Source organism: Pleurodeles waltl, chromosome 10, assembly GCF_031143425.1.
Source record: "Pleurodeles waltl isolate 20211129_DDA chromosome 10, aPleWal1.hap1.20221129, whole genome shotgun sequence".
Taxonomy (NCBI): Eukaryota; Metazoa; Chordata; class Amphibia; order Caudata; family Salamandridae; genus Pleurodeles; species Pleurodeles waltl.
The window spans coordinates 41692622-41764710 of record NC_090449.1 but is presented as its reverse complement, the minus strand read 5'-3'; the positions used below and the strand labels follow the sequence as shown (position 1 = coordinate 41764710).

At 47.0% G+C, this 72089-nt stretch overlaps 1 protein-coding gene across 1 annotated transcript; it reads right to left on the bottom strand.

Moving 5' to 3' along the window:
- Positions 1-15046: 15046 nt before the first annotated feature.
- Positions 15047-62120, bottom strand: LOC138260689 (immunoglobulin lambda-1 light chain-like). The gene is made up of 3 exons (XM_069209186.1): positions 62048-62120; positions 47537-47902; positions 15047-16133 (listed from the first exon to the last, which is right to left on the bottom strand). Exons 1-3 carry the CDS (start codon positions 62118-62120, stop codon positions 15802-15804), a joined length of 771 nt encoding a protein of 256 aa, XP_069065287.1. The 3' UTR covers positions 15047-15801.
- Between the last annotated feature and the right edge of the window lie 9969 nt (positions 62121-72089).

Below are 72089 nucleotides of genomic sequence, written 5' to 3'. Positions count from 1 at the left end.
TTTGTTCGGTGTTTGATCTAACCCCATTTATATTCCAGGAGCAAACTGGAAGGGGTTTATCATGTGGAGTTATCCACCCATAGTGATCCCAACTACTCGGAAGTGACTGATGATTTTCTAAATGGATTACTTCCGACATCCAACCCAGATGTAGCTGCTTTAAGGGGTGTGTGTTTGGTACTTTGAACACTGTGGAATGTTCATCATTTTTTCCAATTGCGGATCTAAGAACTGAAAAAGGTTTATTTAGCACTTTTGAATTTGTTAGGTTCAACATATGAGTTTGATCCTCTAGAGGGTCAGGATAGCCTGTTTGTCTGGGTATACTCAATTTAATTCCCCATTTTAAGAAGGAGACCTTTTCTTTGATAACTCTCCTAACCATTTGTGGTGTCTTCCAAGTTACCAGGGTTGATTCGTTTGATCCTCCTTCATTACTTTTGACCACCAGTAGAAATTCTATAGAAACAGTAACAGTAGACATTATGGGCCTCATTACGACCATGGCAGGTGGGGGACAAGTGGCGGTAATAGCGCCAACAGGCCGGTGGGAAAAAATGGAATTATCCGCTAAGGTCATCTGCCACTTCTCCACTCCGACCGCCAGGGCGGTGACGTCCACTGGGCTGGAGACTTCGGTCTCCAGCCCGGCAGACGTCACCAGACCGCTGGCGGTATCATGACCCTGCATACCGCCATGGATTTCGGATGGTTTGAAACCGCCACGAAATCCATGGTGGTAGGCACTATCAGTGCCAGGGAATTCCTTCCCTGGCACTGATAGGGGTCTCGGCCACCCCCCTCCCCCACCCTGAGTCCTCCCTCCACACCCCCACACCCCTGCCACCCCCAAAGGTAGCAGGACCCCCCTCCCCACCCCCAACATGCATATACACACCCCCCCTCCCCAACCCACCCCCAACATGCACATACACACACCCTTACACGCACACATACACTACAACACATACCCGCACACATACAGACATGCACACAGACCAACCCGCACACATTTCCCATCCACACAACACCCCCCCGCATGCATACACCCACTCACACACACCTCCACTACATACTCACATGCACACCCCCATGCACGCACACAACACACAACACTCCCGCCCCCCTCCCCTAACGGACGATCAACTTACCTTGTCCGATGATACTCCAGGAGGGGACGGGATCCTTGGGGGCTGCTCCGGCACCAGCACCCCATCACCAGAACACTACCACGCCGAATCATGGGACGTGATTCGGTGGTCGGTGTTCTGATGACAGGGCGGTGGAGCAGCCTCCACTTCCCTGCCGACCGCCAGTATGGCTGCTGGCGGCTCTCCGTCCAAAAAAAAAAAGACAGAGGGCTGCCCGCAGTCATAATATGCCGCACGGAAAACCACCTGCATTGGCGGTCTTCAGCATGGCGGTACCTCAGCAGTCTTTAAAAAAGACTGCAGAGGTCGAAATGAGGGCCTATGTCTTTTAGAGCCGGGATAGCTTGTAACAATTTTAATATATTGCCTCTATTTAAGATATCATGTGAGCCCCTGGATTGATATTGAGGTTCCAGAATTAGTTGTTTGCAGTCTATAGACAGGACATATTTGGGATTTCTTATAGGGTCCTCCATTTCTTCCATTTGGGCTGTCCCCTTATATTCTGTTACCTCTGTCCGTGATAGAGATTCTCTATCTGACCAGTCTGGATTAGCAGGAGTTTGCCTCGCTGCTGATCTGTTTAGGGACTCTCCCTCCAAGAGTGGTCTAGGCCCTCTTCCTTTTTTAGGCTGGTGTCAAGTCATTTGTGCCCCTATTTTAGTTCCTTGATGGTCAGCATGTTCAGGATATGCAACTGTAATTGTTATGCCTTGTTTGTCAAAATACCTCTTGTTAGTTAAGGGACTGTAACTTAGTTCAGCTTTCACCTCCTGTTGATGTAGATTGATGTTCTGTGTTTCCTGCTTATTTTGGCCTATAACATTCGAATTTGGCGATGCTCGTTGATGCGATGCTTCATTAACTCCACATTTGAGTGTGGTTCGTTTTGCCCCTTGTGTTTTTGGAGAGTAGGGCTGCTTATTTGAGAGTTGAATAATGGAACAGTTTTTTGTTTCTAATCGAGTCTTAGGGCATTAATATATAGTTACTTGTATCCAGATTTATAGAGGGGCTTGACTTTGTAGCAGGAGGGCCCATAGAGGCACCCCCTATTTTGTTCCTTGCTTTTCGCTGTTTTTTCTTTTGTCATTTTGTAGGTGTTTTTTTTAGGCATAGCAGATGCCCCACGGGGGGTGCATTTATTTGAATCTCAGGCTGATATCCTTTTCCCATCTCAGGGGATTTCAATGAGCATGCATTTTCCTTGGGTACTCCTTCCTGTCCGCATCCTGGTTCTTCAGGGGATTCTATTACCTTGTCAGACATTTCCTCAGGGTGGTAATAAGCTCTGTTGCCCGTATTATTGTTGTTTCCGACCTCCTCCCTTTGCCTGGGTGATTCATCGGCCGAAATTTCACCCCCTCTTTTCATACTTAGATTTTCTTTAAGATTAGTTGTCATTGAATTTAGCACTTCTGGGAGTGTGGCCAGTTTGTTGATCATGGGCTCACAGGTGCAATCCGTTATTGTCATTTCTGCAAGGTTCTGAGCTCGCTTTATCAGGTTGTTTAACTTTGACAGTTTCTGATCAATCCCTGATATGGTGTTAGCCATAGCATTCAGTAAATCTACCTGAATGTCCATTTTGGAGAACTGATAGGACAAGGCATCCAGCGTTAATTGCGAGGTTTTGACAAAGAATCCCAAACAAGGTTTTGATCCAATTGATTTTGAGTATTTTGTGAGGGCAGTATGTTCTCAGATTTTTCCTCCTTAGTTCCGAGTTCGATTTTTTTTTTTTTAATGTGGCAGAGTCATTTGGGGATCTGTATTCAAGGGCAGAAGTATCCAGTTGAGTTCCTGAGATTGCAGCTTGCTCATCATTTGGCTTTGCCACCATATCTTGAAGGAAGGGTCCGTTAAAGGTATGTGCAGTAGAGCTCAGATCCACTTGTGGACAAGACAGTTTTAATTTTGGTGATTCTGGATTTATAGAAACCTCCAAGGTGCAAATAGCTTCTGGAGGGTAATTCCCATTCCACGCTTTACCGCCCTTTTGTGGCCTCAAGGCAGGTAGACCTAGTGTGGAGTCCTTGGCTCCTTTAACAATCACATTTACCTCCAGGGGAGGTTGAATCCCTAATCATTGAAAGTCAGTCTGATTTTCCAAAGATGGAGAGTTGGAAGTATCGGGGACGGCGATGATGAGAGTCAGTAATTTTAGGTCACTGATTGAACCCCAGGTATTTTCCCTATAATTGTCATCAGTTGATTTTTTGGTGTTTCAGAGGGCAGTTTTTCCAGACAGCACCTCCTCCTTGAGCTCGCTTTTATCACCTTGTTCATATATCAACCTGCTTTCACTTTTTATAGGGGAAATTGGGTGGAGTAAAGTCCCAGAGCCGTTAGGTAGGGAAAAAATTTAATCCACGGGGTCCATCAGAAAGTACATTTTATGAGGGACTTTCACTGATTTTTGAAATCTTTGAAAGAAGGGAGTTATAGGGGAAACCAAGGGTTGATGTTTTGACTTCATTTTTGCTTCCCATTTTGACATTGAGGGCGGAGAGGAGGGTTTGTTGGGCTTCTTACTTCTGTTTGCTTGCGGCTGAAAAGCCCTTTCTTTTCCTGATCGCATCTTTGTCATCTGAAAGGTTTCCCTTAAGATTTTCTTTTTGTTTTTTTTCTTGCCTAATATACGTGCCGCCACACCTCAGGGTTGAGGGGCATGAGCACATGTGGTTCTCCACGTGGTTCTCCTCGAGTGCCGCCCAATATTTATTGTTTTCTCTTGTTAGGTTGCTAAAGGTCTGAGCTTTATGAGGCAGCCTAAGGGTCCCCCTGAGACCAGCCGGGGCTTCCTCCGGACTTCGGGAAACTCTTAGATTTGTAGATGCGCCGCCTCACCTCAGGTGTTGAGGTGCACGAGCGCGCTCAGAGTTCCTTCATCGGTTCCCAGATCCTGCTGGGCCCAATGTAGAGACTGTAATTTATCTGAGTGACAATTAAACACTCGGTAGACTATGAGGATTGCGTTGGTTTACAATTGAGGTTCTGATGTTCTGGCGGCTTTTCACTAGTTCGTAGTATGGTGAGTATGGTGGAACCGTTATGTTGTTATCCCTCCACAAGCCACACTCAAACCTGGGCTGCTTCTGTGGTGGCCTAGAGTTGCTCAACCTTGCCTATACTGCCCTGCCGCACACTCAATGTGGCAGTGTGGCAAAGTGGGTAAATTTCAAGATTGTGGCAGAGATCGGAGCAGGGAGGACTGTTTTTGGGTCTGGGACTTGGAATGCCAGTAACAATTCCTAACAACTTCTAGATGGCGGCGTAGAATGCGCAGTCTTAATGGAAAGGAATGAAATTTGAAAGGGTATTGTCCCCTCTAGGCAGTCTTAATGGCAGTCTCAATGGATAGAATGAATTTAGAATGGGTATTGTCCCCACAGGAGCCACCATGCCCAGCTTGCCAGTGTTGTACCTTATTTCTGCCTCCTGATCGCTTCCAGCTGCCTCCAGGTCACTCCTCTGGATCACTATGCGGGACCCCCGGCCCCGTCTGCCCCTTCTTTTCCTCCCTTCTTGCTGCCGGCGCGCCGACAAGTACAGTTCAGGTACAGTTCAGGTGCAGGTGTGGGTGTGGGTGCGTTTTTTTGGGACTCTGGGGTAGATTTCAGGTGCCCGGCCGGCTCCCAACGACCGTCTCCTAAAACACGCCGCCAGGTACAGTTCAGATGCGGTGTGTTTATTTTTATTTTTTTAACTCCGCAGGTAGATCACAGGCGCACAGCCGGCTCACAACACCGTCCGCTGCTAATGCAGTGCCCGCCTGCACGGCCCCTGTCTAGTTGAGTAAACTTTCTGGGAATTTCCGGGGCTTTCTGATCGCCACAGAAACAGCCAGTCCAACAGTTCCCTCCTGCTCGCGCTGCACTTGCTGGAAGACGTCAAGACGCCCACGTCTCGGCACGGCATGCACGCGTTCTCCGACAGGAAGTCCAACCAGAGAAAGTGACTAGGGCACTTTAATAGGGACTTACAAGTAAATCAAATATGCTAATTGGGAATGAACCAATGTTACCATGTTTAAGGGAGAGAGCATATGCTCCTTGTAGGAGGCAGGCCTGGTGTGTAGTGGGTACCAAAGGTACTTACACCTTATACCAGGTCCAGTTATCCCTTATTAGTGAAATGTAGGCAGTGTCTAGAAACAAGGCTGTCTAGGGGTAGCTGCAGATGAGCACCCAACGCTTATCTAGGAGACATGCAAAGCTCATGCAATACCACTGTAGTCACACAGTACTTACACACATGAAAGAAAATACTCAGTGTTACAAATATAAAGGTACTTTATTTTGGTGACCCAAATGCCAAATTACCTTAAAGACTATACTCCCTTAGGAGGTAAGTAATATACATAGTATACACACTCGAATGCAGTAATAGCTGTAAAACAAAAGTTGGAAAACAATGCAAATAGTGAAAATCTCAATAGATAGCAATAGACCGAGGGAGAACACAAACCATATACTAAAATAGTCGGATACCAAAGTTGGTTTCCCACCAAGGCAAGTGTAGTGTGTAGAGGGGCACTGGGGGTGCAAGAAAGATCCAAAGTAAATAATAGAACCCACCCCAGAGCCCAGGAAAGCAGGAGTAAATCACAGTATGTTTCCCAAAACACACAAGAACACGTGATAGAAGATTATGCAAGAACCAGAGGAGACTGCAAGACACCAATGATGGATTCCTGGACCTGAAGGCCTGTGGAAGAAGGGGACCAAGTCCAAGAAGCACTGAAGAGTTCAGGGACAACAGGAGCCCCTGCTAACCCAGATGAGGGTGCAAAAGAAGAACCACCGTTGATGAAGAACAGACAGTACTGCACCCAAGAAGGCGGATGTTGGTTCCTGGTTGGTGCAGATGATGTCCCACGCCAGTTGAAAGACTGCAGTCTGGTTTGCGTTGCAGGATTCTGCAAACAAGCCTTGGCACATGCAAAGCTCGTTGTTAGCGGGAAATGGTGCTGCCTGGGACCAGGAGGGACCTGGTGGCCTCTACCCAGGATGAGGAGACATAGGGAGTTCTCAGCAACTCAGAGAGCCCTCAGAAGACCAGGCAGTGCGTACAGGAGTGCCACAGCCTGGGGACTAAAAAGGTGCAAATGGAGGCCCATACAGCACTACACAAAGGGATCCCAGGCCGTTGGAGAACCACTCAGGAAACTGTGCATCGCAGGGAAGCATGCTGGGGACTGGAGCTGTGCTGTGCATGAAGAACTTTGTGGAAGGTCACACACAAGCCTTGGCAAATGCAAAACATGTGGTGCATGGTGGTACTGTCTTGCGTGGAGAGGCAAGCTCTTACTTCCACCAAAGTTGGACAGCTGGGCCTTAGGACTGTCGGGACAACTTCAGTCCACTACCCGTGTTGCTGGATCTACGCTCTTCATAAGGAGAGGGGACCCACTCCACCAGTAGTCGCTGCAGAGGGGTGCCTGCTGAAGCAGGGAAGTAAGACCTTCACTTCAAGGGAGAATTCTTCGTTCTTCTAGTGCAGGCTGAAGACAGGCATTCCTCTGAGGATGCATGACCTGGAAACAGTTGCAGTTGCTGGCAGAAGCTGAGGCTACTGTTGCAGAAGTAATCTTTGTTTCTTTGTTGCAGTTTCTGGCATTCCTGGAGGGTCCAGATGCAATTTTGTCAGTAGAAGGTGAAGTAATGGATGCAGAGGATTCCTGCTGGAGTCTTGCAATCCTAATCTGATGAAACACCCAGAGGAGAGACCCTAAATAGCCCTGAGAGGGGGATTGGTCAGCTAAACAGGTAGGCACCTATCAGGGGAGGGCTCTGGTGTCACCTGCTGGCACTGGTCACTCAGATGCTCCAATGGATGCCAGATGGAATCCAAGATGGCAAAACCCAGGGGCACTCTGGCGGTGGAGATGGACAGGGAAGTAGTCACTCCCCTTTCCTTCGTTCAGTTTCACACCAGAGGAGGGACTAGGGGTCCCTGAACCTGTTTAGACTGGATTATGCAAGGAGTGCACTATCTGTGCCCTTCAAAGAATTTCCAGAGGCTCTGAGAGAGTACCCCTCCCATGCATGTACCACCTATTTCCAAAAGGAGAGGGCGTAACACCCCTCTCCCAACGAAAATGCTTTGTTCTGCCTTCCTGGGCTTGAGCTGCTCAAGCAACAGGAGGGCAGAAACTTGTCTGTGATGTAGCAGCAGCTGGGGCTGCCTGGAAAACCTCAAAAGGCTTGAACAGAAGTACTGGGGTCCACTGTGGAGCCCCCAGAGTGCATGGAATTGTGCAACCAATACTAGAATCAATATTGGGGTACAATTCCCAGTTGTTAGACACCTTACGTGGCCATATTCAGAGTTACCATTGTGTAGCTGGACATAGGTACTGACCTATGTCCAGTGCACGCATAAAATGGCGTCCCTGCACTCACGAAGTCTGGGAAAATGGTCCTGAATGATGTGGGGGCACCTCTGCTAGTGCAGGGGTGCCCTCACACACAGGTACTTTATTCCTAGCCTTCAGGGTTGGAAGGCCTGACATATAGGTGACTTATAAGTGACCTGGTGCAATGAAAATGGCTGTGAAAGGGTGCATGCACCATCTCACACAGGCAACAACAGCAGTCTTGTAGAAGCCTCTGCATGGGCTCCCTATGGGTGGCAAAAGTAATGCTGCAGCCCATAGGGATGCCCTGGGACCCCAATGCCCTGTGTCCCTACGTACCATATATTAGGGTCTTATAAGGGGTGACCAGTATGCCAATTTGGGATGAAATACTGGGTTACCAGTATGTGGTGCCAAATTTAAGAGGAGAGAGAGCATAAGCACTGGGGTCTTGATTAGCAGGATCCCAGTGACAAAGTCAAACACACTGACATTAGGGAGAAATTGGGGGTAACATGCCAAAAAGGGGGTACTTTCCTACGCACCTTAGCACTGGTTAGCAGTGGTAAAGTGCACAGAGTCCTAAAACCAGCAAAAACAGTGTCAGAAAAATGGAGGGAGGCAGGCAAAAAGTTGGGAGATGACCACCCTAAGACTGTCAGGTCTAACTTCTAATACCCTTCTTCTTGAAACATAACCTTTTAAAACTCTAACAGTATTCGAACAATCTTGTAGTATTCTTTGTATCATAAAAATAAGAAGATCAGAAATCCTGTAGAAATAACTCACTTATTTATTTACAGGAAGAGTATCCAGGAACTCCAGCCACACCTGACACAGCCACCTCTCTACTCCAACTGCTCTCTCAAGAATCCCTTCACATTCCAAGATATAACATTGTGCCAGGGCAGGGGAGGATGGAACATACCATTACCAGTACACTTAATAAATAAACACTATCTTAAGAAACAAATACTACACTATCTCCCTTCTAACAAATAAAACAAAAGGAATAAATACATTTATACATTATGATATTTTGACAATTCTACTTACATTCCAAATACGACCATCATCTAGCTTTACAGCTTTTCTGAAAACCTTAATCACTTTGAATACATTACAGTAATGAGATTGTCCACTATGAAACTTACCAGGTAATCTCACTTTGACAGAATCACCCACTTTTACAGCTATATGTTTGACAGAATTGCGAGCATCAAACACTCTTTTTCTTCTCTTTTGAAGATACGCATTCTTCTTCAGAGCAACATCTTTCTGCTCTTCATAATTGAACTGTTCTGCAACATATTCTTTGACCCAAGGAGGGTAAATCATTGTGTAAGGTATCCGTTTTTTGAACAATACAAACGGTGATAGACCCGTGCTAGAATGAGGCGTAAGCCTATAGTCTACAACTTTAGACAACACTGACTTCTCCCAATTTGTACCCAAATGTTTAGCTAACTGAATGGTTTCCTTTAGAGTTCTGTTGAAACGTTCAACCATTCCATTAGACTCAGGATGACATAATGCTGTTTTTTTATGCACAATCCCTCTAGATTTCAAAAATTCTTTCATCAACTTAGAGGTAAATTGGACCCCATTGTCTGACAGAATAAATTTAGGATTTCCTTCCCTTGCAAATACTTTAGAAAGAAATTTAATGACAACCAAAGACGTTATTTCTGAAGTTATTAACACTTCTGGCCAACGTGACAAACCATCCATCAGTACCACAACATATTTAGCAACACTTCCGCAACTAATAGGCCCCATTATATCAATGCAAACCTCTTCCCAAACTTCCTTAGGAATCTCTTTCAACTCCATGGGTTGTGTCCTGACCTTCAAGGACTTGTCTGTAATTTTACACTCAACACAGTCTCTGACCTTTCTTTCCAACACTAGATCCATACCAGGCCACCAATATACACCACACATTCTTTCTTTAGTCTTACATATTCCAGGGTGACCAGAATGAGCCAGGTCAACTAAACGTTGTCGAAGCTTAAGAGGAGGAATCAACTTGGAACCTCTCAAAACTACTCCATTCTGAACAGAAAGTTCATCCCAAATTTTCTTAAATGACATATTTTTACTTTCTGAATCTATCCAACTCATCCCAGACAACAACAAATCCCTGATCTCTAATAATTCTTTATCCTCGTTCAATTCATGCAACCATTCATCTTCAGATATACAACCATCCATCACACTACATACCCTGACCTCATCATCAATCCACCAAGAATCATCTTTCTCTCCAACATCCAAATTCTCAACTCTCAATCTGGATAGACAATCAGCAGTTTAGTTTTCACATCCAGGGACATACTTAATTGAGAAGTGAAAATCTTGTAATCCTACAACCCACTTACAGATTCTAGAAGAAACATTGTCTAAACCTTTTTTCTCTAAAATTTCTCGCAAGGGTTTATGATCAGTTTGACATGTGAAACTTCTTCCCCAAAGAAACTGTTTAAATTTCTTAATAGCCCAATATATTGCCAAAGCTTCTTTCTCTATGGTAGAGTACCTATGTTCAGCATCTCGCAATCCACGTGAAGCAAAAGCAATTATACTCTCTTTTCCATCAACCACCTGTTTAAGAACACAACCTAAGCCTTTGTCTGAAGCATCAGTTATAATGCAACACGGCAAACTCGGAAGAAAACTACTTAAAGATTGAGCAGAAGATAAACCCTGTTTAAGATCCAAAAATTCATTTTGACAGTCTTCAGACCAATCAAACATCACACCTTTTCTAAGTAACCTTCTAATGGAGTCAGATCTCCTAGCAAAGTTGGGAATAAATCTTGCATAATACTCAGCCATCCCAAGAAAGACTTGAACATCTTCTCTCTTCTTAGGTGTAGACAAATTGATTATAGTCTTCACCAAATCATCCTTAGGTTTCACACCACTACCAGAAATAATATGACCTAGATACGTAATATCAGACCTAAAAAAATTACATTAATCACTTTTAAGAGTTATTCCTTTAGTTTCAAAAATCTTCAAAACTGCTCTCACTCTCTCTTTGTGTTGTTCCAATGTGTCCGTATAGATTAGCACATCATCCTGGAAAAACTTCACATTAGCCGTATTTCCCAATATATCAGACATGATTCTTTGAAAAACAGATGCTGCTGAGCAAAGACCAAAAGGCATCCGGTTAAACTTATACACCCCAAAAGGGGTTATAAAAGATGTTAACAATTTGGATTGCTCACATAACTGCACCTGATGATAGGCAGAACTTAAATCTAGAGTAGTAAAATACTTTGCCTTACCTAAAGACCCTACCATTTCTGTGATGTTAGGTAATGGAAATCTATCCTCAATAACCGCTTTGTTCAAATTGCGCAAATCCACACACAACCTGATATCCCCATTTTTTTTTAAAGCTACGACTATAGGCGCAATCCATTGGGCAGCTTCCACATCTTCAATTATTCCTTGAGACTTCAAATTCTGAATCTCACTCTTAACTTTATCTCTCAAACTAAAAGGAATGTTCCTAGCTTTACATGCAACAGGTAAAGCTCCATCTCTTAACACTATGCGATGCTTATAACCTTTAATACATCCCACATTAGAACTAAAAACATTTGGAAATTCATTCATCAACACTTCCCCAAAATCACACACTTTTTGTACTTGAACTTGAGGTACCCCATTTGGATTAAGAGTGATACCTAATAATTTCTGATGCGGCCAACTTAAGATAGTGTCTCCTACAACTGGAACATAAACCTTCCCATCAATTTTGTTTCCTTTAAACACTATTGAAGCATTAAAATATCCCTTTAAATCTATAGGTTTTCCACCGTAACCATAAGGCGTAACATCAGGACTTTCTAGAGACACATTTCCTTGAAATAAATTTTCAAAATCTGTGACAGAAACTAAAGTTAGTTTTGCTCCCTAGTCCATCATCATTTGTATCCTCACACCATTCACATCCACAAAATCAGATGGATAATCACAAAACCCCTTAGAAACACAATTTACATCATTGATCACCTGTAAAATGAAGTCATGGTTATTATCATCACATTCAACTTCACTAACTTTCATTTTAAGTTTAGTCCCAGACCTACAATACTTAGCAAAGTGTCCCTTCTTCTTGCATTTGTTGCATATCACACCAACAGCTGGACATTCTTTGCAGTTGGACAAATGAGAAACAGACCCACACCTAAAACAATTTAACTTGGATTTCTTAAGTTCTTTAGTCTTATAAGTCAGAGATTGAACAGTAGTTAACATCCCCTTAGATTTCTTTAGATCATCCATGCACATTTCTGAGTGCTCAACCTGTTTTGCAATTGCCAAAACTTCCTCCAAAGTAGGATAATTTTTCGACCATAATGCTTCCCTAATCTTGTCACTCTTGCATTCCAGCATTAGTTGATCACGAATACGTTCTTCAAGTGTTCCAGCAAAATTGCACTGAGCTGCTAACTTTCGTAAATTCGTCACAAATTCTTCAACAGTTTCATCGTCATTCTGCTTGCACTTTCCAAAGTAATATCTCTGTAGAACAATAGAAACCTTAGGTAAATAATGTTTATCCAATTTAAGCAAGCAGATCTCCAATTCATTACCAGTAGAATCTCCTTCTGCGCCATCAGAAGAAGAGATTGAAGGTAAAGTTTCTAAAATCTCTTGCCCTTCCGCTCCAAGACAGTGTTGAAGAAGAGATGCTTTCCTCTCCGCTGATAAATTGCTGCCACAAACACAGAGGTAGGTTAAAACACTTTTTTCCATTTGTTCCATGGAATTGGTGGTTCTCCAGGGACCGATAGAAAAAACGGAGGAGGAGAAATATTTTGCATAACTGAAGAAATCTGTCCTTAAAATTTTCTTTATTAATTGAATAGCAAATTTAACTTTCTATTGTGCCCCAAAAATGGTTCAATAAAGTGCCAACAATGAAAATCTTGATGAAAAACAATTTCTAATGCTTGATGCACTTGAAATGTACAGCACGAACCAAATGATATTCCATGGCACTGTAGTACTTGAAATGTAAAAAAACTATTTCTAGGGCAACAGTATTCCTTGGAGTGAGATTCTCAAAACGCTCTATAATTGCTAAATAAGAAGCATGAGGAAAAGAAAAAAACCAGCACCAAGACAAGTAGATTAGCGTAAAACGCTTAACTTTCCAAGCAAGAAACGCGAGCCAAGCTGGGCCAAGATCAAAGAAATAATGTTACAACGAAACGCTATGACATTCCACGTGAAACACGAGAAAATCAAAAGCGCGAGGCAGCTCAAGGCTTCAATGGCACAGTACGTTACTTGGCAATACAACAGCTGAGTCCGATTTCCAAGTGTAAACACAAGGAAATCACAGACGCGAGGCAGCTCGAGGTTCTTATACGTTGCTTGGCAACAGAACAACTGAGTCCGTGTCCGTCTCCGAAGAGGTATTTTTAATCCAAACAAAACATATACGAAGTGTTTAACTTCGCGAACAAGATGAGAGAGACGGAACAAGGAATAAACCAAAAGTAACAGTACCTTTCTTATCCAAAAAACGAACCGTTTTAAAATCAAACGATGTGTTGAAGTTCCTGGGCAACAAAGAGTCCAAAGATCCCCAGGTCGTCGCCAAATTGTAGTATTCTTTGTATCATAAAAATAAGAAGATCAGAAATCCTGTAGAAATAACTCACTTATTTATTTACAGGAATAGTATCCAGGAACTCCAGCCACACCTGGCACAGCCACCTCTCTACTCCAACTGCTCTCTCAAGAATCCCTTCACATTCCAAGATATAACATTGTGCCAGGGCAGGGGAGGATGGAACATACCATTACCAGTACACTTAATAAATAAACACTATCTTAAGAAACAAATACTACAAATCTGTCTTATGAAGAGCCCCAAGATGTGGAATTCCGGTATGAAAACCTCATTCTATAGGGTATTCCAAAGGGTTTTTACACCATTACTTTCTCACATGTTGGTCCACATGCAGGGTCAGAGACTGTCTCCAACCGTAACCCTGACACTGCTACTACTATTTATATCAATATATTTTTTTACTCAGCTCGCTTTACTTGGCATTCCATCCTTCCTAATGTACATAACCTTTGTATCTATTTTTAAAATAATTGATTGTGCCTTTGGAAAGATGCTCTAATACAGACAACTTTTGTTTTTATACCCTATATTATACTTTTAGGCAGTGTTTAGGACTCTTTAGTAACTTCAGGAAATCTCAGATCTCACATGTGTTTATTGTAGTCTCTATAAGTCTAAAAATGTGTTTAATGTATTTAAAATATTTTGACACTCGACCATAATGCTGATGTCTGGCACAACTGTTATCTTCTCTCAAGAAAAACACTTCTATGTATGTATTTTATTTGTTGGTGATCCATCATGTTTTCATTCTAATATATTCCTGACCAGCTAGACAGAATCCATGCAATCAAACGTTTGAGGCACCCATTTGGAATCTTTCAGACACAGCATATAAAGTTAGGAATGATATGATATTTAATAATCTTAAAATACATCAAACTATTTCACTGTGGAAGTCAATCTTTTAGAAAGAGGGCCAAACAAAAAGGAGATATATAAAATATTTTAAGAAACATTCAACATTTTCATATCTCTCTAGTTTCACTCCTACGAGACTCCTATATCTGTTCATTCTACTGACTTGCTCTCCCGTCCCAACTTTTTACAATTCCTTGTCCACCTGTAATATTGATGCCAGTTGCTTCTATAGCTATGTAGAATTGTACATAGCCCCTAAATTAGACTCTTGATATCAAGAAGAAATTGCATGTGTTGTGTTTAGCCATGTACATTTTCAGCCAAGCTTAAATCAAGCCACCTATAAGTGTTATTCAAATGGATTTATTCTGTGATGAAAACAATGCAATGAACAAAACTTTTGATGAGCTCCATTTGTGTGATCATGATAATGTAAGATATCACAAACAGGCCTTGTTCACCTATGTTAGGGGAATACTGTTGGAATCCTAAAAAAACTCAATTTGATTAATCGTGGTACTATTTTATTTGAAGCAATCAAAATTAAGCACAACAGGGCCTAATTACAAAGGCATTTTCGAGTATGTAAAATAGTACTCCTGTAGTACTCTTTAAATGCTCTTACATGCCTTTATGACTTGGAACCAAAATATCTAAAGTAGGACTATCAATGGAATATTCAGGGACTAATCATACATAATCAGTACACATAGAAAGAACATTGTGTTCTTTGCATTATTACTAATAGGGAGTTGAACATGTCGGAGCTGGTTTACAAAGTCATGTTAGAGCATCTGAAGTAGTAGTCTTGTAGTAACCTTCCATACTGATAAATGGGGTTGTGGGTCAGCCAGGTATGTCTTGTCAAAATTTAAGGTAGTATTTGTGTCAGTGAAAAAACTCAGTATAAGCAATAATGTATTGTCAAGCTTTTATTAGGTAAAAAAATAATGAATGACATTAGTGTGTTTTGCCATTACAGTCAAAGATCGCAAATTACTTTACATAGATTCATCTCATGGTATGACTAGGGTTTTAAGCACGTTTTATGCTGATTTATGTAATACAGCACCACAGGTGCCTTGGAGAAGTATAAGATGGAGCCTTTTTAATTCTTTCCTGGCTTGCAGATGACAGTAACAATTCCTTCAGTATGGTTTAGTGCGCTGGATGAGTAACCAGAAAGAAAGACAGACATGATGCGCTACCTAGATTTTCATGGGCATTCTGGACACTTGAGAGTTTATTTGTAGTTCGGTGGAACTGGAAATCCTCAGATTCATAGAGCAATTTCTAAGTATGCAGCAAAATCTGGGGGCACAATTCGCATCCACCAGACCAACATTCGAGTGAAGGAACAGACACCTGTAAACAGTCCATAAACAAGAGGATTTTCCATTCCCACCTAATTCACTAAATGAAAACGTTGGTCTTTTTTCACAGTCAAGACAAAGGATGCTGAGTGTTTTCAACAACTGCATGAGGATGGTAGAGTATTTGGAAAAGAGTCAGCACCAACATGAAGTGATGGTTTTTATGTGCTACTTCGGTGGCTGCTGGTGCTGCATCTTCCCAGGAGGCGGCTTTACTAGTGATCCCATCTTTATTGTGACAAATATAGTCCTGCTGAGGAAGACATATTCATTTGACACTCATGCCTCATTTAAGAATCAGTGCATACACAAGTGTGAATCATTTTGACCTCACACCTAACAGATCACAGTCCAAGGTATCACAAAAGCTTGGTATTCACAAACATCCACTCATTAGCTTCCCTCTTGCAGCTCACTGCATTCTTGCAGAGTTTTGGAGATAACGGAGCAGGAGGAGTCATGTCGCACCTCGCAGGCGATGGATGGGGAGTTTCTCCAAATGTGGTTGGGCAGCTCCAGTAGGCTACTAAGGCTGTAGGAGGCATCTCCATCCAAGACTGGTGCCACAGTGGCCTCACTCGTGGTTGCGTTGCCATTGATGTTCCAAGTCACCTCCAAGACTCCTGGGTAGAAGTGGCTGACGACACACAGGATGTACAACACGGGTGCTGAAGGGTCCTGGTCGCTTGTGAGTAGTATCACAGAAGGTTTCAGCACTCCCTGGCCTGAGAGAAAGACAAAATAAGAATACTAATTATTTATTCTCTCCATTAAATATACAAAAACAAACTGAAGCATTCAACACTGTAATATCTGAAGATCTCCAGGGAGATTTGTCAATTGCCTACCACCGGTTTAGGGTCTGATATTCTATATTCATGCACTTCTTCGTTTATTAACCCTGAGCAAACCCGCTCAGATCCTGCACATCCATCACTGTTCCTTTAGAGAATCTCCACAGTCCAATCCTGTTTTTAGTAATGATTTCCCTATTTAAAAGCGCTGTAGTTAAATGCATGGACATGGAAGAAAGACTATGTTGAGATGAAAAGAAATGGCTGCCAGAAGGAAAATGGGTCCTTGATGTTGAGTCGTTCTAAAGGCGCTGTTCACCAAGGCATTATGGAGACCCTACAGTAGTACTCCTGCAGCCCTGTTTTACACACTCTCTCATACGTCTGTGAACTGCTACTGAAAACATCCTAAATGGGGATATTCAGAGAAATTCATTTTTCACACACTCGTAAAAGCTTTTGTAAATCGGTCCCTAAGTGTTCACTGCAAGACACACATTTAGGAACCGGGACAAATAAAAAGGTGCTCTGTCATGGTACTAAGACAGAGAGCTTGATATGTTTTTTAAACAAAAATTGTCACATAACTGTTTCGTCACAAAGCAGCATTAATGAGAACGCTCTCGGAACTGAGTGTTGTGTAACATATGGCGTTGTTACTTGCATTGGCAGCACATCATCAGACCTAACACTGGCAAATCCGAACAACTTTACAGAAGCATCATGCTTTACCTATACTTCGAGTAATAAAAGAGTATTGCGAGACTTCGCCACATATCTTTTTTCTCTGTTTTCCCGCACCGTTCGAGTATGATTATCTGTGAACACGTTCGACTCATAAAATGCCACAAAACCAAAATTCGAATAAAAAAGACATGGCTCGATTTACCACCTGCACGGCTGAAGTCCTAACTATTTCATCGGATAAATGGCGTCCGACCCTCATGTCCCTTTCTTTACAAAATGCAATGTGCATGTCTATTATTGCAATGAAATATTAGGGCATGTCATATCACGAGGCAATAAGAAGTATTTGTATTGAAATAATTAGGCATGTTGAAGCAGCTACCATACCTATCGACTACAGATGGCATACACCAGTTGCAACTGGGTAATCAGGTGCCCCGTCTATCCCAGCGGCGGGCATTCCTCAGGAGAGCTCTGTTGGGGTCTTTAAAGCCAAGATGATTTATGACTTACCAAACTCTATGAATCAAGGAATTAGCCGCTCTTGTTTGCAGCTCGTATGCTGGTGCACCGTGTTCTTATCGGCTGTTGGGGGATGGTGTCTTGGTCATGTTCAAGCAACATAGTCAACACTGTGATCGCTCATATTGTTTTGTGGCATTTTAAAGTGCCCATTATTTATGCATTTCTAATTTTTATATACAGTCCCTAACACAAAGACCCCATGCTGGCAATAGTGCCATTACCTCCCGTCCCTCCCTCGCCTTCCTTTTAAACCAATGAGGCCTCCCGCCTCCCCCCTAGACCCTCCCTTCCCCTTTTAAAAACCCCCCCACCCTTACCTCCTCCTGTTTCTTTCGTCTAGCCCACGCTAGACGTTTTTTCTTTCCCTTACCTTCACAGCGGGGCCTGGAGGTCTTCGTTGAAGGTGCTCCTCGGGGTGCGGAGCTCCACGAGGAGTACGGCAGCTGGTCACGTTTGAAGGCGAGCAGCCGGGCTGCTCAGAACTACGCGGAATGAGGGCCGGCCGACGGGGTCGACCGGTCCTTTGTGGCTGGGGCTTTCATTTCCGGGTTACCACGCTGCTGAGCAGCGAGGAGCTGCGGGATGGAGATTTCTGGGCGGAGATGCCAGGAATCGACTGGTAGGACGGGCGTTCTGCCCGCAGTTTTATTGTTTGGCCAGGAATGTTTGACCTTTTTGGGGATTGGTTTATTTCTAGGGGGCAGGTCCTAGTCACTATATATGGGGAGTGATTTGGGATGTAAGGCAGTGTTTATTGGATAGTCATGCCGAAGGTTCAGGCAAAGAGGCGTAGGATTGTCTCATCTTCCTCCTCTGAGGAGGAGGGTGCTGCTGGAGTTTCCACTCCTGGGGGCTCACAGTTACAGGATAGGGGCACTCCCCTCATGTCCAGGGAGGAGGTGCAGGAGATGATTGAAGTGGCTGTTACCAGGGCTCTTCAAGTAGGGGTGACCAGGACTGGTCACTCTAAGATTTCTCATTCATCGGCTGCTACAAGGAAGTCCTCGTCAGACAGTGAGGGTGATGAGGCTCCATCTACATCATCTGGGGGTAAATATGTATCCAGAGAGGAAATGTGGGAGGTGATGGCACATGTTCGGGACAATTTGGGTTTCCCAGTGTTTCATCCTTCAAGCTCGGATTCTCACTTATTTCCTCAATATCAGACCCCTTTCAAGTTTGCCATGCCTTTCCAGGGACCTGTGAAGGATATGGTGTTTCGTGAATGGAAAGATGTGGATAAAGCTCAGGTTCCACGATTCCTGCAGAAACTGTATTTACTTGAGGGTGAGGAGGTATTACCTCCTTCGGTCCGCCTGGACTCAATTTTAGCTACCCTGATTGGTAAAACGGCGGTAAATCCAGAGGATTGTGTGCCTACGGATACCACGGATCGTAAAGTGGATTCAGGTCTTAAAAGGGCATTTGCCGGTGAGAATCTGGCACTAAGGGCAGGTATATATTCTGCTTATGTGGCTCAGTCGTTGGTGCAAGACTTTGATAAGCTGGCGGTGGCTGTTCAGGAAGGTGCAGAATGTTCAGAGCTCCTGGCTGTTATGGAGCAACAGGCCAGATTGTTGGCGGATGTTTCTTCAGATGAGGTCCGTACTTCAGCGCTGGCCTCTGGGGCTTTGATTGGGGCTCGTAGGACCCTCTGGTTACGTTCCTGGAAGGCTGACCCAGGGGAGAAGGCGGCCTTGCTGAGACTGCCGTTTGAAGGTCGTAACTTGTTTGGAGAGCAATTGCCATCCATGCTTTCCAAGGCGTTTAAGGAACGGAAACATGCCTTACCTTATAAAGGGGGTTCTACTTCTAATAAAGGGTGGAAGAAGCATTCCCGATCTTCTCCGAATAGGGAGGCCAAATCCTTTTCATTTAGGAAACAGTGTTTTCAGCCGCGTTTTTCTCCTAAGAAGGTAGCTCCTGCGAACCGGGGTGGTTTCAAGAAGGGGTCCTGACAATCACTGTGGGCCTGGCATAGGGCCGGTTGGGGGAAGGCTGAGTCACTTTCTTTCAGCTTGGGAGGAAAGTATCAACGAACGTTGGGTGCTAGACATTGTGGCCAATGGTTATGTCATCGATTTTGTGAGGATTCCTCCAGATTCAGGGGTGCGTCCCACCCCTCTGCCTTCAGGGGGGTCAAGGAGAAGGGCATTATTGGACAGAGTAAGGGACTTGTTGGTCAAGGGGGCCATTTCTCGCGTTCCACTGAAAGAAAGGGGTCAGGGAACTTATTCGGTCCTCTTTCTTGTGCAGAAAGTTTCAGGGGGTTTTCGACCAGTGCTCAATCTGAAGGAGGTGAATACTTGGATCAGGACAGTGCATTTCCGTATGCTGTCTCTTCAGACTATCTTTCCATTGGTCAGGCAAGGGGACTTTCTTGTGTCGCTGGACCTGCAGGATGCTTACCTGCACGTGCCTGTGGCAAGATCTTCTCAGAGGTTCCTGAGGTTTGCCGTGTGTTAGAAATGGGGTTTTTGGTTGGCAGTCAGGTTACCCTCTGTCCAAGCAAAATCCCTCACTCTAGTCAGGGTAAGTCACACACTATCCAAGATTATCCTGTGCCCACCCTCTGGTAGCTTGGCACGAGCAGTCAGGCTTAACTCAGAAGGCAATGTGTAAAGTATTTGTGCAATAAATCATACAATACCACCATATAGCACCACAAAAATACACCACACAGTGTTTAGAAAAATATATAATATTTATCAGGATAATTGTAGGTCAAAAAGAATAAAGTTGCAAATGGAAAATTGTAGAAATATCACAGGGAAGTGATATAAAGTGTCTTAAGTCTTTAGAATGCAATAAAGTGTCTTTCAAGCACAAAGTACCTGGTTTCTGGTGGAAAATCTCCTCAGAGGGCCACAGGCGGAGAGATGCGTGGAAAAAGGGGGGTGTGCGTCGATTTCTCCTCAGCACACAAAGACTTGCGTCGTTCTTTTCCACGCGGGGAAGTCGGGCGTCGTTTTCCGGCGCGCAGACAGTCTCTTTTTGTGGATCGCGGGGATTACCAGATGTCCCGGGTCTGTGCGTGGATTCTCCTGCTTATTTTCCGGCTGCGCGTCGCTCTGCGGGGCTGCGCGTCGAAGTTTCGATCTCACGGTAGGCGTCGCGTCGATTTCTCCTTGGAAGTCGGGCGGCGTTGTCCTTGCGAGGCCGTGCATCGAAATTTTGGTCTCACGGCAGGCGTCGCGTCGATTTCTCCTTGGAAGTCGGGCGGCGTTGTCCTTGCGAGGCCGTGCGTCAAAGTTTCGCACTCACGGTAGGCGTCGCGTCGATTTCTCCTGGAAAGTCGGGCGGCTTTGTCCTTGCGAGGTTGTGCGTCGAAGTTTCGATCGTCCCGAGGGCGTCGCGTCGATCAGCGTCGGTGTGCGGCGTTGTTCTCGCCGCGAAACAAGCTGTGCGTCGAAATTTTCGGCGCACGGAGCGTCCAAGTGAAAGGAAGAAGTCTTTTTGGTCCTGAGACTTCAAGGAACAGGAGGCAAGCTCTATCCAAGCCCTTGGAGAGCACTTTCACAGCCAGACAAGAGTTCAGCAAGGCAGCAGGGCAACAGCAAGACAGCAGTCCTTTGTAGAAAGCAGACAGGTGAGTCCTTTGAGCAGCCAGGCAGTTCTTCTTGGCAGGATGTAGTTTCTGGTTCAGGTTTCTTCTCCAGCAAGTGTCTGATGAGGTAGGGCAGAGGCCCTGTTTTATACCCAAATGTGCCTTTGAAGTGGGGGAGACTTCAAAGAGTGGCTAAGAAGTGCACCAGGTCCCCTTTCAGTTTACTCCTGTCTGCCAGGGTCCCAGTAGGGGGTGTGGCAGTCCTTTGTGTGAGAGCAGACCCTCCACCCTCCCAGCCCAGGAAGACCCATTCAAAATGCAGATGTATGCAAGTGAGGCTGAGTACCCTGTGTTTGGGGTGTGTCTGAGTGAATGCACAAGGAGCTGTCAACCAAGCCCAGCCAGACGTGGATTGTAAGGCACAGAAGGATTTAAGTGCAAAGAAATGCTCACTTTCTAAAAGTGGCATTTCTAGAATAGTAATATTAAATCCGACTTCACCAGTCAGTAGGACTTTGTATTACCATTCTGGCCATACTAAATATGACCTCCCTGCTCCTTTCAGATCAGCAGCTGCCACTTCAACAGTGTATGAGGGCAGCCCTAATGTTAGCCTATGAAGGGAGCAGGCCTCTCAGTAGTGTGAAAACGAATTTAGGAGTTTTTACACTACCAGGACATATAACTACACAGGTACATGTCCTGCCTTTTACCTACACAGCACCCTGCCCTAGGGGTTACCTAGGGCACACCTTAAGGGTGACTTATATGTAGAAAAAGGGGAGTTCTAGGCTTGGCAAGTACTTTTAAATGCCAAGTCGAGGTGGCAGTGAAACTGCACACACAGGCCTTGCAATGGCAGGCCTGAGACAAGGAAAAAGGGGCTACTTAAGTGGGTGGCACAACCAGTGCTGCAGGCCCACTAGTAGCATTTAATTTACCAGCCCTATGCACATAAAGTGCACCTTACTAGGGACTTATAAGTAAATTAATAGTCCAATCAGGTAGGATTCCAGGTTACCATGTTTTAAGGGAGAGAGCATATGCACTTTAGCACTGGTTAGCAGTGGTAAAGTGCGCAGAGTCTATAAACCAGCAAAAACAGTGTCCAAAAAAAATGGAGGGAGGCAGGCAAAAAGTTAGGGGTGACTACCCTAAGGCTGTCAGGTCTAACATGTGTCCCCCCCAGCTGCAAGTGGGGAGAGCTACCCGACCTCCTGGGAGCTCTCATCGCTAAGGCGGAAGTACCTGGAGAGACCATCAGCATTGGCGTGGTCAACCCCTGGGCGATGTTCCACCGTAAAGTCCATCCCCTGTAGGGAAATGGACCACCTCAAGAGTTTTGGATTCTCACCCCTCATCTGCATGAGCCATCTGAGGGGCCTGTGGTCTGTCTGAACCAGGAAGTGAGTCCCAAACAGGTAGGGTCTTAGCTTCTTCAGTGCCCAGACCACAGCAAAAGCTTCTCGTTCAATAGCACTCCACCTCTGTTCCCGTGGTAATAGCCTTCTGCTAATAAAGACTACCGGTTGATCTCTGCCCTCCTCATTCAGCTGTGCTAGAACTGCCCCTATGCCATGCTCTGAAGCGTCTGTCTGCACGATAAATTCCTGGGAGTAGTCAGGGGCCTTGAGCACGGGGGCCGTGCACATGGCTTCCTTCAGGGCGTCAAAGGCTTTCTGACAAGCCTCTGTCCAATTCACCAACCTAGGTTGCTTCTTGGACGTGAGTTCTGTCAAGGGGGACACAATGGTACCATAGCCCTTGACAAACCTGCGGTAGTATCCGGTGAGGCCTAAAAAGGCTCTCACCTCAGTCTGGGTTCGAGGTGGTTGCCAGGCCTTGATAGTTTCGATCTTGGCCTGGAGTGGCTGCACCTTGCCACCACCTACTAGGTGTCCCAAGTACACCACGGAACCCTGCCCAATCTGGCACTTACTAGCCTTGATGGTCAGGCCTGCCTGTTGCAGGGCCTGAAGCACCTCCTTGAGGTGGAGCAGGTGTTCCTCCCAGCTGGAACTGTAGACAGCTATGTCATCCAGGTAGGCTGCACAGAAGGCATCCTTGCCAGCCAGGACCCCGTTAACCAACCGTTGGAAGGTAGCGGGGGCATTTTTCAATCCAAACGGCATCACCCGGAACTGGTAATGGCCGTCAGGGGTGGAAAAGGCGGACCTTTCCTTAGCCCCCTCAGTCAGGGCGATCTGCCAGTACCCTGAAGTAAGATCAAACGTACTCAGGAACTTGGCAGCGCCTAGCCTGTCCACGAGCTCATCAGCTCGGGGGATGGGGTGAGCATCAGTCCGTGTGACTGAGTTGAGACCCCGGTAGTCCACGCAGAACCGGAGTTCTGGCTTCGCACCTGGGGCAGTAGCCTTAGGGACCAACACCACTGGGCTGGCCCAGGGACTACTGGACTTCTCAATAACCCCTAGCGTCAACATCTTGGAGACCTCCTCCTTGATGCTGGCCTTCACCTTATCTGACAACCTGTAAATTTTGTTCTTCACAGGGAGACTGTCACCGGTGTCAATATCATGAACACAGAGGTGGGTCAGTCCAGGAATAAGGGAGAAGAGGGGGGAGAACTGCTCCAACAGCTCATAGCAGTCTCCTTTCTGGTTTAGAGTCAGGGAGTCAGACAGAATGACCCCGCTTACGGACCCATCACCTTCTTGGGCAGAGAGGAGGTCAGGGAGAGGTTCACTCTCCTCTTCCATTCCTTCATCTGTGACCAGAAGCATGTTGATCTCCGACCTCTCAAAATGAGCTTTTAGTCGGTTCACGTGGAGCACCCTTAGGGGGTTCCTAGGGGTTTGGAGGTCCACTAGGTAAGTGGCCTCCCCTTTCCGCTCCTTTATTTCAAATGGGCCAGACCAGCGGTCCTGGAGAGCTCTGGGCTCTACTGGCTCCATTACCCACACTTTGTCTCCAGGTTGAAACTCTACCAGAGTGGCCTTCTGGTCATACCATTGTTTCATCACCTCTTGACTGGCCTCCAGGTTACATTGGGCCTCTTTCCAGAAGCGGGTCATCTGATTGCGGAGGGCCAACATGTAGCTGACCACGTCCTGAGGGGGTGTCTTTGGAGCGTTCTCCAATCCCTCCTTGACAATGCTTAAGGGTCCCCTGACGGGGTACCCATAGAGAAGCTCAAAGGGACTGAACCCTACCCCCCTCTGGGGGACCTCTCTGTAAGCAAAGAGAAGGCATGGTAAGAGGACGTCCCATTTACGCCTCATGGCCTCAGGGAGGCCACCAATCATGCCTTTCAGGGTCTTGTTGAATATCTCCACAAGCCCATTAGACTGGGGGTGATAGGGTGTGGTGAACTTGTAGGTTACACCACACGCATCCCACAGATGCTTCATGTACGCGGACATGAAGTTAGTGCCTCTGTCAGACACTATCTCCTTGGGGAATCCCACACGGGTAAATATCCCCATCAGGGTTCTGGCTACCACCAATGCAGTTACGGTCCTCAGAGGGATTGCCTCTGGGTACCGGGTGGCATGGTCCACCAAAACCAGGATAAACCTGTTGCCTAAGGCAGTTTTGGGGTCCAAGGGGCCAACAATGTCGACGCCCACCCTTTCAAAGGGGGTGCCAACGACAGGAAGTGGAATCAGGGGGGTTTTAACCCTCTTTCCTGCTTTACCACTAGCCTGGCAGGTAGGACAAGCCCTGCAGAATTTGTCTGAGTGTGTCCTCATTTGGGGCCAGTGAAAGTGGGTGACAAGCCTGTTGAAGGTCTTGTCTTGTCCCAAATGTCCTGCCAGGGGAATGTCGTGAGCCAGACCCAGTAGGAAGGCTCGGTAACATTGGGGGACCACCAGCACGCGTGCTGCCCCAAAACCCTAGGCTCACTGTAGAGGAGATCATTCTCCCAATATAGGTGGTGATTGCCAGAGGCGTCACCTGCTGCCTGGTTTAAGGCTTGTTTCCTCAACCCTTCTAGAGTGGGACACTCTTTCTGCGCCTTGCAGAATTCCTCCCTGGTGGGTCCACCCTCAACTTGCCAGCCAGCAAGCTCAGGTAAGTCACCTAGGGTGGCAATGTCTTCCCCAGTTGGCTCGGGAGTCTCCTCCTCAGGAGCCCCGTCAGCCACTGTGGGAACTTCTGGGGCCGGTTTCCCGCGCCCCTCGTCCCTCCTCTTGGCAGCTCTCTGGGCCATCGTTCCAGGCTCCAGATGCCCTTGACTTCCCTCTCGGTCAGCCATGGACCGGGTGGTCATGCAGACCCACTCAGGTAACCCTAACATCTCCAGGTGAGATCTGAGCTCTACTTCTTTCCAAGCAGTATGCTCTAGATCATTGCCTAACAGACAATCTACAGGCATGGCAGGACTCACAGCTACTTTCAGAGTACCAGAGACCCCCCCCCACTCAAAGGGAACCCGAGCCACCGGTAGGTGACTCTCGCGATTGTCAGCGACTATGACCTGGTGGAATGTATTAGGGATTATCTGCTCTGTGGACACCAGCTGACTCTTGATAGTAGTCATACTGGCTCCTGTGTCACGCAGAGCCTCCACCTTCTGCCCATCAATGAGGACCCACTGCCGGTACTTGGAAGTATTTTTAGGCATGTGGACCTTGGACATCATTTCTCCTTCTCCCAGGGACACTAGGGAAATCTCTACCTGTCCCCCACAGCTATCTGGGTCCATCTCCCCCCGAGTGCTACACTAGTCAACCCAGGTGCCTGTCCGGTAGTGGACGGTGCCCTCTTGGGGCACTGTGGATCGCCTTTGTAGTGACCATATTGGTAACACTCCATGCATTTGGGGCTAGATTTTCCTGACTTGTCAAATGTCCCTGGCTTTTTCCCAAATTTGGAAAAGGAAGGGTTGCCACCCCCTCCCTGGGAATTCTTTTGGGGGCCTTTAGAGAGTTCCTTATCTGTAAGTTTATCTCCCCCCTCTTTCTTCTGTTGGGAACCCTGACCACCTTTGTGGGAGTCCCCCCCAGGTACCTTTTTGGACACTCTGGTACTAACCCAGAGGTCCGCCTCCTCAGCAAGCTTCCTGGGATCAGTCAGCTTACTATCCACTAGGTGCTGGCGCAAATCTGTATAAGTAACATTAAGCATATGCTCTCTCAGGATCAAGTCATATAAACCTTTATAATCTGCTACTTTGTTGCCCCGCACCCATCCATTCAGTGCCTTACTAGAGAAATCAAAGAAATCTACCCATGTTTGTGTGGTTTGTTTGGTGCTGTCCCTGAACCTCTGACGGTATCCCTCAGGGGTCAGCCCAAACTTGGCAAGTAAAGTGGCTTTCTGGAGTGGGTAGGTGTTTTGATCCGGTGGATCCAATGTGAGAAGTGTGTCCCTCCCCAATGGCGGCACATAACCCCACATAGCTACCCCCCATTGCCCTTCAGGAACCTCATGAGCCCTTAGTGCAACTTCATAAGCAGCTAACCATTTATCTATGTCATCTCCCACCACAAAACTGGGCACCACATTTTTGGGTATACGAACCTTCTTTTCTCCAGCAGGTCCTGTCTGTATGCTGCCACCATTATTGCTGGATTCAGACTGTCTTGCCTTGATCTCCAGCTCCTTGAGACTCAGTTCATGAGCCAACAATAGTTTCTTTTCAGCCAAAGCTCTTTCAGCTTCCACTTGTTTGGCTGCTCTTTCAGCTTCTGCTTGTTTGGCTGCCCTTTCAGCTTCTGCTTGAATCTGTTTGGCTGTTCTTTCAGCTTCAATCTGTTTGGCTGCTCTTTCAGCCTCAGCTTGTTTGGCTTCTCTTTCTGCCCTCCTCTCCTCCTGTTGCGCCTCAATTTTCAGTTTTGCCATTTGCAATTGGAACTCCCTTTCCTCTCTCCTTTCCTCTGCGGTCAGGCTTTGCATGGAGACACTGCTCCCTGGTCTGGAAGGGTGCACAATTGCAGTGGTAACACCATCCATAGATAGTGAAAATCCTTCTGAGGGGCCATTTTCTGGCTCCTCTTCCTCATCATCCTCTAAATGGGCTTCTGCCCAGGCCCTCAGCGCCACTTGAAAGTCCTCCTTTCTGGAGGCCCCTGGGGTGGGTACCCTTAATGCCCTGCAGAATCCTCTTAGTTGTTTGACCATGTATGTATCCAACTGGACTAGGTCAAAGTCCCCTGTCTGAGACCCAGTCAGAGACATGTTGAGTGAGGATTTAGTTTTTGAAAATTGTCAGGAAAAAAACGGATTTTCAAAAAGAGATAAAAACCAAGTTGACCTTCAACTGTGGGTAGGTAGTGAAATACTTAGCTACTGTATGTCACTGCACAAATACAAGTCCTATCCTCACCGCTGATCACCAATGTTAGAAATGGGGTTTTTGGTTGGCAGTCAGGTTACCCTCTGTCCAAGCAAAATCCCTCACTCTAGTCAGGGTAAGTCACACACTATCCAAGATTATCCTGTGCCCACCCTCTGGTAGCTTGGCACGAGCAGTCAGGCTTAACTCAGAAGGCAATGTGTAAAGTATTTGTGCAATAAATCATACAATACCACCATATAGCACCACAAAAATACACCACACAGTGTTTAGAAAAATATATAATATTTATCAGGATAATTGTAGGTCAAAAAGAATAAAGTTGCAAATGGAAAATTGTAGAAATATCACAGGGAAGTGATATAAAGTGTCTTAAGTCTTTAGAATGCAATAAAGTGTCTTTCAAGCACAAAGTACCTGGTTTCTGGTGGAAAATCTCCTCAGAGGGCCACAGGCGGAGAGATGCGTGGAAAAAGGGGGGTGTGCGTCGATTTCTCCTCAGCACACAAAGACTTGCGTCGTTCTTTTCCACGCGGGGAAGTCGGGCGTCGTTTTCCGGCGCGCAGACAGTCTCTTTTTGTGGATCGCGGGGATTACCAGATGTCCCGGGTCTGTGCGTGGATTCTCCTGCTTATTTTCCGGCTGCGCGTCGTTCTGCGGGGCTGCGCGTCGAAGTTTCGATCTCACGGTAGGCGTCGCGTCGATTTCTCCTTGGAAGTCGGGCGGCGTTGTCCTTGCGAGGCCGTGCGTCGAAATTTTGGTCTCACGGCAGGCGTCGCGTCGATTTCTCCTTGGAAGTCGGGCGGCGTTGTCCTTGCGAGGCCGTGCGTCAAAGTTTCGCACTCACGGTAGGCGTCGCGTCGATTTCTCCTGGAAAGTCGGGCGGCTTTGTCCTTGCGAGGTTGTGCGTCGAAGTTTCGATCGTCCCGAGGGCGTCGCGTCGATCAGCGTCGGTGTGCGGCGTTTTTCACGCCGCGAAACAAGCTGTGCGTCGAAATTTTCGGCGCACAGAGCGTCCAAGTGAAAGGAAGAAGTCTTTTTGGTCCTGAGACTTCAAGGAACAGGAGGCAAGCTCTATCCAAGCCCTTGGAGAGCACTTTCACAGCCAGACAAGAGTTCAGCAAGGCAGCAGGGCAACAGCAAGACAGCAGTCCTTTGTAGAAAGCAGACAGGTGAGTCCTTTGAGCAGCCAGGCAGTTCTTCTTGGCAGGATGTAGTTTCTGGTTCAGGTTTCTTCTCCAGCAAGTGTCTGATGAGGTAGGGCAGAGGCCCTGTTTTATACCCAAATGTGCCTTTGAAGTGGGGGAGACTTCAAAGAGTGGCTAAGAAGTGCACCAGGTCCCCTTTCAGTTTACTCCTGTCTGCCAGGGTCCCAGTAGGGGGTGTGGCAGTCCTTTGTGTGAGAGCAGACCCTCCACCCTCCCAGCCCAGGAAGACCCATTCAAAATGCAGATGTATGCAAGTGAGGCTGAGTACCCTGTGTTTGGGGTGTGTCTGAGTGAATGCACAAGGAGCTGTCAACCAAGCCCAGCCAGACGTGGATTGTAAGGCACAGAAGGATTTAAGTGCAAAGAAATGCTCACTTTCTAAAAGTGGCATTTCTAGAATAGTAATATTAAATCCGACTTCACCAGTCAGTAGGACTTTGTATTACCATTCTGGCCATACTAAATATGACCTCCCTGCTCCTTTCAGATCAGCAGCTGCCACTTCAACAGTGTATGAGGGCAGCCCTAATGTTAGCCTATGAAGGGAGCAGGCCTCTCAGTAGTGTGAAAACGAATTTAGGAGTTTTTACACTACCAGGACATATAACTACACAGGTACATGTCCTGCCTTTTACCTACACAGCACCCTGCCCTAGGGGTTACCTAGGGCACACCTTAAGGGTGACTTATATGTAGAAAAAGGGGAGTTCTAGGCTTGGCAAGTACTTTTAAATGCCAAGTCGAGGTGGCAGTGAAACTGCACACACAGGCCTTACAATGGCAGGCCTGAGACAAGGAAAAAGGGGCTACTTAAGTGGGTGGCACAACCAGTGCTGCAGGCCCACTAGTAGCATTTAATTTACCAGCCCTATGCACATAAAGTGCACCTTACTAGGGACTTATAAGTAAATTAATAGTCCAATCAGGTAGGATTCCAGGTTACCATGTTTTAAGGGAGAGAGCATATGCACTTTAGCACTGGTTAGCAGTGGTAAAGTGCGCAGAGTCTATAAACCAGCAAAAACAGTGTCCAAAAAAAATGGAGGGAGGCAGGCAAAAAGTTAGGGGTGACTACCCTAAGGCTGTCAGGTCTAACACCGTGGATCAAGAACACTACCAGTTCTGCGTTCTTCCTTTCGGTCTGAAATCTTTTCCTCGGATTTTCACAAAGGTGCTGGCCCCCCTGGTGGCTTTGCTACATTCAGAAGGGGTGTTTATTCATCCATATCTGGACGACATTTTAATTCATGCCCAGTCATGGGTCCTGTTGCAGAGACAGGTGGACCAAGTTCTGGGGGTCCTGCAAAACCACGGGTTTTTAATCAATTGGGAGAAATCAGATTTAGTTCCGTCACAGGATCTGGTTTTTCTGGGGGCTCGGTTTCAGACTCTTCTAGGCTTGGTATCGTTATCAGAGAAGAGATTGGGTGTACTCCAGGCCTTGGTCAAGAAGGTTGTATTACTGACTGCGCCACGAGCTCTTCTTTGGTTGCGACTGCAGGGTCATTTGGCATCTGTGATATTTCTGGTTCCTTGGGCGCGTTTCCATCTCCTGTGCTTGATGACGTGGTTCTTGAAAAGGTGGACTCCGGGGTCCGGTTCTCTGAAGGACAGGGTTCCGGGGTCCAGATTGATTCGCAGGGAGTTGCAATGGTGGTTGGATGCAGATCATCTTCGGGTAGGGGTTTCTTTGTCTCCTCTGAGGCCCGTGGTGGTGACTACGGATGCCAGCCTCTCCGGTTGGGGTGCGTGGATAGGGTCGGCTCAGGTTCAGGGGTTTTGGTCCCCTCGGGAGGCGAGTCGGTCATCGAATTGGCGCGAATTGAGAGTGGTCTTTCTGGCTCTGGTCCATTTCCAGGGGTCCCTGAGGGGGACGGCGGTTCTTATTCGGACGGACAACTTAGTGGCCAAAGCTTATGTCAACCGACAAGGAGGGACCAGGTCAAGGGCTCTGTTCAGTCTAGCCAGGGAGATTTTTGTGTGGGCTCAGGAGTGGGTTCCTTCTCTCAGGGCTACGTACATTTGGGGGGTGGTCAATGTTCGGGCGGATCTTCTGAGCAGGGTGATTCCTTCGTCTCAACTTTTCTTCCTCCGGAAGTCTCTGTTTCTGCATCTGGTTCGGCTTTGGGGGCTTCCAGTGTTGGATGTGTTTGCGTCCGCAGAAAATGCGAAGTTGGATCGCTTCTGCTCCCGGTTTCGGTGTCCCCAGGCCTGGGAGGTGGACGGGATGTCATGTCCTTGGCCGAGGGGTCTGTTGTATGCATTCCCTCCGTTTCAACTTCTCAGGGCTTTTCTGTTGAGGGTGAGGGATCTGGGCTCCAGGGTTATCCTGATTGCACCTCTTTGGCCGCAAGCGAATTGGTTCCCATTGTTAAGGCTGATGGCAGAAGGGAGGATGTGGCCTCTGCCTCTTTGTCCATCCCCCCTGGAGTTTCCCTGCCTCTCAGTGGTGTCGTTGAGGAGGTTGCACTTGACGGCCTGGAAGTTGAACGGTGGGGCTTGACGGGTCTGGGGGTACCTGTAGCGTTGAGTTCTACATTATTGGCTTCCAGGCGGCGTTCCACTTTACTTTCCTATGGTAGACAGTGGCGGGTTTTTTCTTCTTGGTGTGTGAATCATGAGTTGGATCCTACCTGCGCGTCTATCTTTGAAGTGATGCAGTTCCTACAGGACGGCGCACAATTGGGTTTGTCAGTAGCATCTCTGAGGGTACAGTGGGCGGCGATTCAGGCATTCAGAGGTCCGTGGCGGAATCTTCAGGATGAAGGGCACCTGATGCCTAGATTCTTTCAGGGTCTGGTTAATTTGTTTCCTCGCCCAGTACGTTCCTTTCCTTCCTGGGATCTTTCTTTGGTTTTGGATGTTTGACAGAGGCCCCATTTGAGCCACTGGGGCACTGTGATTTACGCCATCTGTCTTTGAAGACGTTCTTTTTGGTAGCCATTACTTCGGCTCGTCGGTTAGGGGAGTTGGGGGCATTGGCCTGTTCCTTTCCTTTTTGTAAGGTTTTTCCCGATCGGGTAGTTCTGGTTCCGGTTCCTTCCTTTATTCCGAAGGTCAATTCTTCATTCCATTCCGGTCAGGAGGTTATCCTTCCTTCATTTTGTCCTGATCCCTCCTCAAAGGAAGAGGTCCGTTTACATTCGTTGGATGTACGCAGGGCTTTATTGGAGTACCTGCGGGTGGTGGCTTCTTTTCGTAAGGGGGATTCGCTTTTTGTGAATTTCGGTCCGGCACGTAAAGGTGAGAAACCTTCCACGGCTTCCTTGAGTCGGTGGGTGAGATCTTTGATTTTGTTGGCCTATTCCTTGAAAGGGGTAGTGCCGCCTCAAGGGATTCAGGGTCGGTCTACCAGAGGTATGGCGGCTACAGTGGCAGAACTACAAGGGACCTCCGTGGTGGAAATTTGCAGGGCCGCCACTTGGGCTTCACCTTTGACGTTTGTGCGTCATTATAGGCTATCAGACTTGGGTAGTTTGGAGTCGGTATTAGGTCACCGGGTCTTATCCTCTATGAGGTAATAGGGGTAGGGTGTTTTGGTGTCCTTGGGGCAGGATATGAATAAAGGTTCTTGCAACTCAGTGTCCGTCTCCTGTGTTTTTCTTGCTATGTCTCATTGGTTTAAAAGGAAGGCGAGGGAGGGACGGGAGGTAATGCGTCCATTTTCTTATGATAATGGCATTACTCCTAGTCCTACTCCCTCGCCTTCCTTTTCCGTTCCCTCCCGCCCTCCCGGTACGGACTGTCCGAGTTGCTGCTTGGGCTTGGTTTTTGTACAGGTGGAGGTAAGGGTGGGGGGGGGTCTAAAAGGGGAAGGGAGGGTCTAGGGGGGAGGCGGGAGGCCTCAGTGGTTTAAAAGGAAGGCGAGGGAGTAGGACTAGGAGTAATGCCATTATCGTAAGAAAATGGACGCATGTGGCATCATAATGTACTCTCAATTTTGTGCATTTCTAACCTTAATTTTGCAGACATTGCATAAGTGCATTGTTGTGGTCTTCTAAATATTCATATAGTCCTAGATTTGCAGAGAATTATTTATTTTGTTTTGAATAATCGAGTATTTGTGCTATGGTGCATATATAGAGAGCTGTACACATTTGAGTATGGTATGGTGCATGTGCATTAATACATTTGTAAATGGACTCCTGATAACCCGCAATAGCATCCTGTAGTCAGACCTTTCTCAGTCTCATCCCCAATGGCCATCTTTCCCAGTTAATCTTCAAGCCACCGTCAGCTTATTATCCGAATGGAGTAATTCAGCGGACATCTCACAACTGACTGATCACATAATAAAATATTTAGTGGCATTAGACATACGATGCGTTGCTTTACATTTGTATTAAACTCTGGTGTAAAATATATCTAAGAAATCCTTTAAGTGAAGGCAGTGATCAGGAGACGACATCCTGGGGCCCAGCAGAAAAAGGCGCCATGATCACAGGTCAGATCCGGGCCCTAGCCCCCCCAAAGATACTTACCTTCGATCCAACAGCGATTGTCCATCCCCAGGTACACCAACTGGAATCCTCTGCCCGAAGTAGCCAACTATTTTAAGTCACACCTTAGACAAGGTTTTGACAAGGATGTCAGGGCGGGCTGAAATCTGAACGTCCCAGACCGGATCTGCATGGTAAAGTAGCGATACGCCCGAAGTGGGCCCAACCGTGGTAAACGTGATGAAAAAATGATCCAGATACCCCAAGAAAGGACTGGACAGAGCCTGGCGGTCTTCCTGGGATAATCTACTGGATATTTCAGGGTCCCTTGCTAAAATCCTGGAATTGAAGTCCATTCTAGGGAGTCTGGTGTTCCGGTTGACCCAGACATTTTGATAGGATGGGCGCCATTTGCCAGCTGGGTAATGCCAACGTGGCCATGTCCATGGAAAGTAGGAGGTCGATCCTCATGCGTATTAACCCTAAGTTGAATGACCTGGCATCCTCTGAGGCCCGTCCGACTACACAGGGCTTACTCTTTGTGGGTCCTTTTGTCATAGATCTGGCAAAGTTTGAGGCGACGAATGACAAGTTGGACAGGGCACATCTGTTTTTAAAGAAAGTTTTCCATAACACCCTTTTTGGAGGGCCAGGCGATACAGAGACCATTTGTCAGGCCGTGGATTTTATCAGGGCTCCCAGCATGAAACCTTCAACAGGTCTCGTGGGGGCTGGCAAGACCATTGCCCTGACCAGACCATCTACCCCTCCAGACCCAGAGGGCGTCGTCAACATTTCTTTAGGGGCAGAGGTTACCACAGAGGCTCCCAAGACACAGGATATTCAGGTGAGAATTCTACCATATTCATAGGAGATTTGGGGGGGGGGGGAGAATTCAGTTCTTCTTACAGAATTGGGCACTCCTCACTCAGGACACATGGGTCCTAGAGTAAGTTAAGGGGTACATGCTGGAGTTTTACAGCTCTCCAGTTCAAATTTCACCCCCTCTGCAGATGTCTTTTTCCCTACGAGATCAGGAGCTTGTAGCAGAGGAAATTCTTTTCCTGCTTTGCAAAGATGCCATACGGCTTTTGTCTCCTCACCCTGGAGGTTTCATCAGCAATGTTTTCTTGGTCAGCATAAGAGGCGCGGGTTTCCGTTCAGTGCTCAATCTAAAAAACTTCAATTCATGGATAATATACAGGCATTTAAAGATGGAAGCTATTCATCTCCTTTGGGATCTGCTTCAAGAGGGTGACTGGATGGTCACATTGGATCTGAAGGACGTTCACCTCTCATTTCCTATCTTCGCTCCTCACAGGCGTTTTCTTCAATTCTTTTGAAAGAGGCAATGTTACGAGTACAAGGTTCTGCCATTTGGTCTCTTGTCAGCTCCATGGTGTTTCACCAAACTGATGAGACCGGTGGCAGAAGCTCTCCACGCCAGGAACGTCAGACTAATCGTCTCCCTCGACCATTTAATCCTGATAGTACAGGATCCCCAGATGGTGATTCTTCACCTTTCCTGGACTATCCAGTTATAACAGGAGCTGGGATTTGTCATCAACCAGCAAAAATCTTGTCTGATCCCTTCCCAGCAGATGGAATTTTGTGGATTTTTGGGATTTCAGATAAATTCAGTGTTATCCCAGTTAATTCTCCCCTCTCAAAAAATTCAGAACATCAAGAAGGAATTGAGGTCTGCCTTGCGGGACCAGATATCATTGAGGTCCGTAGCACGGATTGTGGGTCACCTAGCCTCGACTATTCAGGTGATATTCCCGGGCCCTTTACATTACAGGGCCCTTTAACATCTCAAGATTCAACACCTGCAGAAGGGGTTGTTGTATTCAGATCAGATTCAGCTGTCAGCGAGGCCAAGCTGGAGATGAATTGGTGCTTGACTCACATGGAAGCCTTGAATGGCAAGGCTGTTTTTGGCAACACTCCGGATGTCATTCTGGAATCAGATGCCAGCAGGTGGGGTTGGGGCACCAGGTACAGGTCCCTCTCCATGGGGGTCTCGTTGGACGGAGAACGAGCTTCAACCCCACATAAACTGTCTGGAGTAGTTAGCAGGATCCTTTGCGATTAAGAGCCTTCCCCCTTCCAAGTCAGATTGTTGCATTCTGCTGAAGATGGACAACATTTCAGCAATTTGCTATGTCAACAGACTGGGGAGCATGAGGTCTCAGATGTTAGCAGAGATTGCCAAGGATTTTTGGCATTATTGTCTGCAATGCCAAATTTCAGTCACTGCGGAATATCTTCCAGGTGCGAAGAACTCAGTGGCGGACTGGTATTCTCATCACTTCCGAGACTTCAGCGATTGGAGGTTACACCCAAAGATCTTCGTACAACTCAATCGCATTTGGGGTCCTTGTTCAGTGGACCTGTTTGCCTCCAGGATCAATTGACAAATTCCTGCCTTCTTGCAGGATTGGTCCATCCACAAGGGTTACACTTTCCCTCCAATCAGTATGATCTCCAGAGTTCTTTCTCTGGTAAATCATCAGAAGGCTGAGCTTGTCCTAGTAACACCGTTATGGTGCGCACCACCGTGGTTCCCCTTGGTTCTGGAAATGTCATGCGACATTCCTCTTCTGATCCCTTATCTCCGGAATCTGCTACTAGATCCAGCAGGCCTTCCACATCCTCTGATCTCATCAAGCCAGCTCAAATTAGTGGCCTGGAGGGTTTCAGGAATAGATGGAAATAGCCAGGCATTTCAGCTCAGGCTTCCACCCACATTGATTAGGCCTGGTCCAGTAATACCCATTAACGATATGCTTTGGAATCGTGAAGATGGGTTTGCTGGTGTAGTGAAAGGAGTCTGGATCTCTCTCAGGCAGATGTGTGTTCCATAGTTAATCTTCTGTCTTCATTGGCTGAATCGGGACTGGCTTATAGGTCAGTGAACAACTACAGATCCGCTATCTCAGTAGGCCATGTCCCTGTCAATGGTAAACCAATTGGGGAGGAACCTTTGGTATGTAAGTTATTGAGGGGTATTTGTTTTTCCAATCCCCTCAACTGAAATACTCTGCCTTGTGGGATGTGAACATAGTGCTACTTTTTTAAAAATCTTGGCCAGAAAACAGATATTTGTCGCAAAAACAGTTAGCAAAATTAACTATGTGTTGTGTCTAATTTCTTGCAAAAGAGTTTCAGATGTCCGAACTTGGACCTCAAGGGCCGTCAGTTTTCTCCAGAAGGTGTATCCTTCTCAGTTTCCAGATGGACCAAGACTAACATTAGGTTTGTTTCTCACCCAGTTTTTACTAATGATTATAAGCTATGTGTGGTACATTGTCTCAGGGCTTATGAAGACGCAACTAGTGAATTTTGCATGGACCCACAAGGGCAATTGCTCAATGCATTACATAAGCCTTTTAGACCAGTCTCTTCTGCCACATTGGCTAGATGGATGCGTTGGCTTCTTTCGGAAGCAGATATCAAGGTCTCTGTTTTCGGAGCTCATTCTGCCAGGGGAGCTATGGCCTCAAAATCTTGCGCTCTAGGGTCTCGTCTAGAGGATATCAAGAAAGCAGCAGATTGGTCATCTGAATCCACTTTTAAATCATTCTATCATAATCTGTTGCGGACATAGCATCAGTAGTGGTGACTCAGCTTTGAACAAGCATAGTCGGAGCCTCCAGTCCTGACATAGAATGAAAAACTTTCTAGCTATCGCATTAAGAATTTTCCATTCTATTAAGGACACGGAGGCGAGGATTATCCCACCCTGAAGACATATGCGTCAAGGTATAAGTATGCTACTTAAAGTATTTCTGATTGTGAAGTTAGTATTATTATCTCCCACCCATTTAGATTTTGTGTAAGGGTTAGAGAATAGTTTTACGGCTATGTTTATTATCCTTAGGTACTGAGCAAAATCAAGCCTAAAGGGGCATATTTCACAGGATTAATATATCAGGAGAACCTTCCATCATCTGCTATGGATCGCTGATTTTAGACGGATCAGCGGAGACTCCAAGGTTCTAGTCAGGAGCAGAGGGATATCGATCAAGATCTCAGGAAGGACATTTTCGTGTGCCTTTGGTTCCCAATATTTTGAAGTTGTTTTTTGTAGGACTGAGATATACGTATAAATGGTGAACTCATGTATATTACAATGTATTTAGTATGCCTATCTATGCAAAGAAGGAGGAAGTGGTATGATGTCACAGGGTTTTATAGAGGAGTATCTCTGTGTTTGGGCATGTGACTTTATGGGAAATGTAATTGTTAGACTTTTCATCCTTGGCGTGGTCTCCCTTAACTTTTTGCCTCTGTTCCCCAGGTTGTTGATGTGTGCTGGACTCTGATTTTATTGTGTTTGTTACTCTGGGCACTTTACCACTGCTAACCAGTGCTAAAGTGCAAGTGCTCCTGTTTAAAATGTGTACGCAATTGGTTCTCCATGATTGGCATATTTGTTTTACTGTTAAGCCCCTAGTAAAGTGCACTAGAGGTGCCCAGGGCCTGTAAATCAAATGCTACTAGTGGGCCTGCAGCACTGGTTGTGCCACCCACATAAGTAGCTCTGTAATCATGTCTCAGACCTGCCACTGCAGTGTCTGTGTGTGTATTTTTACACTGTAAATTCGACTTGGCAAGTGTACCCACTTGCCAGGCCTAAACCTTCCCTTTTCTTACATGTAAGGCACCCCTAAGGTAGGCCCTAGGTAGCCCCAAGGGCAGGGTGCAGTGTATGGATAAGGTAGGACATACAGTAATGTGGTTTATATGTCATGACAGTGAAATACTGCTAAATTCGTTTTTCACTGTTGCAAGGACTGTCTCTCTCATAGGATAATATGGGGGCTACCTTTAAATATGATTAAAGCGTAGATTCCCCTAGAGAGTAGATGGACATGTGGAGTTTGGGGTCCCTGAACTCACAATTTAAAAATACATCTTTTAGTAAAGTTGATTTTAAGATTGTGCGTTTGAAAATGCCACTTTTAGAAGGTGAGCATTTTCTTGCTTAAACCATTCTGTGACTCTGCCTTGTTTGTGGATTCCCTGTCTGGGTCAGTTTGACAGTTGTGTTGTTTTTCACCTCACACCAGACAGTGACACAAAGGGAGCTGGGGTGTAACCTGCCTTTCCTGATTAGCCATCTCTGCTAGGAGGGAGGGGTGGAGTGGTCACTCTGAAAGGACTGTGCCTGCCTCTAACAATGCCGGCTCCAACCCCCTGGTGTGTGTCTGAGGCCTTGCCTGGGCAAGGCAGGATTTCACAAGTAGGTGTGAGTCCCCTTTGAAGAAAGGTGACTTCAAAGACTAAAATGGGTATAAGAAGGGCACCCAAATCTACAGACTTCAGAAACACTTCTGGAATCAAGAGGAACCTGGAGAAGAGCTGTTAGCTGAGGAGGAAGTGCTGCCCTGCCTGTGACTGTGCTTTGTGGAGCTTTCCTGCAGTGCTGCTTCTGCCAGAGTAAGAGGGCAAAGACTGGTCTTTGTGTGCCTTCCATCTTGAGAAGAAATCTCCAAGGGCTTGATCTAGAGCTTGCCTCCTGTTGTTTGAAGTCTCAGGGACAGCAAAGACTTCTCTCTGCCAGCACCTGGAGCCTCTGGAGAGACTCCTACTCTGCCCTGTGGTGCCCATCCAGTCCTGGGACCCTGAAAGGAGAAGCTGGCAGCCTAAAGACAAGAAAATCCACGCACAGAGCGCCGTGCGGGGAAAAGATCGACGCGAATCCGATCGGCGGCTGAAAAACGACGCGCCGCCAGCTCCGCGGCTGAGAAACGACGCTCGCAGGAAACGCGACCGAAGAATCGACGCACGGAGCAGGAGAAACGACGCGCAGCATCGCTGACGGAGGCTGGGAGATCGCAACCTGCGCAGCTGGATCGTCAACTCATCGTGCGGCTGGATTTTTGACTCGAGTACCGCCGTGCGGAGTTATTTTCGACGCACGCCCGCCCGTGCGGGGTTATTTTTGACGCACACCAGGTACATTTTCACTCTAGCAGCGCTAGTGTGTTTTTAAAACTACTTAAAGACTCTTTTTGATTTTTAATTAATAACTTGACTTGTGTATGGTGGATTTTTGTCGTTTTGGTCTTGTTTTGTTTAGATAAATATTTCCTATTTTTCTAAACCTGTGTTGTGTCATTTTGTAGTGTTTTCATTGAGTTACTGTGTGTGTTGGTACAAATACTTTACGCCTAGCACTCTGAGGTTAAGCCTACTGCTCTGCCAAGCTACCAAGGGGGTAAGCAGGGGTTAGCTGAGGGTGATTCTCTTTTACCCTGACTAGAGTGAGGGTCTTTGCTTGAACAGGGGGTAACCTGACTGTCAACCAAGGACCCCATTTCTAACATTGGTGATCAGCGGTCGGGATTTGGACTTGTATTTGTGCTTGACATACAGTAATTAAGTGTACACTACTGTTTTGATCTCAGACCACTACGTGGCCACATACTACTAGTCTTGTGATTTTTGTTTTTTTCTATTTGGACTGTTTTTGCTCTGCATTCAGTTTCTTTTTTTCGCTGATCCGGTGATTGACTTTTCTGGAACTTCATTTGAGAACTTGCTTTTCTGCATTTGGAACTTTGCACTCTTTTAACCTTTTATCGTGTCTCTACTTGGAGATGCACCAGTTGAAGCTGTTTTTGACCTGAAGCAATTGGATAGTTATAACAAGGCTCAGCTAAAGCAGTTTTGTAAAAATTTTGGTTGTCCCATTAAGAGCTCTTCCAAGAAGGATGAGCTGAAAAAGGCGCTGAGGGCCTGGGTGACAACCAGAAGCACTGGAGGGCACACTGAGGATGAGGAGGATGAGGATGAGGAGAGAGAGCAATCAGTACAGAATGGTATATTGGGGGGGGCTGTTATTCCCAGGGAAGGAGTCTCTAGGGCAAGTAGCAGTGTATCCTCCTAGGGTCTGACACCTGAAGAGTTACAGGACAGACAGGCAGAGAGGGAATACCAATTGGAGTTGAAAAAGCTCAGTCTAGAGGTGGAACAGAGAAAGCTGGCCATTGAGGAAAGAAAGTTAGCCATGGCTCATGAGCTCAGTTTAAAAGAGATAGATCAGAGGAGTCAGTCCAGTAGAGATGGTGGCAGCAATCCTACAGTGCAGCCTGAGAGAAGGGTACACATCCCAAAAGACCTTGTGAGAGATTATAAGAGGGATGATGATATCTGCTTGTGGTTCAAGGGTTATGAGTCAGCTCTCCACATGAACCTGGTCCCTGAAGCTCATTGGGGGGCAGCCCTGTGGAAGCATTTTGAGGCAGAGGGGAGGGACACACTGACAGCCTTAGGGGATGCTCAGGATCTCACCTACCCTGTCATGAAGGAGGCCTTACTTACCAGGTATGGTCTCACCCCTGAGCAGTACAAGGAGAAGTTTAGATCCTACAAGAGAAAGGAATCCCAAACATGGTTGGAATGTGTTGATTCTTTTTGCAGGTCACTGGATGGTTGGGTGAAGGGCAGTAAGGTAAACACGAATGAGGGGCTTTACAATGTAATTGCTTGGGAGCACTTGTACAGTTTATGTTTTCCAGAGCTGCGCCATCACCTCATTGACAGCAAGCTGACTGACCCCAGGAAGCTTGCACAGGAAGCGGACCGCTGGGAGAGCACCAGGGTCCAAAAGAGGTATGGGGGAGACCACGCCAAGGGTGGGCAGGGTCCCTCTCAGAAGAAAGGGGGGGGTAAGGGCAAATAGGGGGAGTTCTCTAAAGGGCCCCAAACTGATTCCCAGGGTAAGGATTCCCAACCCCCCAGTGAAAAGAAGCCATGGTTGTCCAAAGGGAAGCCAGTGGCAGGTGGTCCCCCACGTAAGTGCTATGCATGTGACCAGGTGGGTCATGTGAGGGGGGACCCCAAATGCCCCAGAAGTACACCGGCACCCACTGGTGCACCGTCCCAGGGTTTGGCCAGTGTAACGCTTGGGGAGGAGTTGGTTTCAGGTGGGTGGGAACCAGCAGAAATGACCCTTGTCTCACTAGGGGACAGTGAGATGGTCCAGAGAAACCTAGTGCCTGATAACACTAAGAAGTACAGGCAATGGGTGACCATCAATGGACAGAGGGTAGAGGCTCTGAGAGACACAGGAGCCAGTGTGACTACAGTGAGGAGTCACCTGGTGTCTGAAGAGCAGATTGATCCCCGGGTACTTCACCAAGTAGTTGCAGTAGACAACTCTGAGCACCTCTGCAGAGTGGCGCAGGTTCCCTTTGAATGGGGGGGGGTCTCAGGTTCCTGGAAAGTAGCTGTGAGTCCAACCATGCCTATTGATTGTTTGCTAGGTAACGACCTGGAGGATTCCCCTTGGAAGGAGGTGGAACACAGGTCTCACTTGGAGATGTTGGGTCTGCCTGGGTGGGTATGCGTATCCACCCGGTCTATGGCAGCCAATCAGGGTAGTCAAGAGCCCCTGGAGCCTGAAACAGTGGCCCAGGGGACCGCCAAGAAGAGGAAGGGCAGGGGGCGCGGGAAACCGGTCCCAGAAGTTCCCACGGTCCGGGAGGAGGCAGAGCCTGAGGGTGATGCCCCGGAGCCTACAGGGGAACAGGTGGCTGAACTGGGGGAGGTCCCTGAGTTGTCACAGTGGCAGCAGGAAGGGGGACCCACCAGGGAAGCATTCTGCACAGCGCAGAAGGAGTGCCCTACTCTTGAGGGGCTGCGGCAGCAGGCTGCAGCCCAGGCGGCTGGCGAGGCGCCAGGTACTCACCTGATTTACTGGGAGGATGGCCTCCTGTATAGTGAGCCTAAGGTTCCTGAGCCTGGGTCAGCTCGTATGCAGGTGGTACCCCAGTGCTTCAGGGCCTTCCTACTGGGTTTGGCTCATGATGTGCCTTTGGCAGGACATCTAGGGCAGGACAAGACCTATAAGAGGCTTGTCTCCCACTTTTACTGGCCCTTGATGCACAAGCAGTCAGCTGCTTATTGTAGGTCTTGTCAGACTTGTCAGGCAAGTGGCAAGAGTGGGGGGAAATGCAAAGCTCCCCTCCAACCTTTACCTGTAGTCAGTACTCCCTTTGAAAGGGTAGGAATTGACATTGTGGGGCCTCTGGATCCCAAGACAGCCATGGGCAACAGGTTCATCCTGGTCTTGGTGGACCATGCCACGCGGTACCCAGAAGCCATTCCTCTAAGGACGGTCACTGCCCCCGTGGTGGGACGTGCCTTAATGGGGGTTTTTACCCGCATGGGGTTCCCCAAGGAGGTGGTATCTGATAGAGGTACAAACTTCATATCCACTTATATGAAGTCTCTGTGGAAGGTGTGTGGGGTAACCTACAAGTTCACCACCCCTTACCACCCCCAAAGTAATGGTCTGGTTGAGAGATTCAACCGCACCTTGAAAGGCATGATTCAGGGCCTGTCAGGGCCCTTGAGGTGTAAGTGGGACGTCCTCTTGCCATGCCTTCTGTTCGCTTACAGGGAGGTGCCTCAAAAGGGACTTGGCTTTAGCCCCTTTGAGCTCATCTATGGCCACCCTGTGAGGGGACCGCTCAGTCTGGTGAAGGAGGCTTTGGAGAAAGCTCCTAGTAAACCACCCCAGGATGTATTTAGCTACATGCTGGCACTAAGAAACCAGACTGCCCGCTTCAGGAGTCTCGCTCAGGAGAACCTGGAAGCAAGCCAGGAGGATATGAAACGGTGGTACGACCAGAATGCCACTCTGGTTGAGTTTCAGCCTGGACAAAAAGTGTGGGTCATGGCACCAGTGGAGCCTAGGGCTCTCCAAGATAAGTGGACTGGGCCTTTTGAGGTGGTGGAAAGAAAGAGCGAGGTCACCTATCTGGTAGACTTGCAATCCCCCAGGATCCCTTTGAGGGTCCTACATGTCAACCGCCTCAAACCACACTTTGAGCGAACTGAGCTATCCATGCTCCTAGCGACAGATGACGGGGTGGAGGAAGAGAGTGAGCCTCTTCCTGACCTTCTGTCTGCAGGAGAGAAAGATGGGTCTGTGGAGGGAGTGATCCTCTCCCCCTCCCTGACTGAGGAACAGCAGAGGGACTGTCGCCACGTGCTGGGACAGTTCGCCTCGCTGTTTTCCCTGATCCCAGGAGTCACACACCTGTGCACACATGATGTGGACACTGGGGACAGTACACCTGTTAAACATAAGGTTTACAGGGTGACTGACAGGGTCAGGGCTTGCATTAAGGAGGAAGTCTCCAAAATGTTAACCCTAGGGGTTATTGAGCGCTCCAGCAGTCCTTGGGCCAGCCCAGTGGTCTTGGTCCCAAAGGCTGCTGCTCCTGGTGCCACTCCAGAACTTAGGTTCTGTGTGGACTACCGGGGTTTCAATGCGGTCAGCAAGACTGACGCACACCCCATCCCCCGAGCTGATGAGCTCATTGATCGGTTAGGAGCTGCCAAGTACCTCAGTACGTTTGATTTAACATCTGGGTACTGGCAGATTGCCTTAACTGAGGGGGCAAAGGAGAGGTCAGCATTCGCTACCCCAGATGGGCACTTCCACTTCAATGTGATGCCCTTTGGGATGAAGAACGCCCCTGCCACCTTTCAGAGGTTGGTCAACCAGGTGTTGGCAGGACTGGATGAGTTCAGTGCCGCCTACCTGGATGACATTGCTGTGTTTAGTTCCACATGGGAGGAACACCTGCAACACCTCTGGAGAGTGTTAGAGGCCCTGCAGAAGGCAGGCCTCACTATTAAGGCGAGCAAGTGCCAAATAGGGCAGGGGTCTGTGGTGTACTTAGGAAACCAGGTGGGGAGTGGCCAGGTGACACCCCTACAGCCTAAAATTGATACAATTCTGGCTTGGGAGCCTCCCAAGACCCAGACTGAAGTGAGAGCCTTTTTAGGTCTCACAGGATATTACCGAAGGTTTGTTAAGGGATATGGTACCATTGTTACCCCCTTAACTGAGTTGACTTCCAAGAAGCAACCCAAGAAAGTGATCTGGACAGAGGCTTGCCAGAACGCTTTTGTTGCCCTGAAGGCTGCCATGTGCACAGCACCTGTGCTGCAGGCACCTGACTACTCCAAGGAGTTTGTTGTGCAAACAGACGCCTCAGAGCATGGTATTGGAGCAGTACTCTCACAGCTTAATGAAGAGGGCCTAGATCAACCCGTAGCCTTCATTAGCAGGAGGTTACTACCCAGGGAACGTAGGTGGAGTGCCATACAACGCGAAGCGTTTGCTGTGGTCTGGGCACTGAAGAAGCTAAGACCCTACTTGTTTGGGACTCACTTCCGAGTTCAGACCGACCACAGGCCCCTCAGATGGTTAATGCAGATGAGGGGTGAGAATCCAAAACTGTTGAGGTGGTCCATTTCCCTACAGGGGATGGACTTTATGGTGGAACATCGTCCTGGTACAGAGCACGCCAATGCTGATGGTCTGTCCAGGTTCTTCCGCCTTAGTGATGAGAACTCCCATGAGGTTGGGTAGTTGCTCCCCACTTTTAGCTGGGGGGGACACGTGTTAGACTTTTCATCCTTGGCGTGGTCTCCCTTAACTTTTTGCCTCTGTTCCCCAGGTTGTTGATGTGTGCTGGACTCTGATTTTATTGTGTTTGTTACTCTGGGCACTTTACCACTGCTAACCGGTGCTAAAGTGCAAGTGCTCCTGTTTAAAATGTGTACGCAATTGGTTCTCCATGATTGCCATATTTGTTTTACTGTTAAGCCCCTAGTAAAGTGCACTAGAGGTGCCCAGGGCCTGTAAATCAAATGCTACTAGTGGGCCTGCAGCACTGGTTGTGCCACCCACATAAGTAGCTCTGTAATCATGTTTCAGACCTGCCACTGCAGTGTCTGTGTGTGTATTTTTACACTGTAAATTCGACTTGGCAAGTGTACCCACTTGCCAGGCCTAAACCTTCCCTTTTCTTACATGTAAGGCACCCCTAAGGTAGGCCCTAGGTAGCCCCAAGGGCAGGGTGCAGTGTATGGATAAGGTAGGACATATAGTAATGTGGTTTATATGTCATGACAGTGAAATACTGCTAAATTCGTTTTTCACTGTTGCAAGGACTGTCTCTCTCATAGGATAATATGGGGGCTACCTTTAAATATGATTAAAGCGTAGATTCCCCTAGAGAGTAGATGGACATGTGGAGTTTGGGGTCCCTGAACTCACAATTTAAAAATAAATCTTTTAGTAAAGTTGATTTTAAGATTGTGCGTTTGAAAATGCCACTTTTAGAAGGTGAGCATTTTCTTGCTTAAACCATTCTGTGACTCTGCCTTGTTTGTGGATTCCCTGTCTGGGTCAGTTTGACAGTTGTGTTGTTTTTCACCTCACACCAGACAGTGACACAAAGGGAGCTGGGGTGTAACCTGCCTTTCCTGATTAGCCATCTCTGCTAGGAGGGAGGGGTGGAGTGGTCACTCTGAAAGGACTGTGCCTGCCTCTAACAATGCCGGCTCCAACCCCCTGGTGTGTGTCTGAGGCCTTGCCTGGGCAAGGCAGGATTTCACAAGTAGGTGTGAGTCCCCTTTGAAGAAAGGTGACTTCAAAGACTAAAATGGGTATAAGAAGGGCACCCAAATCTACAGACTTCAGAAACACTTCTGGAATCAAGAGGAACCTCTGCCTGGAGAAGAGCTGTTAGCTGAGGAGGAAGTGCTGCCCTGCCTGTGACTGTGCTTTGTGGAGCTTTCCTGCAGTGCTGCTTCTGCCAGAGTAAGAGGGCAAAGACTGGACTTTGTGTGCCTTCCATCTTGAGAAGAAATCTCCAAGGGCTTGATCTAGAGCTTGCCTCCTGTTGTTTGAAGTCTCAGGGACAGCAAAGACTTCTCTCTGCCAGCACCTGGAGCCTCTGGAGAGACTCCTACTCTGCCCTGTGGTGCCCATCCAGTCCTGGGACCCTGAAAGGAGAAGCTGGCAGCCTAAAGACAAGAAAATCCACGCACAGAGCGCCGTGCGGGGAAAAGATCGACGCGAATCCGATCGGCGGCTGAAAAACGACGCGCCGCCAGCTCCGCGGCTGAGAAACGACGCTCGCAGGAAACGCGACCGAAGAATCGACGCACGGAGCAGGAGAAACGACGCGCAGCATCGCTGACGGAGGCTGGGAGATCGCAACCTGCGCGGCTGGATCGTCAACTCATCGTGCGGCTGGATTTTTGACTCGAGTACCGCCGTGCGGAGTTATTTTCGACGCACGCCCGCCCGTGCGGGGTTATTTTTGACGCACACCAGGTACATTTTCACTCTAGCAGCGCTAGTGTGTTTTTAAAACTACTTAAAGACTCTTTTTGATTTTTAATTAATAACTTGACTTGTGTATGGTGGATTTTTGTCGTTTTGGTCTTGTTTTGTTTAGATAAATATTTCCTATTTTTCTAAACCTGTGTTGTGTCATTTTGTAGTGTTTTCATTGAGTTACTGTGTGTGTTGGTACAAATACTTTACGCCTAGCACTCTGAGGTTAAGCCTACTGCTCTGCCAAGCTACCAAGGGGGTAAGCAGGGGTTAGCTGAGGGTGATTCTCTTTTACCCTGACTAGAGTGAGGGTCTTTGCTTGAACAGGGTGTAACCTGACTGTCAACCAAGGACCCCATTTCTAACAGTAATGTTTTAAATCTCTTGTTTGATTGGCTGCATAGAAAATAAAGCATGGAAAGAGAAGCATAATCCTCACCTCCGTGTCCTTAATAGAACTGAAAATTCTTAACGTGATAGCTAGAAACTTTTTCACTCGCGGGCTGTGTTAAGACCACGGGTGACGCTTGGATGAGAAGAGCACCCTGCCTGGCAGCTCCCAGCTGAAGCAGCTGATCCACACAGACTCAGACCCACAAAATTACGCTTTACTGAGCTGAAGACTGGATACTGAAGTGAAAATATATCCCAATATCGTTGGATGAAATTAAGGAATAAGTAGCACATGTAGTTAATAATTAGGCTTTTCGGAGACACATTACAAGTAAGATTCTTTTTTCAGAACATTGCCAAAATATGATAATCGAAGTGAAATAAAGCAAGATGGTGAAAATTGGGAGATGATCCAGGTTTATTTCCAGATTAAAATGTTTTATCCACCCCCGGTGGAATCCACTCCCCCAATGGCAGAACATCTCTCCCAGCCAAGACCCACATATTGTAAAAAAAGACATTGGCAAAGTCACCTGGTCTCACCTATATGAGATACATTGGGTTTGCCAATGCCTTTTAGCCATGTTGTACAGCAGCATGGCTGAGCAGCATAGCTAAAAGTAAAGTAGTAAAAAACAAAAACAGTGTTGTGACGCAGCCAGCACTAGCACCACCTTATTTCCCTTTTTTCATGCAGGTACGATGGACAAACAAGTACAGGGGTGAGAGAACCAGGAAGCAATGATGATGGGGAGGGGTGGGGAGAAGGGGACAGCAAAATGGAGAAGTGATGAGTAGAAGGGGACAAAGCAGCATGGAGAAAGGGTTGGAGGGAAGGCGAATAAGAATAGTACCTGAATCACAACGACAGCAGTGGGCGGGCACTAAATATGATTAATCAATCAGTGCTTCATCCATTCGTCACACAAAGGAAAGGAAGTGAAACTCGGAATGTACCGGCCAATTATGAAGAAGCAAAGAAGAGTGACAATGAAGCCAACAAATAGTAAGCAATGGGCGTGCTCCAACGCCCTTTCCTATAAAAAATACCCCTCGCAGGAGCACCATATGTGCACTGTCCGATGAGACCAAAAACAGTCTAAGCCTGACTTACCCCCAAAGACGCTGAGCCTGGTTCCATCTCCGCAGGCTACATTGCTGAAGTTGCCTGACTCTACCATACACCAGTAGATGGCGCTGTCGTCCGTCTGAACCCCCTGGATCTGCAGCAGGTGTGAGTTGTTCTCTGGTCTCCGGATAGCTTGGAAGCGCTCAGTGAAGCCGTGTATTCGATAGACGCTGCCGTCCATCCCGTGCTTCAGGACGTTAGCTGGCGGGAGGCCGGGTTTTGTCTGGAACCAGAGAACGTTGTAGTCCTGAATTTCCCCCTCCTGCACCTTGCATGTGAGAAATGCCAAGCTCCCTTCTTGAAATGAAGCCCGCTGAGGCTGGAGCACTCTGGGAGCTGTGCTGCAGTCGGCTGCAAGGGGTGAGAGAGGAGTGAACAGGTTTTACAATGCATGGAATTTATCCACATTACGTTTTTTAGGCATTACCCTCTATCCACTGCTGCCCCTGTGACTTCACCAACTCACTTCATCCCTCTCTGCCCAGTGACTTCACCAACTCACTTCATCCACTGCTGCCCCTGTGACTTCACTAACTCACTTCATCCACTGCTGCCCCTGTGGCTTCACTAACTCACTTCATCCACTGCTCTGCCCCTGTGACTTCACCAACTCACTTCATCCACTGCTGCCCCTGTGACTTCACTAACTCACTTCATCCCTCTCTGCCCTGTGACTTCACTAACTCACTTCATCCACTGCTGCCCCTGTGGCTTCACTAACTCACTTCATCCACTGCTCTGCCCCTGTGACTTCACCAACTCACTTCATCCACTGCTGCCCCTGTGACTTCACTAACTCACTTCATCCACTGCTGCCCCTGTGGCTTCACTAACTCACTTCATCCACTGCTCTGCCCCTGTGACTTCACCAACTCACTTCATCCACTGCTGCCCCTGTGACTTCACTAACTCACTTCATCCCTCTCTGCCCTGTGACTTCACTAACTCACTTCATCCACTGCTCTGCCCCTGTGGCTTCACTAACTCACTTCATCCCTCTCTGCCCTGTGACTTCACCAACTCACTTCATCCCTCTCTGCCCTGAGACTTCACTAACTCACTTCATCCCTCTCTGCCCTGAGACTTCACTAACTCACTTCATCCCTCTCTGCCCTGAGACTTCACTAACTCACTTCATCCCTCTCTGCCCTGTGACTTCACTAACTCACTTCATCCCTCTCTGCCCTGAGACTTCACTAACTCACTTCATCCCTCTCTGCCCTGAGACTTCACTAACTCACTTCATCCCTCTCTGCCCTGTGACTTCAGTAACTCACTTCATCCCTCTCTGCCCTGTGACTTCACCAACTCACTTCATCCCTCTCTGCCCTGAGACTTCACTAACTCACTTCATCCCTCTCTGCTCTGAGACTTCACTAACTCACTTCATCCCTCTCTGCCCTGTGACTTCACCAACTCACTTCATCCCTCTCTGCCCTGTGACTTCACCAACTCACTTCATCCCTCTCTGCCCTGAGACTTCACTAACTCACTTCATCCCTCTCTGCCCTGAGACTTCACTAACTCACTTCATCCCTCTCTGCCCTGTGACTTCACCAACTCACTTCATCCCTCTCTGCCCTGTGACTTCACCAACTCACTTCATCCCTCTCTGCCCTGAGACTTCACTAACTCACTTCATCCCTCTCTGCCCTGTGACTTCACCAACTCACTTCATCCCTCTCTGCCCTGTGACTTCACCAACTCACTTCATCCCTCTCTGCCCTGAGACTTCACTAACTCACTTCATCCCTCTCTGCCCTGAGACTTCACTAACTCACTTCATCCCTCTCTGCCCTGTGACTTCACCAACTCACTTCATCCCTCTCTGCCCTGTGACTTCACCAACTCACTTCATCCCTCTCTGCCCTGTGACTTCACTAACTCACTTCATCCCTCTCTGCCCTGTGACTTCACCAACTCACTTCATCCCTCTCTGCCCTGTGACTTCACCAACTCACTTCATCCCTCTCTGCCCTGTGACTTCACCAACTCACTTCATCCCTCTCTGCCCTGTGACTTCACCAACTCACTTCATCCCTCTCTGCCCTGTGACTTCACCAACTCACTTCATCCCTCTCTGCCCTGTGACTTCACTAACTCACTTCATCCCTCTCTGCCCTGTGACTTCACCAACTCACTTCATCCCTCTCTGCCCTGTGACTTCACTAACTCACGTCATCCCTCTCTGCCCTGTGACTTCACCAACTCACTTCATCCACTGCTCTGCCCTGAGACTTCACTAACTCACTTCATCCCTCTCTGCCCTGAGACTTCACTAACTCACGTCATCCCTCTCTGCCCTGTGACTTCACCAACTCACTTCATCCCTCTCTGCCCTGTGACTTCACCAACTCACTTCATCCCTCTCTGCCCTGTGACTTCACCAACTCACTTCATCCCTCTCTGCCCTGTGACTTCACCAACTCACTTCATCCCTCTCTGCCCTGTGACTTCACCAACTCACTTCATCCCTCTCTGCCCTGTGACTTCACCAACTCACTTCATCCACTGCTCTGCCCTGAGACTTCACTAACTCACTTCATCCCTCTCTGCCCTGAGACTTCACTAACTCACTTCGTCCCTCTCTGCCCTGAGACTTCACTAACTCACTTCATCCCTCTCTGCCCTGTGACTTCACCAACTCACTTCATCCCTCTCTGCCCTGTGACTTCACCAACTCACTTCATCCACTGCTCTGCCCTATGACTTCACCAACTCACTTCATCCACTGCTCTGCCCTGTGACTTCACTAACTCACTTCATCCCTCTCTGCCCTGAGACTTCACTAACTCACTTCATCCCTCTCTGCGCAGTGACTTCACTAACTCACTTCATCCACTGCTGCCCCTGTGGCTTCACTAACTCACTTCATCCACTGCTCTGCCCCTGTGACTTCAGTAACTCACTTCATCCCTCTCTGCCCTGAGACTTCACTAACTCACTTCATCCCTCTCGGCCCTGTGACTTCACCAACTCACTTCATCCCTCTCTGCCATGTGACTTCACCAACTCACTTCATCCACTGCTGTGCCCTGATACTTCACTAACTCACTTCATCCATCTCTGCCCTGAGATTTCACTAACTCACTTCATCCCTCTCTGCCCTGAGACTTCACTAACTCACTTCATCCCTCTCTGCCCTGAGACTTCACTAACTCACTTCATCCCTCTCTGCCCTGTGACTTCACCAACTCACTTCATCCCTCTCTGCCCTGTGACTTCACCAACTCACTTCATCCACTGCTGTGCCCTGATACTTCACTAACTCACTTCATCCCTCTCTGCCCTGAGACTTCACTAACTCACTTCATCCCTCTCTGCCCTGTGACTTCACTAACTCACTTCATCCACTGCTTTGCCCTGTGACTTCACTAACTCACTTCATCCCTCTCTGCCCTGAGACTTCACTAACTCACTTCATCCCTCTCTGCCCAGTGACTTCACTAACTCACTTCATCCACTGCTCTGCCCTATGACTTCACCAACTCACTTTATCCCTCTCTGCCCTGTGACTTCACTAACTCACTTCATCCCTCTCTGCCCTGTGACTTCACTAACTCACTTCATCCCTCTCTGCCCAGTGACTTCACTAACTCACTTCATCCACTGCTCTGCCCTGTGACTTCACCAACTCACTTCATCCCTCTCTGCCCTGAGACTTCACTAACTCACTTCATCCCTCTCTGCCCTGAGACTTCACTAACTCACTTCATCCCTCTCTGCCCTGTGACTTCACCAACTCACTTCATCCCTCTCTGCCCTGTGACTTCACTAACTCACTTCATCCACTGCTCTGCCCTGTGACTTCACTAACTCACTTCATCCCTCTCTGCCCTGAGACTTCACTAACTCACTTCATCCCTCTCTGCCCAGTGACTTCACTAACTCACTTCATCCACTGCTCTGCCCTATGACTTCACCAACTCACTTCATCCCTCTCTGCCCTGTGACTTCACTAACTCACTTCATCCCTCTCTGCCCTTTGACTTCACTAACTCACTTCATCCCTCTCTGCCCAGTGACTTCACTAACTCACTTCATCCCTCTCTGCCCAGTGACTTCACTAACTCACTTCATCCACTGCTCTGCCCTGTGACTTCACTAACTCACTTCATCCCTCTCTGCCCTGAGACTTCACTAACTCACTTCATCCCTCTCTGCCCAGTGACTTCACTAACTCACTTCATCCACTGCTCTGCCCTATGACTTCGCCAACTCACTTCATCCCTCTCTGCCCTGCGACTTCACTAACTCACTTCATCCCTCTCTGCCCTTTGACTTCACTAACTCACTTCATCCCTCTCTGCCCAGTGACTTCACTAACTCACTTCATCCCTCTCTGCCCAGTGACTTCACTAACTCACTTCATCCACTGCTCTGCCCTGTGACTTCACCAACTCACTTCATCCCTCTCTGCCCTGTGACTTCACTAACTCACTTCATCCCTCTCTGCCCTGAGACTTCACTAACTCACTTCATCCCTCTCTGCCCGAGACTTCACTAACTCACGTCACCCCTCTCTGCCCCGTGACTTCACTAACTCACTTCATCCACTGCTCTGCCCTGTGACTTCACTAACTCACGTCATCCACTGCTCTGCCCTGTGACTTCACTAACTCACTTCTTCCCTCTCTGCCCTGTGACTTCACTAACTCACTTCATCCACTGCTCTGCCCTGAGACTTCACTAACCCACTTCATCCCTCTCTGCCCTGAGACTTCACTAACTCACTTCATCCCTCTCTGCCCTGTGACTTCACTAACTCACTTCATCCCTCTCTGCCCCAAGACTTCACTAACTCACTTCATCCACTGCTCTGCCCTGAGACTTCACTAACTCACTTCATCCCTCTCTGCCCTGAGACTTCACTAACTCACTTCAGCCCTCTCTGCCCTGTGACTTCACCAACTCACTTCATCCCTCTCTGCCCTGTGACTCCACCAACTCACTTCATTCACTGCTCTGCCCTGAGACTTCACTAACTCACTTCATCCACTGCTCTGCCCTGAGACTTCACTAACTCACGTCATCCCGCTCTGCCCCGTGACTTCACTAACTCACATCATACCCCTCTTCCCTGAGACTTCACTAACTCACTTCATCCACTGCTCTGCCCCGTGACTTCACTAACTCACTTCATCCACTGCTCTGCCCTGTGACTTCACTAACTCACTTCATCCACTGCTCTGCCCCTGTGACTTCACTAACTCACTTCATCCCTCTCTGCCCTGTGACTTCACTAACTCACTTCATCTCTCTCTGCCCTGAGACGTCACTAACTCACTTCATCCCTCTCTGCCCCGTGACTTCACTAACTCACTTCATCCACTGCTCTGCCCTGTGACTTCACTAACTCACTTCATCCCTCTCTGCCCCGAAACTTCACTAACTCACTTCACCCACTGCTCTGCCCCTGTGACTTCACTAACTCACGTCATCCCTCTCTGCCCTGAGACTTCACTAACTCACTTCATCCCTCTCTGCCCTGTGACTTCATTAACTCACTTCATCCACTGCTCTTCCCTGTGACTTCACCAACTCACTTCATCCACTGCTCTGCCCTGAGACTTCACCAACTCACTTCATCCACTGCTCTGCCCCGTGTCTTCACTAACTCACTTCATCCCTCTCTGCCCTGAGACTTCACTAACTCACTTCATCCACTGCTCTGCCCTGTGACTTCACTAACTCACTTCATCCAATGCTCTGCCCCTGTGACTTCACTAACTCACTTCATCCCTCTCTGCCCAGTGACTTCACTAACTCACTTCATCCACTGCTCTGCCCTGTGACTTCACCAACTCACTTCATCCCTCTCTGCCCTGAGACTTCACTAACTCACTTCATCCCTCTCTGCCCTGAGACTTCACTAACTCACTTCATCCCTCTCTGCCCTGTGACTTCACCAACTCACTTCATCCCTCTCTGCCCTGTGACTTCACTAACTCACTTCATCCACTGCTCTGCCCTGTGACTTCACTAACTCACTTCATCCCTCTCTGCCCTGAGACTTCACTAACTCACTTCATCCCTCTCTGCCCAGTGACTTCACTAACTCACTTCATCCACTGCTCTGCCCTATGACTTCACCAACTCACTTCATCCCTCTCTGCCCTGTGACTTCACTAACTCACTTCATCCATCTCTGCCCTTTGACTTCACTAACTCACTTCATCCCTCTCTGCCCAGTGACTTCACTAACTCACTTCATCCCTCTCTGCCCAGTGACTTCACTAACTCACTTCATCCTCTGCTCTGCCCTGTGACTTCACTAACTCACTTCATCCCTCTCTGCCCTGAGACTTCACTAACTCACTTCATCCCTCTCTGCCCAGTGACTTCACTAACTCACTTCATCCACTGCTCTGCCCTGTGACTTCACCAACTCACTTCATCCCTCTCTGCCCTGCGACTTCACTAACTCACTTCATCCCTCTCTGCCCTTTGACTTCACTAACTCACTTCATCCCTCTCTGCCCAGTGACTTCACTAACTCACTTCATCCCTCTCTGCCCAGTGACTTCACTAACTCACTTCATCCACTGCTCTGCCCTCTGACTTCACCAACTCACTTCATCCCTCTCTGCCCTGTGACTTCACTAACTCACTTCATCCCTCTCTGCCCTGAGACTTCACTAACTCACTTCATCCCTCTCTGCCCCGAGACTTCACTAACTCACGTCACCCCTCTCTGCCCCGTGACTTCACTAACTCACTTCATCCACTGCTCTGCCCTGTGACTTCACTAACTCACGTCATCCACTGCTCTGCCCTGTGACTTCACTAACTCACTTCATCCCTCTCTGCCCTGTGACTTCACTAACTCACTTCATCCACTGCTCTGCCCTGAGACTTCACTAACCCACTTCATCCCTCTCTGCCCTGAGACTTCACTAACTCACTTCATCCCTCTCTGCCCTGTGACTTCACTAACTCACTTCATCCCTCTCTGCCCCAAGACTTCACTAACTCACTTCATCCACTGCTCTGCCCTGAGACTTCACTAACTCACTTCATCCCTCTCTGCCCTGTGACTTCACCAACTCACTTCATCCCTCTCTGCCCTGTGACTCCACCAACTCACTTCATTCACTGCTCTGCCCTGAGACTTCACTAACTCACTTCATCCACTGCTCTGCCCTGAGACTTCACTAACTCACGTCATCCCGCTCTGCCCCGTGACTTCACTAACTCACTTCATCCCCCTCTGCCCTGAGACTTCACTAACTCACTTCATCCACTGCTCTGCCCCGTGACTTCACTAACTCACTTCATCCACTGCTCTGCCCTGTGACTTCACTAACTCACTTCATCCACTGCTCTGCCTCTGTGACTTCACTAACTCACTTCATCCCTCTCTGCCCTGTGACTTCACTAACTCACTTCATCTCTCTCTGCCCTGAGACGTCACTAACTCACTTCATCCCTCTCTGCCCCGTGACTTCACTAACTCACTTCATCCACTGCTCTGCCCTGTGACTTCACTAACTCACTTCATCCCTCTCTGCCCCGAAACTTCACTAACTCACTTCACCCACTGCTCTGCCCCTGTGACTTCACTAACTCACGTCATCCATCTCTGCCCTGAGACTTCACTAACTCACTTCATCCCTCTCTGCCCTGTAACTTCATTAACTCACTTCATCCACTGCTCTTCCCTGTGACTTCACCAACTCACTTCATCCACTGCTCTGCCCTGAGACTTCACCAACTCACTTCATCCACTGCTCTGCCCCGTGTCTTCACTAACTCACTTCATCCCTCTCTGCCCTGAGACTTCACTAACTCACTTCATCCACTGCTCTGCCCTGTGGCTTCACTAACTCACTTCATCCAATGCTCTGCCCCTGTGACTTCACTAACTCACTTCATCCACTGCTCTGCCCTGTGACTTCACTAACTCACTTCATCCCTCTCTGCCCTGAGACTTCACTAACTCACTTCATCCCTCTCTGCCCAGTGACTTCACTAACTCACTTCATCCACTGCTCTGCCCTATGACTTCACCAACTCACTTCATCCCTCTCTGCCCTGTGACTTCACTAACTCACTTCATCCCTCTCTGCCCTTTGACTTCACTAACTCACTTCATCCCTCTCTGCCCAGTGACTTCACTAACTCACTTCATCCCTCTCTGCCCAGTGACTTCACTAACTCACTTCATCCACTGCTCTGCCCTGTGACTTCACTAACTCACTTCATCCCTCTCTGCCCTGAGACTTCACTAACTCACTTCATCCCTCTCTGCCCAGTGACTTCACTAACTCACTTCATCCACTGCTCTGCCCTGTGACTTCACCAACTCACTTCATCCCTCTCTGCCCTGCGACTTCACTAACTCACTTCATCCCTCTCTGCCCTTTGACTTCACTAACTCACTTCATCCCTCTCTGCCCAGTGACTTCACTAACTCACTTCATCCCTCTCTGCCCAGTGACTTCACTAACTCACTTCATCCACTGCTCTGCCCTGTGACTTCACCAACTCACTTCATCCCTCTCTGCCCTGTGACTTCACTAACTCACTTCATCCCTCTCTGCCCTGAGGCTTCACTAACTCACTTCATCCCTCTCTGCCCCGAGACTTCACTAACTCACGTCACCCCTCTCTGCCCCGTGACTTCACTAACTCACTTCATCCACTGCTCTGCCCTGTGACTTCACTAACTCACGTCATCCACTGCTCTGCCCTGTGACTTCACTAACTCACTTCATCCCTCTCTGCCCTGTGACTTCACTAACTCACTTCATCCACTGCTCTGCCCTGAGACTTCACTAACCCACTTCATCCCTCTCTGCCCTGAGACTTCACTAACTCACTTCATCCCTCTCTGCCCTCTGACTTCACTAACTCACTTCATCCCTCTCTGCCCCAAGACTTCACTAACTCACTTCATCCACTGCTCTGCCCTGAGACTTCACTAACTCACTTCATCCCTCTCTGCCCTGAGACTTCACTAACTCACTTCAGCCCTCTCTGCCCTGTGACTTCACCAACTCACTTCATCCCTCTCTGCCCTGTGACTCCACCAACTCACTTCATTCACTGCTCTGCCCTGAGACTTCACTAACTCACTTCATCCACTGCTCTGCCCTGAGACTTCACTAACTCACGTCATCCCGCTCTGCCCCGTGACTTCACTAACTCACTTCATCCCCCTCTGCCCTGAGACTTCACTAACTCACTTCATCCACTGCTCTGCCCCGTGACTTCACTAACTCACTTCATCCACTGCTCTGCCCTGTGACTTCACTAACTCACTTCATCCACTGCTCTGCCCCTGTGACTTCACTAACTCACTTCATCCCTCTCTGCCCTGTGACTTCACTAACTCACTTCATCTCTCTCTGCCCTGAGACGTCACTAACTCACTTCATCCCTCTCTGCCCCGTGACTTCACTAACTCACTTCATCCACTGCTCTGCCCTGTGACTTCACTAACTCACTTCATCCCTCTCTGCCCCGAAACTTCACTAACTCACTTCACCCACTGCTCTGCCCCTGTGACTTCACTAACTCACGTCATCCCTCTCTGCCCTGAGACTTCACTAACTCACTTCATCCCTCTCTGCCCTGTGACTTCATTAAATCACTTCATCCACTGCTCTTCCCTGTGACTTCACCAACTCACTTCATCCCTCTCTGCCCTGTGACTCCACCAACTCACTTCATTCACTGCTCTGCCCTGAGACTTCACTAACTCACTTCATCCACTGCTCTGCCCTGAGACTTCACTAACTCACGTCATCCCGCTCTGCCCCGTGACTTCACTAACTCACTTCATCCCCCTCTGCCCTGAGACTTCACTAACTCACTTCATCCACTGCTCTGCCCCGTGACTTCACTAACTCACTTCATCCACTGCTCTGCCCTGTGACTTCACTAACTCACTTCATCCACTGCTCTGCCCCTGTGACTTCACTAACTCACTTCATCCCTCTCTGCCCTGTGACTTCACTAACTCACTTCATCTCTCTCTGCCCTGAGACGTCACTAACTCACTTCATCCCTCTCTGCCCCGAAACTTCACTAACTCACTTCACCCACTGCTCTGCCCCTGTGACTTCACTAACTCACGTCATCCCTCTCTGCCCTGAGACTTCACTAACTCACTTCATCCCTCTCTGCCCTGTGACTTCATTAACTCACTTCATCCACTGCTCTTCCCTGTGACTTCACCAACTCACTTCATCCACTGCTCTGCCCTGAGACTTCACCAACTCACTTCATCCACTGCTCTGCCCCGTGTCTTCACTAACTCACTTCATCCCTCTCTGCCCTGAGACTTCACTAACTCACTTCATCCACTGCTCTGCCCTGTGACTTCACTAACTCACTTCATCCAATGCTCTGCCCCTGTGACTTCACTAACTCACTTCATCCACTGCTCTGCCCTGTGACTTCACTAACTCACTTCATCCCTCTCTGCCCTGTGATTTTACTAACTCACTTCATCCCTCTCTGCCCCGTGACTTCAATAACTCACTTCATCCCTCTCTGCCCCGTGACTTCACTAACTCACTTCATCCCTCTCTGCCCTGAGACTTCACTAACTCACTTCACCCACTGTTCTGCCCCTGTGACCTCACTAACTCACGTCATTCCGCTCTGTCCTGTGACGTCACTAACTCACTTCATCCCTCTCTGCCCTGAGACTTCACTAACTCACTTCATCCCTCTCTGCCCTGTGACTTCACTAACTCACTTCATCCACTGCTCTTCCCCTGTGACTTCATTAAGTCACTTCATCCCTCTCTGCCCTGAGACTTCACCAACTCACTTCATCCCTCTCTGCCCCTGTGACTTCACCAACTCACTTCATCCCTCTCTGCCCTGTGACTTCACTAACTCACGTCATCCCTCTCTGCCCCTGAGACTTCACTAACCCACTTCTGAATTATTATAAGAATGTCAGTCTCAATGTAACGTTACTGACATGCATAGGAAGCTGTGTTTACAGATATGTAGCACGTTTACATTTTCTTGTTTATAATTATAATTCATCAGTACGTTTGCACCGAATACCCTGCCCAGGGATGTACTCCTTATGTAAACTCCAGCAACTTTAGGAATATTTCATTCCCTTTTTTGCTCTGAAAAATAATTAGCTCCAGCTCTTGAGAGGAGAATATCTTCCTCTGTTGACAGGCTTTGAATTCTTTACCACATTTTTCAAATGCCCCAAAGCTGAATGCCCACAATAGATTCTTGTAAATAAAGCAGATCACGTCATGTTGCAATTAATACGTGATTTGTGAGTTGCTAATGTGAATTTGCATTCATAAATGTTTGCTAATTCTGCTTACCTGCACAACTACTTTTGTAAAGTAGTCCCATCGAATTTATTCACCAAAAGAAGTAGAAACCATTTGAAAGCGTTGAGTAGACAGAGGCAGTTCCAGTTCAATCCTGGATAGGGTAAGGTCGGAACTCAGGTAAAATATGTAATGATGAACAGTGAAAGATGGGAGATGGGGGTCTTTAAGATCTTCAGAGACAAACATTTTTCAGTCTAGAATGGAATGAATGCCTTTCCTAATGCCAAATATATCCATATTGTGTGTTAGACGTGTCAGTCTTGGGGGGGGGGGTCTTCCCCCAAACATTTTGCTTTCCTCCACCACTTTTTTCTGGCTTCATTTTTTGTGGCCTTAGGACCCTGAACACTTTAGCACTGCTAGCCAGTGCTAAAATGCCTGATCTCCTTCCTTAAAACATGTTAACATTGGCTTATTTAATGTACATATAAGTCCGTAATGAGGTGGTACTACATGTAGACAGGGCCAGTAAATAAAATGTTACTGTTGGGCCTGCAGCACTGATTGTGACACCCACTTAAGTAGCCCTGTAAACATGACTAAGGCCAGCCATTGCAGGCTAAGGTGTACACTTTTAAACTGCCATTTCAACCTGGCAAGATAAATGTCTCACCAGTCCCAAACCTTCCTTTTCAGGACACGTCACTGGATATAAGTCACCACTAGGGTAGTCCTTGGTAGTCCTTGGTCTGCCAAGAGGGCAGTGTATTTGAAAAGTTGAACCTGTACTTTTAGGTTTTACATATCCTAGTAGTGAAAAACTCCTAAATTTGTTTTTCACTACTCCAAAGGCTTCCTTTTTCACTGAATAACCATGGAATTGCCTTATTGTATTTATGGACCTGGAATTTTCACACGTGACCTGGTAAATAGTTCATATTTGGTGTCTTTTGAACTGAAATAAAAATCCTAATTAATGGTGAAGTTGGAGATTTTCATTACTTTTTTTAAATTGCCACTTTTAGAAAGTTAGCATTTTCTTCCCTTATCCATTTAGTGCATGTAGCCTGTATCTGGGTCACAAGAATGGGTGTAGCTGACAGTTGAGCTTTGTGCATTCATCCTAGACAGCCACAGATAATAGGGAACTTAGGTGTGCCTGGATGGGCCAACACTGGAAGGATGGGAGGGAGGAGCTGGGCACAGCCCCACTTACACTTCAACACACTGTGTCCTGCTTCCACACAAAGAGCTGCATACCCGTGCAGTTAGTCTGAAGCCAGGGTAGGGGAGACAGGACGCCTGGGTACTCCAAATGAAAACCTTTAGGGGCTTCTCCCCCACTTAAAGGCACAACTGGTTATAAATACTGGACCTCAGACACCACCACTTCAGTACACTTCCAGATCTGTGGCTACTCTGTCAGGAAGAAGTACTGCTGTACTGCTGAAAAAGACTACCACTCTGCTCGACTGCTGCTCAAGCTGCTGACATACTGAGCTGACTTGCTGCTTGCTGCCATCCTGCCAGGATGAGAAGGACTGGACCTGCATCTCTTGAATCCAGAACCTGAGGGTGACTCCAATATCTATCTGGCTGGCCTCCTGCTCTGAAGCCACAAGGACACGGCAGGTTTCGAACAACCCTGCACCTGCACCAGGGCTCTGCCATCTGTGAGTCTACACTGCCAAGTGATGCCATCTTAGTACTGGACCCTTGGAAGTGGGCCTAAGGTTCTTGCCAGTCACTGTGGATCCAACAGAACTGACACATCTCCTATGCTGCACGGTGCATCCCTGAGCAGAACCAAAGCATCGCCTCTGCTGCGTGGGTTAGAACCACCACAAAAACCTGCATCACATCATATCCCATGGGCACATCAGAACCAGGACTGCATGACACATCCTTTGTTGACAGCAACTTTGTTCATGATGCCAAACTCTGCATCGCAGGCATGCAACTCCTCAGAACAGACTCATCACCCTTTCTGCGCAGAGCATTGTCGACTTTGGAATTTGCTTCACAAGCCCCAGTCAATGGGATCCTTGACAACGTACACAGGACCTTGCACTACAGCCTTGCCGTATCTCATTACCGAAACATCGCTTCATCTGCTTGACACATCTCCAACTTGTATCTTCACAACGCTCCACAAGTCAAGACTTGAGATACTGTGTTCAGCAGGTGTACCTGGATCCCTGCAGCCAGTCCGTGCTCCATTGGGGTCAGCCTGAACTTGTGACTTTGTCCTGGCACAGATATGCACAGATGCCATTTTATGCCTTTTGGCATAGTTTTACTAAAATCTTTATAATTGAATATCTCCAGTTCCACTAATTGGATTTTTGTCATTTTAGTCTTGTTTTAGTTATTGCATCTTACGCTATTTATCTAAACTAGTGTGGGATTATTTTGTGGTGTGTTTGCACTGTGTTACTGTTTGAAGTGTTGCACAAATACTTTAAGCATTGCTTCTTAGTTAAACCTGACTGCTCTGTGCCAACCTACTGAAGGGTTATGAATTCAACCAGAAGAATTGTGGTTTCTGCTTAAAAAGGGTTTCACCCCCCTCAACCAGTGACCCAGTATCTTACACTGTTTAACAATCTGGATTGTTTTTCGGATGTAAGGCAGATTATTTTCCTAATGTTTGCCGTACATATATATAAAAAAAGTTAATTGGCAGCCTGTCACTACACTGTTAAGCATTTCAAACGGTAGGTGATTAGTGAGGCCAAAATGTAAGCGTTTTTTTTAATACAATCTTTAAAAAAAGAGAAAATAAATGTAAGGAAGGAATCAGTTTATCGAGTTGCTCTAGTACATCACAAAAACCCAAAGTCAACATCTAATTTTTTTAAAGGTATTTTACATATGTCAATGTCCACGATATTCAAAATATCCAACTTGAGATAATGTACAAACAATGAATCTAGATGTTACTAATTTATATAGTCAGTGGTAGTTTCGAAAATATAATGTAGGCCTTGTCCTCTTGGATAATGCTTGACCAATCCTGCCTTCCAAATTCTGAAATAAAATTATTTAGTGATATTGTTTAGAAGAATAACTAGACTAGCATTTTTTCAGTAACCAATTAGTAACTGACCAAATCAATGAAAGACTCTCACATTCCTGGGGGCTATTCCCTTTCAAAGTTCACATTTTTATTGTCTAGAGCAATCTTTTATTGAAATTCACAAAAAATCTATCTGAGATGCTGGGGTGAACTTACCCTGGCGGGGAAAAGCCAGCAGGAGGTAAAGCACACCTTGTACAACTGTTTCAGCGAGATTTACAGCATCCATCTTCCTAGGTGAGGGAAGCAGTGAGAGGTAAGTGATCCAGTCTTAAACCAGACAGGAGACAATTTTTATATTATGCAATTTACAAATTAAGCTGCACACCAAACAAAGAGTAAAGGAAAAACATCTGTATAAAAATAACAATTATAAATGTCCAAGTCCGGCATAGTTAGAGGCTGTAAACAATACTTAAACTCAATTAGCATCACAAGCTATTCCCAGCTTTATACCTTTTCTCTGGTGAGTGATTTTCATATTTTAGCCAGTGTATTTGGACAAAAGAACCACATCACAGATAGGTTACACAAGAAAAAAATCAGGACAGACCAATTTGAAACAATGTTAATTCCTTGTGTAGCACAGTATTGAGTAATCAGATTGCATTCCTTTCTGTTTGACAGAAAGACTTTTGCAGTAAAGAAAAAGTGGAAAGAATTGAGTATGAAACCATATGTGGTAAATGTACCACTTAGCAATCTTTCTAAATGATCATATGAGGTATAAACAAAGAAAGCCTACTTGATGAAAAATCTTTTAGAACAAACATATTATTCACTATATTTGATATGATAGAAATCTATACTTCACGTTTTAAAACTGGAGCAAATGTTTATTATTCACCTATGAATATGACCCAAAGCAAAAAATCAGTGATCTCAATATGCTGCATGTTTTGACCAGGTACAAATACCTTCGGTCTTCCTCTTTTTAGAATTCATCAAACCAAAGATGCTAAATTCATTGACTTGAAAGAAGGAAACTCTGAGTCATTATTGGTCCAACTAAGTGATGAGCTCTCTGCCTTTTGTCTTGGAGAGTGAAATCTCCGGCTGGAATATCAATACAAAGACACAGATAGATCTCCTGCTTGAATATTGACACAAAGACACAGAGAGATCTCCTTCTGGGATATTAATACAAAGGCACAGAGAGATCTCCTGCTGGAATAAAGACACAGATAGATCTCCTGCTTGAATATTGATACAAAGACACAGAGAGATCTCCTTCTGGAAAATTAATACAAAGGCACCGAGAGATCTCCTGCTGGTTTATTAATACATCGACACAGAGAGACCTCCTGCTGGTATATTAATACAGAGGCACAGAGAGATCGTTAGCTGGAGTATTAATACAAAGACACACAGAGATCTCCGGCAGGAATATTAATACAAAGGCACAGAGAGGTCTCCGGCAGGAATATTAATACAAAGACACAGAGAAATCTCCTGCTGGAATATTAATACAGAGGCACAGAGAGATCGTTAGCTGGAGTATTAATACAAAGACAGAGAGCGATCTACTGACGGAATATTAATACAAAGACACAGAGGGATCTACTGACGGAATATTAATACAAAGACACAGAGGGATCTCCTGCTGGAATAAAGACCCAGATAGATCTCCTGCTTGAATATTAGTACAAAAGCACAGAGAGATCTCCTGCTGGAGTAAAGACACAGAGAGATCTCCTGCTGGAATAAAGACACAGAGAGATCTCCTACTGGAATATTACTACAAAGACATAGATAGATCTCCTGCTTGAATATTAGTACAAAGGCACAGAGAGATCTCCTGCTGGAATAAAGACACAGAGAGATCTCCTGCGGGAATAAAGACACCAAGAGATCTCCTGCTGGAATATTAATACAAAGACACAGAGAGATCTCCTGCTTGAATATTAATACAAAGACACAGAGAGATCGATCACCTGATGGCGTATTAATACAAAGACACAGAGAGATCTCCTGCTGGAATAAAGACACAGATAGATCTCCTGCAGGAATATTAATACAAAGACACAGGGGGATCTCCTGCAGGAATATAAATACAAAGACACAGAGAGATCGCCTGCTGGAGTATTAATACAAAGACACACAGAAACAGATGCACAGTAGACTGAATGGTAGCGAACAAAGCAAAATAAACTATTTTCCGTGAAACTGAAATGTCAAATACAGGTGCAGAACCTGTAGCTTTTCTTTTACAGGCTCTGCATAGAAAAACATGGATAGTGTCTGTACCCTGGTGCTTATTGCATCCGGGAAATAGTTGCTAATTTTAACAAACGGCAGGAGTACTCACCGCACTTAACCTACTCTAAGTACTTGTTTTACTATCTGCCATCCAATCCCCTCCGTCTCTTGCATTTTGTACTTGGAGCCAGAAGGCCTGTTGAGAGTGCTGCCTTCGGGATTACTTCATGATCTGGTAAAGGACACTGCAGGACTCACTCATGAAGCCCTTTCTCACTTCAAGCATGTCTATCCTCAGAGACCCAACACCCAGAGATGAAGAAACCAACATTATACTTCTCCGGGAGTAGGATGTTGGCAAGATGTTTGTTAAATAAATACACACAGATCGCTTGAATATTTCCTTAGTTTTGTAATCCGTGATCTTCTGAAGTTATATTCAATCTCTTCTCTTGATTTAGATTTTCAGGTTTGCTTTTACATCGGTTACATACCCACAGACATTTTATGTCCAGAAACACATGATTCCATGCCTTTTTAAATATGTTCTGTGTGCATACACACGTTTCCATGCTCTAATATGTCTGTGCTTGGGTAACAGTTGTGCTTCTTAATAAACGATACAACACAACCAAATCATAGGAGTGGTCCTACTTGTGGTGCTTCTGGGAGATCAGGGTGAGCGGGCGTAGAGCATTGTAAGTGATTCAGTAGTGCCTAGAGGGATTTTATCCTCTGGGCGGAGCCATGGCTATACACATTCTTACACACACGTACAACTGACTCTGCTTGGACCCTGCAACCTTCCAGAAGTATCATAGAATTGAGGGAATCTAAGCATTCCCTCCTACCTTTACCCAAGAGATCTTACATTGATGTAAGATCCCAATTAGATATGACTTTCACGTTAGATGTTATTACATCATTTTTATATGTCCCCAGTGCCGTGGATCTGTACTTGTAACTTTTTCTTAAGAGACTTTTCACAGGATTAATGTGACCGGCCATCTTTGGCACCCTTAGAAGGGAGTGATGTGAGCTGTGACTTGGGAGTTTTCCCCACAGGGGGTCTCTATAAGGAGAATGAGTCTTGGACGTGGAATATGTCAGTTTTTCTCTGCAGAGTACTTTGCAGTCTTGGTTCACGCGTCTGACCCCCCATCTAGCACGAGGCAGCTGTGGAGGTGTTGGTTGGTAATTTGTGTCCTCACTTTGATTGATTGCAGTAGTGTCTGGTCTTGGTGGGTGGTGGTTAAAGTAGATGGTGTCCACTGTTAGCATCTGTTATCATACCCCAGCAAGGACTAGTATACTGAAGGCCTGGCACAGTCTTTCTCTGCTTCCTTGTCCATTCGACCTGATCTTTTCCGTCTCACCCTGCTTCTGGGCACGGGTGACCCCATTCCGGTGCTAGTGTCCCTCTGAAGGTTTCTCTCAGTAGGGTACTCTGTCCCGGTGTCACTGGTAGCCACATCTTCCAGTTCCTTGGTTTCCTTTTTGTCACTACAAGTTGCCCCTGGTACTCAACAATATCTCACTTTCCCTGCAGCCCTTCCATCCTCTGCCGGTGAATGGTTCTGCGAGTTTGAAACGCGAGGTGAGCACAGGTCACGAGTCTGAACTCCAGGAAGGCTAACTCACCACTTCAGTCGCTTGTGGTCAGTAAATGTGACAATAAATTGGGTGATACCAGTACAAAAAAGTTGTAGCGCTTAGAAAAGGCAGAAGGTAAGTAGAGCATGGAGAGCTACCTAAAACAAGGTATTGGTTCCATGTTCATGATGCCAAGGCATATTTACCTAAACTTTTAGCAAGGCATCACTAAATCAAATCATGGACTGGTCACCTGTTTTCTACAACCAAGTGTTTCATGACCAAATTACTAAGACTTTTGAGTTTCTATATGACACTCAGATAGAAACTCAAAAGTGTATCAGCAGCGGGAACCTTAATCATCTGCGTTATCTTCACATTCTTATTGTTGCTGAAAATAGCTGGAGACACAAGGAAGTTCACTACTTTTAAACCCATAAATTATTTTTAAGCACAGCTCTCTCAAGCAAGGTCTGCGCCAGGTGCAGCTGCACCGGTCGCACCGCCCTAAAGCCGGTCCTGGGTAGGGGCAAACTTTTTCTCTAGTGACCATCACTCACAAGTACAACATGTGCGGGAATAGGCATCAGGATGAGTGAAAAGTATGTGTGGGTCAGTGCTCAGACAACCATTCCCCCAGTCATTCCCATACACGAGCACTAAACTTAGAACACAGCATTAATATAACAATTCATATTTACACCACTGCGTGTGTGTAATCGGTAATGCCAAGTGAGCGTGGCATTGCCCATGCGGGTATCTCATACCACACATAACAAGAGCCTCAGTGGTATAACTGTGTAGTGTTGGCATGTGTGAGGTGTTCCACCTAAAATGCTGTGTTGAAAGTGTGTGGGCGGGTATTTAGCGGTAAATTGCGGCAGACAGGGCGCAACTCTCCGGTTTTGTTTGTGCAGAGATGCGTGTAATGTGTTGGTATCCTGTTGGGTGTCGCTGGGATGCCAGGACCGATCCTTTAAGACACACCTGAGCTGTAGTGAACTGTTGGGCATCCGGTGGAGATCACCAAGAGACGGGCCCGGGGTTGTGGCTGTCTCTTTTTATTGTGGCTCTGGTTGCGCTTATCTTTCTGTTTGCCAATGCTCCTTTTTATCAGTTCCATAGGTATGAATGTTAACCTCCAACCGTTATACCTTATTTTTTTGTTTCTGCGATGTTTGAAAACAGAACTTGTTAACCGTTAAGACGCACAAACATGACACTGGCGTGTTTTTCAAATAATCTGCTTTCAGTGACGCTCCAGTGGCAGTCTGGCGCCGTTTCGGGGTCGGTTGGGTTTTAGGAAACACAAATAAAAACGTTTCTTATTTGGAGGGAAACCCTGGCTGTCTGACCACTTCCTCAGAGTGTGTTTCCCCAGCAGAAGGTCTCAGTGTCTCTAAGGAACACGTGCGGGGGAGGAAATGTTGTTGAGGCCCCCGGGCCAGAGAAGATCGTTACTGGCTGCTATCACCTGCCCCTAGGAAGCATCAAAATAACAGCAGTGGCTGCTTACTTAGCTCACACCGCCAGCGGAGTGGTCTCAAAGCACTAGACTGACTGGAGATATCTGCCAGGCGCTATGAACCTCTGTACTCCATCTGCAAGAGCCAGGCTAAGCTGGATCTTGCATGAATCTCGGTCAGTTTTGTGATGCAAATGAAATACATTTAACATCTTTGTCCCAGTTCAGCAGGAGGCATCCATGCGCAGAGATCAATGCACATCTGGATTTACACTTGTGCCCAGATGTACCGCTCAGCCTTAACACACATCAGGCAATTCCAGTAGCGATGTATGCCTAGAAGTCATTGACCTCATTTAGGGGCAGCAAGGGGTCGCAGCTGCAACCCCTGGCTTTCCCTTGCGCCCCCTGGCACAGCCTTTGCGACCCCTGCCCTAAGCGGGGGCAAATACAGTGCCTGGAACACAGGGGCAGCTCGTCCTAATGTACGTAGGTTGAGGCTCAAATCTTTATTTTCGGTCAATTTTTTATCATACTAATAGTGATTAAAAATATATTATTCACTATTAGTCTAATAAAAACGTAAAAATGCCCTTCCATGGCAGCTGAGGTAAGTAAAAATGCTTTTAAATGCATGTTGCGTGCCTGATTGCGGGTGAGTGTGTGTTTATGTGAGAGTGTGTGTGTGTGTAAGTGTGCATTTGGGTGCATGTGTAAGTATGTGTCTGTGAGTGAAAGTGGAGGTCAAAGGGCACGTGATGTCACTTCCGCTACCCCAGGCATTTTGGTCAATTGACGTCCAGGCAAGTATCTGGAATATTTTCCCACCACATTACTTGAAGGGGATGGATCAGCACGCACAAGTCAAAATACGACAGTAAAATTGCTGCTATTAACTTTATGGGCATATTTTACATGTTCATCTAAACATAGTTCTCCAACAACGCTATGTGGAACTACTAACTGAAAAAAATAAGGAAACAGGCAACACTTGAGGAAGTAACAAACACCTGGCAAACATTGCTGCTGGAAGCACATCAACAGAACTCACCCCTGACCTCTGACTTCTTCCACTTGTGCTTAAAACAGTGAGGAGTCAGATATCACCTACGTTTGGTTTGTGTATCATTGTGTGCGTGTGTGTGTTTAGGACATGTAGGGCCTGATTCACAAATGTAAATTACCCTTTTATAATGTACACTTTTAAGTAAATTTATTGCTTTTCGTTATTCAAAAATTCTGAGTGAAAGTCACTGCTTAAAGATGCAGTAGTGGGTCCAGCGCTACACATGGTCAAACACTGGTACTGCAACACCCTCTCTTGGAAAATAATGGATGCCTGCTTGCTCTGTAATACGACTGGAGGAGATACGGGTATACATTTAGCAAATTACAACAAACATACTTTTTGGGGGTTGTTTATGTGTTTGCAGGACTCTCCAAGTTTCTCTTCCTCAGTTTCCCTTTTCTCTTCCCACTTTGCAGCACCGGTTCCTTATTTTCCAGCCACCGCTACATTTCATTCTAAGATGAGAGTACCCGATTCACAAAGCTACACTTAGACATTTGCTCTAAGTTTACTTTCGTGAATTGGGCCCAGAGTGTACTTATTCAGAGTTCTCTGCACTTCTAGTGGAGTATTCTTCACGTAAGTTATAAGGTGGATACGTCTGCCCGCGCATTAGTGAACTACATTTATGAGTACTGAAGTGCTACTTCATCTACTCAAAATGCTATTACAAGTTGGTCCCCGTAACCCCTTCCACAGATAGTGGTAATCAGCAATTTGCACCTTCCCTTCCACATCAACCTAGTTACATTTTCGTGGCATAAAAAATATTCTGTCTGGTCTCTGGTTTATACTTCTGCTATTAAGTATCTCTTAGAAAGGGCAGTCACAGGACTTATTCTGTTTCCATGTTGGATGGGTGGAATATGTTCTCACTCCTTGTGGCGCGTAATCTGTTATGGAATGCTGCTTCCTGGGGCAGTATCATGTATTGGGCGCACTGTTCATGTTTGTGCTACTGCGCGCCTTTAAACGGGTATGCCAGGTGCAAACTTGAACAGTGCGCCAGATTACAATAAATGGAAAAAACAGAAAGGGAGCACCCTGCTCAAACTCCAGCATACAGTCAGCCCCAGTGCATCATGGTAAATGCAGTACAAGTTTGATTTTATTCCATAAAGTAAACTAAAGTTTTTCACCTCAGTAGGTGCAGCAAGTGCTGTAAATCTCTGGACACGTGTTTCTGGGTAATCCCTTCATCAGCAGAGAGCAGCTTTGTCTGTGGGGTTGCTGGAAACGCTGCCAAATGTCCTCTTAGGTTTGTGTACCACTCACTGGCACGCAGGTGCTTCAACCAGAGCTCGTCAGCTCGTTGGCTCATGGGAGCCTTCTTAAACAGAAAAACCAGAAAGGGAGCACCCTGCTCACATTACAGCATACAGTCAGCCCCAGTGCATCATGGTAAATGCAGTACAAGTTTGTTTTTATTCCATAAAGTGAACTAAAGTTTTTCACCTTAGTAGGTGCAGCAAGTGCTGTAAATCTCTGGACACGTGTTTCTGGACCCATTTATGGTGAAAGACTATTTGAAAATTATTCAAGTTCATTCTAATGACTGCATTTATCATGATGCTTTGGGGCTATTCGAGCTGAAATGTAAGGCAGGGTGCTCCCTTTTTGGATTGTAGATTACAATAAATGCACTGCCCTCAGAGTAGCTGCGAACTCAGGCTGCCCTCGGGGGAGTGCATTCAATGAAATACGAAGGGGCTGCTTAAATCAGCAACTCCATGTCCCACTATGCAGGGCGAACCTGACTGCACTTTAGTCAGGGGACAGAGATCCCATTGAAGGCGGGTGCAGTGAGTGACTTCATCACCTGCAGAGGGATGTCTGGTTGATCCATGAGACCCCCTTTGTTACCCCGAAAAGGCAACTGTCAGGAATAGTTGTCTTGTGAATAAAACCTTCACTACCCCTGTCAGTCGGTGGTGTATATTTTCTGTGTTTAAGAGACCTATACACCACTGGTGACATGCTCTAGCTGTTCTGTATGTAAAGGAAGCTTGTGCAATGCTGACCCACTCTCTCTGTTCTATGTGCAAGGAAAGCTTCACCAGCAGCTGCCATACTCTAACCCTTCACTGCAGCTTTCATGCTCTACTGGTTCTCTACGCAAAGAAAACCTCCACTGCACCCATTGTACTCTATATGTTCAAAGCATTCACTGCAGCTACCATGCTTTATCTGTTCTAAATGCAGGGAACGATTCCACTGCTGCTGCCATGCTGTCTCTGTTCTATAAGTAAGGGAAGTTTGCACTGCAGCCACTGCGCTCTATCTGCTCTCTATGTAAGGGAAGCTTTCACTGCAGCCACTATGCTCTTTGTTCTATATGTAAGGGAAGCTTTCACTGCAGCCGCCATGCTCTGTCTGTTCTATATGTAAGGGAAGCTTTCACTGCAGTTGCCGTGCTCTATCTGTTCTACATGTAAGGGAAGCTTTCACTGCAGCCGCCATGCTCTGTCTGTTCTTTATGTAAGGGATGCTTCCACTGCAGCCGCTGTGATCTATTTGTTCTATATGTAAGGGGAGCTTCCACTGCATCCGCCGTGCTCTATCTGTTCTATATGTAAGGGATGCTGCCACTGCAGGGGCTGTTCTCTATCTGTTCCATATGTAAGGGATGCTGCCACTGCAGGGGCTGTTCTCTATCTGTTATATATGTAAGGGAAGCTTCCATTGCAGCCGCCGAGCTCTATCTGTCTATATGTAAGGGATGCTGCCACTGCAGGGGCTGTTCTCTATCTGTTCTATATGTAAGGGAAGCTTCCATTGCAGCCGCCGAGCTCTATCTGTTCTATATGTAAGGGATGCTGCCACTGCAGGGGCTGTTCTCTATCTGTTCCATATGTAAGGGATGCTGCCACTGCAGGGGCTGTTCTCTATCTGTTCTATATGTAAGGGAAGCTTCCATTGCAGCCGCCGAGCTCTATCTGTTCTATATGTAAGGGATGCTGCCACTGCAGGGGCTGTTCTCTATCTGTTCTATATGTAAGGGAAGCTTCCATTGCAGCCGCCGCAATCTATCTGTTCTATATGTAAGGGAAGCTTCGATTGCAGCCGCCGAGCTCTATCTGTTCTATATGTAAGGGATGCTGCCACTGCAGGGGCTGTTCTCTATCTGTTCTATATGTAAGGGAAGCTTCGATTGCAGCCACCATGCTCTATCTGTTCCCTAAGCAGAGAAAGTTTGCACTGCTGCAGCCACGCTGTTTGTTCTCCCTTTGTAAAGTAAGGTTGAACTACTGCGTGTATTGTCTAAGCCTTTCCTGTGTGCTGAGGGAAAGCTTGTACTACTCCTGACTTTACTGCACCACTTCTGTTTTGAAGGATCTAAAAGAATGTGATATTTCCACCCTGCTCTACTAATTCTGTAAGTAAAGGTTGTTTGCAGCACACCTGACATGTTGTACATATTCTTTGTGTTTCTATGCAAAGGAAGCTTGCACTACAGCTGCAGCCTGTAGTGTGCTGGACCTTTCCTGTAAGTAACAGGGATGCCTGCGCTACAGCTGTCACTACTACACCTTTTCTCTGTGGGAGGGATGTGTGCACTGCCATTTCATTTACTGTTCTCAATGTAGGCAGAGCGTGCACTGATGTCGACCCTGGGGTACTTGATGCTTGGACTGCTGAGGCCCTTTGTGTACTTGAGATGCGTGTGAGGGGAGATTTCAGAGCTGGTGGCTGTACTACACCAGTGTTTATTAGAACACCTTTGCATTCTTCTCCAATCTTTAACCAGTCTCATACGTATAAGATGAGATTGCGTAGCCCCTTGTCAGTGGTGTACATTTTAAGTGTATTTTTAGATTGAACTCCTGCATTGCAACGCGAATTGTTGCCTCGAGTGCTTATGTTCTGTGTGA

Bases quoted from the DNA above. Each gene is read 5' to 3' on its own strand.
- LOC138260689 (XM_069209186.1), bottom strand. From the start codon at position 62,120: ATGGATGCTGTAAATCTCGCTGAAACAGTTGTACAAGGTGTGCTTTAC. The intron at 47,903-62,047 runs GTAAGTTCACCC...CACCCCTTGCAG, and splicing joins GCTGGCTTTTCCCCGCCAGG to CCGACTGCAGCACAGCTCCC. The intron at 16,134-47,536 runs GTAAGTCAGGCT...TCTTTCTCTCAG, and splicing joins CAGGCTCAGCGTCTTTGGGG to GCCAGGGAGTGCTGAAACCT.